The sequence below is a fragment of the Elephas maximus genome, chromosome 25, assembly GCF_024166365.1.
Source record: "Elephas maximus indicus isolate mEleMax1 chromosome 25, mEleMax1 primary haplotype, whole genome shotgun sequence".
Lineage (NCBI taxonomy): Eukaryota > Metazoa > Chordata > Mammalia > Proboscidea > Elephantidae > Elephas > Elephas maximus.
The window spans coordinates 31,244,899-31,310,487 of NC_064843.1; the positions used below are offsets into that span (position 1 = coordinate 31,244,899).

At 49.2% G+C, this 65,589-nt stretch overlaps 1 protein-coding gene across 2 annotated transcripts; it reads left to right on the top strand.

Annotated features, from left to right (window-relative positions):
• Positions 1–3,700: 3,700 nt before the first annotated feature.
• Positions 3,701–45,822, top strand: KIAA1755 (KIAA1755 ortholog). 2 transcript variants are annotated; one of them, XM_049869727.1, is made up of 14 exons: positions 3,701–4,096; positions 13,595–13,792; positions 17,389–18,721; positions 19,219–19,416; positions 22,351–22,474; positions 26,505–26,598; positions 27,483–27,569; positions 28,850–28,966; positions 31,249–31,347; positions 32,251–32,399; positions 35,048–35,186; positions 36,356–36,478; positions 37,406–37,627; positions 42,689–45,822. In XM_049869727.1, exons 1-14 carry the CDS (start codon positions 4,094–4,096, stop codon positions 43,406–43,408), a joined length of 3,606 nt encoding a protein of 1,201 aa, XP_049725684.1. In that variant the 5' UTR covers positions 3,701–4,093; the 3' UTR covers positions 43,409–45,822. The 2 variants fall into 2 exon arrangements, with proteins under 2 accessions (XP_049725684.1, XP_049725685.1); XM_049869728.1 differs by lacking the exons at positions 3,701–4,096; positions 13,595–13,792 and adding an exon at positions 13,820–13,854.
• The last annotated feature ends 19,767 nt before the right edge of the window (positions 45,823–65,589 follow it).

Genomic DNA, 65,589 nt, shown 5'->3' on the forward strand with positions numbered 1-65,589 from the left:
TTCTGGTTTCCTTGGAGAACTTCTCCCCACTACAAGTGGTTGTAGTAGAGTCATCATCCATCGTGGTGCTTCTACCCAAGGCTGGGCATGGAATCTCTTCTGGCCAATCAGAATGTCCTCATTACCCTGGCCACATGATTGGTCCAGGAATGTGACCCAAGCAAGGCCAATAGGGGTTTTGAGGCAGTATTCAAACATATAAGCCTTCTACCTGCAAAGCCTGTGTATTCTCCACAATTCCAGTCTGCCTTATGCCTTGTGGACCACAGATGTCAAACAAGTATTGTCTCCAGTGCCAACTCAGACTGATTCATAAAGGTTGCCTGGGCTCTGTGTTAGGAACATTCTGAGACTGCTTCTAGGCTCAGCAGGAAGTGCCATGATCGATTAGTGATGTCTACCATGGGTATGGAAGGGGTGAGTATACATGCAGGTGTTGAGTTTTGCCATCCTGTGGTAGCAGCAAATCAGTATTTGTTGAATGAATGACTGAGTGAGTGAACGAATGAAAAATTCTGAATTCCATGACATTCTGCTTAAATTAGAACACTCTTTCTACCAACTGAGCCTGTCTCCTAGTGAGGCATTCTGGCACCTGGTTATGGGAATCTTAGAATCATAGAACTAATATTTGCCAGGACCTGCTTTGTGCCAGGCACTGTGTTAAACCCTTTCAATGCATTATTTCATGGAACCCTCAACACAGCCTCATGAGGAGAGGATTAAGACCTCCATTTTATCCTGAAGGAACCAAGGCCCTGAAGAGGGGGTCTACCCAAGGCTACATAGCAAATCTGTAGCTAAGCCCATTTCCCCACTGCTTCTGGGTTTTCTCCACTCCACCATAAGTAAGACCAGAGACAGATTATGTAGTGGTTGAAGCATGGTTCAGTTATTTATTCATTTACCAAAGAAAGAGGAAATGAATGCTTGGAAAGTCCTTGGAAAATCCTCTGGAAAATCCCTAGAAGATGAACCAAGTCTAATCCAACAGTTAAGCCTGTATATTTGGAGGCTGATTTCACAATCATCAGCTCCTAACACAAACACCACCATTTTATGTGTTGTATAATAACTCACTTCGTGCGTTGTAGAGTACCGTAAGGCAAGGCACAAAGCACTTCACATTCATTAATTCATTAAATCCCCACCACAGCCCTACAAGGAAGTAAGTTTTTGGAGGAGGAATTCAAGGCTCAGAAGGGTGAAGCAATCTCCTTGACGTCCCACATAGTATGGATTCAAACCACATCTGTGTGCGTGTGCGTGCGCGTGTGTGTGCACACATGTGTGCGTGTGTGTGTATGCGTGTGTGTTAGACATTTTTGGTTGCACATGGAATTGTTGTACTATGTCAGTAGAAGTTATTTTTGGAAATATGTGCATGAGAATAAGAATATAAAGGATGTCAGGAGGCCCATAGGGTGGACTGTAATGAATATTTGTTGTTTATAAGCCATTTCATGGAAACCCTGGTAGCATAGTGATTAAGAGCTACAGCTGCTAACCAAAAGGTCAGCAGTTCAAATTCACCAGTTGCTCCTTGGAAACCCTTTGGGGCAGTTCTACCTTGTCCTATAGAGTTGCTATGAGCTGGAATCAACTCAACAGCAGCTGGTTTGGTTTTTGTTTGTTTGTCTGTTTTCTCCCCATTCTTTCTCATGCAGCCTACTTCCCCTTTGGGTGACCAACTCTTCCTGACATGTGAAGTCTTAGTGGGACCCTGGGTACAGGGCTCAGGTGAAGCCCATTAGAATTTCTCTTTTAGGGCTTTGACTCTAGTGAGGGGTGATACCCAGCAGGAGGGATGCTTGGGATTAATTTAAGTGGCACAGCAAAGTGGCTAGTAGCATAATCCCTGGAAATGGAGAGCACTGTCCAATCTTGGGCTCCACTGTTTACTAGCTGTCTGACACTGGGCAAGCTACATAACCTGTCTTGCCTCAGTGTTTTCGTCTATAAAATGAGAATAATAATAGAATCTACATCATAACTGTTACACACTTAGGGCAGTGCCTGACATGTAGTAAGTTCTATTTTGGTGTATTTGTTTGTGTTGATGTAACTCCGTCAGTCTTCAAGGGGTTTCCAATTCATTCCGTTTCATTCATTCCTCCGGAAAGGACAGGAACAAGCAGGATGCTCCAGGGGACTCATGCTTGTTCCTGTCCTTTCATGAGGCTGGGCTCTGAGATTTCTTATTGGTTCTGTGAGCACCTGATATCCCACCAATACATTATTCATCTGCATAACTAACTTACCATCAGTCTCTGTTGCCCGCAACCTCGGAGCATTGACTGTCATGACGGTCTGTCTGACTGCAAAGATGAGGCTCTCGAACCTCCAAGCTATGGTCGCCTACTCCCAGCAGAATTCTGCACCCGATATTAAAATTCTGTTTTTTCTGGACACTCAAATTCACAGGTGAAGTAATGATAACAAAATCGTCCAGACTAGCTTCTGCAGGTTGGGGAGGATTTATTTGTTTGCTTAATAAACACCTTTAAGGGGATCCTCTAGGAGCTGTGACATGGTGAAGTCATCGGGGATTATCAGTCCCAAATTAAAGATGAGCAAATGAAGGTCAAGGGAGGTGAAGGACTTGTCCAAAGCCACACAGTAAGACGGGGTGGCTTCTAGTTCAGGTTCTCTCTGATTAACCGACGTGGGGTAGGAAATGGGCTGTGGAGTAGGGGTTGGGCTTTGAACTTAAACCCTCGCCCACTACAGTTGTCTGTTTGCAGTTCCTTGCTTAACCCCAATTTCTTTAAGCTTAATATTACCCCAGGGCCTTAGCACATGCTGTTCTTTCTGGCTAGAGCTCTGTTTCCCTGCCCCCACCCCCTCCATTCTCCCCCTAACTCCTCCCCCTTTTTCAGATCTATGGTCCTCTGCCCCATTCCTAGACCACCAGCAATAAGTTGATGCCCCTACAGTTTCCAATGTCAGCATCTCTTTCCTTCATAACAACTACCACATCCAGTTATTATTTTTTCTGTTCATCTGTTTCTTGCCTGTCTCTCCCACTAGATTGTACATTATTCTAGCTCAGTGCTTGGCATAACCTTTGGTGAATAATTGAGTGAATACCAGAGGCATTCGTCCAGAAATAACTTTAGCTATCCTCTAGTTTGTCACCCAAGAAAAGCTCAGGCCCACTGGGGAACAATGTCATGGTCAAGGTCACGCAGCCAACCACTCTCTGAGAGACAAGACCAGAGCTCCACAAGCAGCAGCCGTCAACTCAAAGCTCTGGAGTGGCTGATCATGACTGAAAGCAGGCAGGATTCACAGGACAGGGTGTTGGGACAGATGCTTACTCCCTGTCACCAAATCTAAGTGTCGGGTCCCATCGCTATCATCATCGTCCCCATTTTACGGACGAGAAAACGGAGGCCTAAGAGAGTTTGTGATTTGCCCAAGTCCCCCCACTGGGCAGTGGACAAGGAGGAGATCTGAACCCAGCTCTGACCCCGAAGTCCGAGCGGACATAACCTGGTGGCCGCGGCGCTGCCTCGATGTGCCAGTCTGTGCAATGGGGGCTGTTGGGGTGTGTGGGGCTGCGACAAGGAGGCAGGGGCGCTGTGGGAAGAGGGAGGAGCGCGTAGAAAAACGCTGCAGGACGTCTCAAGCTCGTCTTGGCAGCCGGCACAGCCCTAGGGGCAGGAGGGGACGCCTGGTTCTCATCACCCTCTGCGGCGGGTGAGAGAGGCCGGGGGCGCGGGCACAAAGAGGCCGCTGTCCCCCCGCGCGGCCCCAGGCCGGCAGCTGCGCTCGGACCCCGGCCCGGCAGAGGGTAGCCCTGGCCCCGCCCCGCCCCGCCCCGCCCCCGGCTGGTGGCCCGGCCGCTCCGTCGTCCGCGTCTCCCGGTCGGTCTCTCCCTGTCTCCAGTCTTGATTTCCGCCCGTCTCTCTGGCACCCTCTCTGTCTCTCTTCCTGTCTCCTGGGCCTCCCTTCGGAGATGAGGCCGGGGTAAGCGCCCCTAGCCAGCTCGCTCTGCTCGCTCCAGCCCTAGGTAGGGACCCAGGGCTGCTCCGACAGACCGACCAGCGGACCGCCCAGGAGAGGAGCAGCCGCCAGCCAGCTCGTCACCATGGTAACGCCTGCTAAGACCTAGACCACCTTGGTCTGCCTTCTTTTGAGAACGCCCTAGAACAGTCCCGGGAGGAGTGGGAGCAGGGGGGTGTCTGGGGCAGACCCTACTTTTTACGCTGAAAGGACTCCCAGGACCTCACCGGGGATCTGAGCCTAACTGCTCCACTCCCCAGCGAGGGGAACGGGGGATGGTGCAGGAACCCATCTCTGGCCTTGTGCTCCCCAAGACATGTCCCTCTTCTCCCTGGGCTCCCGTCTCTCGTCTGTGAAGTGGAGTAAGACTGGAAGACTTCTAAACTTTGATGCTGCCCAACCATAGCAGATCAGAGCTGGAGGCCTAGCTCCTGGACCTGGGGCAGAACTTGGGCAGCTTTGCTGGTTTATAATTTACACTCAGGGCTAGAAGATGAGACATGAGCATTGTCCCTACGTGGGGTGCTCCCCTGGGAAGCGAGTGGGGAGCTAGGTCTAGGGGACAGGAGAAGAGGTCCGTACCCCTGCACCCCAGCCCTCTGGACTGGCACCTGGAGAAGGTGCTCTGGGAGAATCATGTGTGCCTGAGTTTGTCCCAGTATCTGGGAACAGGGAATAAAAGAAAAGTCTGTTTTCAGGCAGACAATCTCAGCCCAGCTCCAGACAGGCCCAGCAGCCCTGGGGCGGGTTCACAGGAGCCGAGGGGATTTGGAAAGGGGCTGAGAAGACAGGCCAGGGCTTTAACCCTTTGACTGTGCTCAACCGTGTTGAGTTTTTGTGGGTTTTTCCTCTTTGGCACGTTCACATACAGAAGAATTCTCTATAGCGGTGTGCTTACACACACACAAAGCACATACATACTCTTGCTGACTCACACAGCTGAGCACATATGCCCTGTCTCACACGCACATGCCTTGTCCACCTGCTTTCCCATGCTGCTACAGTATAGGCATGCACCTGCAAGCACACACCGTAGACATATTGTAAAACCACACACACTGGCAGGGCAGGCATACACCCACATTTCTCTTGGAGCTGTTTGAAAACAGTAAACATAAGCTAATGGTTAACTTCAGCTCTCTGCACAGGCCAGGCCCTGTGCTGGGCGGTTTAAATGCGGGATTTCTTGTAACACACCAGCTCTAATACTAGACCTGCTGGCCTCTCCATCCAACACATGGGGGCCCGAGGCTCTGGGAGTTTAAGCACTGCCCCAGGTCACCCTGCCAGGAAGTGAGAGTGAGGACAGCCTGACTCCTGAGCCTCCATTCAGCTGCCACAACCACCCCAGAGCCACAACTAAACTGAGTGGTGTTTGTCAAACATAGGTCTTAGACCTAACCCAGTTATTAATTTTAGAATTCAGAAACCTCTTGCCAAACCCCAGGCCCACTGGGCAGTCCTCAGATCAAGGGTCAGGCGCTGGGCTGCTTCTCTTAAAGGGTGAGCACCTCTTTTCCAAGTGGCAACAATGAACAGATCTTCCTCCTGTCTCTGTCTTTAAGTATACAGGTCATTACCCACCCACCCCCTCCCTGGCTCACCTCTGTGCTCCAGTCACTTTTAGCCTTGGTCCAGAGCCTCTTATGTTTCTTGTTCCTTTCTGCCACAGGACCTTTGCACATGCTGTTCCTACTAGGCAGAACACTTTCAACTAATGAATTCTTATTCATCCCACAAGTCTTTCCCCAAATGTTACCTCCTCAGGAAAGCCTTCCCTGATTTCCCTGGCTCTTAATCTGCATGTCAGATACCTCTCCTTCATGGCACCCACCATAGTTCTTTTTGGGACAATTTGATTAATGATTATCTACTGTTCTGGGGGAGCCCACTGTCAGAGAATCTTCTGACAAAGAGGCTTAGGGTTCTTTAAATCAACTTACTTTTTAAACTTAATAAATATATTTCAATGGTAAATTTTATATCAAGACTGTGAAAAATCAAATAGAAAGGAATTATAAAATATACTTAAAAAAAAAACAAACCTACTATCATTGAATCGATTCTGACTCACAGCGATCCTGTGGGGCAGAGCAGAACTGCCCCATAAGATTTCCAAAGCTGTAAGTCTTTATGGAAGTAGACTGCCAGATCTTTTTCCCATGGAGTGGCTGGTAGGTTCAAACCGCTGACCTTTCAATTAGCAGCCAAGTGCTTTAACCACTGTGCCACCAGGGCTCCTTGTAGAATATATACAATGAAGACAAAGCCATGTTAGTAAGTCTGGCTGAGGGAGGTTGGCTATACCTGATTCCAGTCCAAGGACTCTTTTCTCTTTGTTAAAAGGAGCAATGGCTAAGGGTCTGAGAGGCATTCAAGATATACCAGCATCCAACTGAGGCTTTCTCCTTGGTCTAATCAGGAGGACTTGGAAGCGAATTTGAGTAATTTCCTTACTGTGATTTCATGTTGAGCCCATGTCCTTCCCAAATCATCTTGTAGGACACGGGTGATTTCATCCCATGCTTTGGAAAAAACTGGTTGAGTCCAATTCAATTCACTCAACATTCCCAAAGCACCTGCTGTGTGCCAGGCCCTGGGTAAGAACCTAGGGGCAGAAAAGGCGTAAGTCCTGGTCTCTCACCTGGGGGCTTGCAGTTCCTGGGGAGGACAGGCCCATTCACAGGAAACTCCACCCTGTGCAAAGGGTGATGGCAGTGGGAGGCCCTCCCTTTGCCTGGTGTCATGAAAACCTCAAGAGACGCAGGCTGAGCAAGGCCCTGAAGCAAAGGCAAGGAGCTGGCCTAGCCCAGGGAGGGGCACGGTGTGAGCAGAGGCCAGAGGTGTATGAGTGGGTAATGCTTCCCAAAGTGGGGCACCCTCTCTGGGTGTTGGGAGGGGAGCCTTTAGATAACTTAGATGTGCATTTTATTTTACAGCTTTTCATCTTACTCAGTAAGGAAGTGATTTAAACAGCACAAATCTATGATAATAAATATAAGTAAATTTATTTAAGTTAAAACGAATTGACAAAAAGACAAACATTAAGTAAATAACAACACACATTAAGTAGATAATTACGATATGCGAATACAGCCTGAGAACATCATGAGTGTGGTCCATGGGTGACTAGGATAATCCTAGGCTAGAATGTTAAATGTCTTAGAAGAAGTCGGAAAGGTAAGCCGGGAGCAGACTGCTGGGCTGTGAATGCCAAGCCAATCAGTTGCTAAGGCAATGGGGAGCCACTGGAGGTTGTTCAGCAGAGGAGGACCACAAGTAGATCTGTGTGGTAGAAGGTCCCTGTGGTAGCCAAAGGGGAGCCTGGCCTTGTGGCCGGGAGCCTGGGGAGGAAGCAGGAGAGCTGGTGGTTATGTGCGCAGGTTCCTACCCAGCTCTACCATTTACTAGTGGTAGAGCCTTGGACTCCTTTTCTTAACCTGTATGCGAATAAAAATATCATAGAATTACTGATGAAATAAAATAACAGGTGGAAAGTGCATAGCATAAAGAGGAGCACTGTAAGAAGTAGCTCTAGTTAGAGATGTTATTATCATTAGTGGTTTGGGTGGGAAATGGTGAGCCCCTGGGCAGAGGCAAAGGGGAGAGGCAGAGATAGGAGCACACGCGAGAGACCTCCAATACCCTCATTTGAACAAATACAAAACTGAGGCTCAGAGAGGTGAAGTGACTTGCTCAAGGTCACACAGTTGATACAGACAGAGCTGGACTTGAACGTGGGTCTTCTGACGCCCACTCTTTTCTCTTTTCGCTGCCTGTCAGCTCTTTTTCCAGTTTTTGAAAGTTTTGTTTAAGGAGCCAATTCTCACATCTCCACCCACACAAAAACAAAAAGGAATTAAAGCAGGAGAAGTTTTAGTTGGACATGAACAAGAACTTCATGGCGGCCAGAACAACAGAATGCTGGTTTTAGAATCTCCAGCCTAGAGATATTCAGGAGATGTTCAAGAGAAGTGTCCTAAGATGTTGAGCCTGGAGGTCACAATCGGACTCCTGCTGGGCTGCATGTGGCTCACAGACATGTTTGGTTTGGCCAAGCTTTAAACAGTGGGAGGCTTTGCTAAAATATCAGTAGGGCCGGCAATGCTGGGCTTAGGCAACACTAGGCTGGGGCCGAAGCTGTGGGGTATATGTCCCAGGCCCCACTACTCTCTCTTGCTTCTCTGGCACTGAGCTGACTGCCAGGAGCCACTTGCCAGGGAGCTGGAGGGATCATTTTCTCACCCTGGGCCCCCTTCTGTCTTCCACGTCACCTGTCAGCCCCCTTAGGCATTTGTATCGTGGCTACCAGTTTAGACTCTCCTGGGCCTGAAGCAGGAAGATAGACAAGACGGAAGACCTTTTTAACCGTTCTCTTCAACTGAGGATTAACCCCCATTTGGAAATTGCATCCCAGCTCCAAACCTTCCTGAACCTGATTATACTTAGAATTCTAGAACGCCCCACCAAAAGGGCCCTTGGAGATAGACAAGCATAACATCCCCATTTTACAGATGGGGAAACTGAGTCAGAGGCAGAATCTCACATTCCCTAAACATTTCTGCCACAGAGAGCAGGGGTTGAAGGCAGCCCGAGGACGCCACCCACCTAGATGGCTGGTGCTGAGTGATACTAGAGTGGTTCCCTATGGGAGTACCCCGGGGGAATCTAGGTCTTTAAGGAAATTCAGCCCACATCTCAGAAGGTCCAACTAACAACATCTGGTGAGACCATTTAAAAGCGTAACCAGCCTTCAAATTACACACAATTGCACTTTTATTTTTCCCCCCAATTGCAAAAGCCACACAAGCTGGTTACGGTACATTTGGAAAATCCAGCAAACTATGAAGCAAATTAAAACGGTGCCTAACAACTCCCATGGCCTTCACAGTCCTAAGGGCTAATTGCAGTTAATACCTTATTTAATGTCCTCTTGGCTTTCGGCTAGGCTTCCACGTGTTTTTACACAGTGGAGATCATACTGTACGGGAATTTTTTCTTTAAAAAATTACAATGTCAGAAAAGTAATTCCCCCCAGGGTAGGAGTTTTGACTAGCAGGCCCAGAGAACTTTCTAGAGTGGTGGAAATCTTTAGTATATTGATCTGAGTGGCGGTTACAGAGGTGCATACATAGGTGTGTATACTTGATGTCTGTTTATTTTACTTTATGTAAATAATACCTAAAAAAAAAAAAAAAACAGTTGCCATTGAGTCATTTCTGACTCATGATGACCCCGTGTGTGTCAGGGTAGAACTTCCATAGGGTTTTCAAATGGCTGTGAGCTTTCAGAAGTAGATCACCAGCTCTTTCTTCCAAGGTGCCTCTGGATGGGTTCAAACCGCCAACCCTTTAATTAGTAGCTGAGTGCTTAACCAACTGCGCCACCCAAGGACTCCAAATAATACCTAAAATTATACTACTAATAGAGGCTCATTGCAAAGACATTCAACTAGAAGTATATAAAGACACGTAGTCTCTCCTCGACTCCCCAACAAAACCACTTTGAACAGATAATGTTCTGTGGCCCTGGACACTATACAAGGTTCCCTGTGTGAGTCCAAAGGGACAATGAGCATCGACTGATCACTGATCGACTGTACAGGAGCCCGGCGATGAGGGCTGGGTTCTGCTCGCTCCCCTTAGTGAGCTCCTTCTCTGGCCCTGGGCTGCATGGGAGGCGGCTGGAGATAGGCTCTTGCTTGTCTCACCTTCTTCACTTTCAACATCTCACGGCTTTGGCTCCCGCTGAGGAACAGTTAAAGGCCCAGCTGGGCTGTGCTCACTGGGAAGGAATGGAAACACATCTATTAAGTTTCACATTTTGAGGGGCCCACGTCTGGCCCAGGGCGCTTGAGCTCCTGTGGTCCCAGACTGGGCTGCCTGATTGATTTGGGGTGGAGAGGGGCTAGCATTCCTTCCTACAGCCGCCTGGGCCCCCTTCACCACGTGCTTTCCCGAATACTTGGACAGCTTAAGAGCCCCTGGGGTTCAGGGCTGTGGCAGGTAATGCTTTGGCCAAGAGCTTGGAGTCCTCTTGAAACAGTCTCCCGTTTTACTGGCTGCCCTTTAAAACGGTTACAGTGTGCAGTGCACTGAGCCAATTTGTGAAAGCCAAAGGCTTCCCAGTCTGTGAGCCTCAATCTGCCAGAGGTAAACAACTTCTTTGGGCCTTACTGGGGACAGTGAAGGACAGCATCTGGGAAGGCAACCTCAAAGGCCGGTGGCTTCTGGTGGCCCCAAAGCAGATGAGGCTGCAGGGACAGGGAAAGAGGGTGGACTTGGCAACCTAGACCTGGGTTGGATCCTGGCTCTTTCTTCTCCTCTCTGTGATCTTGGGCAAGATCAGCCTCAGTTTCTCTGCGTATAAAATGGGGAGTTCCTGCTTAGCCCCTAGGAATGTTGTGTGGGCTAAGCAAGAGAATGTGAGTAGAGGGCCTGGCGCACAGTAGGTGTCTGGAAACTATTATTATTGGGATAAGAGTAGTGGATTCAGGATGAGACTGGGGCTGGATTTGCCCTCCAAATCTTGGTAGGCAAGAGATCAAGATCAGAGAGAACATTAGTGAGGACCAGGGGAGGGAAGATATCTTTACACAGAGGGTGGGACTTCAGCTTTGTTTGACAGTATGAGTAGAAATAAATAACAATTCATAACAATAACAACAGCAGCAACACCTAGTTTTCCCAAGATCCTCCACCTCCATTATCATCTTGTATCTCCACAGCAACTCTTTGAGTGAGTCAGGGTTGCAACTAGAATCCTCATTTGCTGGTGAGAGAAATGAGAGAAAATTTCTATGTCACGAAATAGAGAGTTTAGCTCATTGTTTTGCAGAGGTTGGGCTGTGGACCACAATTAGGACAGAACATATGCCACAGACTGGAATTAAATAACATTGAACCATGTGGTGAGAGAGTCAGTCCCCTTTGAATTCTCTAATCTTCTGATAATTCAAGGAGAAAGACTCCATTTGGTGATAGGCTGTCTTCAATGCCTAATGATTGACAATCTCACTTTGGAAGAAAGAGAGACCGACTGTTCCTAAAATTTAATAACGGTATTTGTTTTCATTTTTCTTTTAAAAGACGGTTTATTTTTATGTAAATGTTGTTGTTATTAGGTACCACCAAGTCGATTCCAACTCATAGCAAGTGTACACAACAGAATGAAATAAGCTGGAATGTCCTAAAGGGTCCAGCTAAAATCTTAGAAAGAAGAGGACTCAAATCCCCTGAAGTCTTCTTTAAACCACTTTTGTTTAATGTTGTTGTTAGGTGCCATCAATTTGGTTTTGACTACTAGCAACCCTATGTGCAACAGAACAAAATGCGGCCCGGTCCTCTGCCTCCTCACAATCATTGATGTATTTGAGCCCACTGTTGCAGCCACTGTGTTAATCCACCTCATCCAGGGTCTTCCTCTTTTTCACTGACCCTCTGCTTCACCAAGCATGATGTCTTTCTCCAGGGACTGGTCCCTCCTAATAACATGTTCAAAGTATGTGAGACGAAGTCTCGCCATTCTTACTTCTAAGGACCATTCTGGCTATACATCTTCCAGGACAGACTTGTTCATTCTTCTGGCAGTTCATGGTATATTCAATATTCTTTGCCAACACCATAATTCAACGGCATCAATTCTTCAGTCTTCCTTGTTCATTGTCCAGCTTTCCCATGCATATGAGGTGATTGAAAATACCATGGCATGAGTCAGGCACACCTTAGTCCTCAAAGTGACTTCTTTGCTTTTTAACACTTTAGAGGGTCTTTTGCAGCAGATTTGCCCAATGCAGTATGTTGTTTGATTTCTTGACTTGCTTCCATGAACGTTGATAGCAAATCCAAGAAAAATGAAATCCTTGATATTTTCAATATTTTCTCCATTTATCCTGATGCTGCTTATTGGTCCAGTTGTGAAGATTTTGTTTTCTTTTGTTGAGGTGTAATCCATACTGAAGACTGTAGTCTTTGATCTTCATGAGCAACTGCTTCAAGTTCTCTTCACTTTCAGCAAGCAAGGTTGTGTCATCTGCATATCACAGGTTGTTTATTAGTCTTCCTCCAATCCTGATGCCTTGTTCTTCTTCATACAGTTCAGCTTCTTGGATTATTTGCATATTTATAGAAACAGAATAGTAAAAACAAATATATTTTATATTATATAATAAATATACATTATTGTATTATATTTTATAATATTATTCACATAAATATATATCTATCATATAATATATAATATGACTATTACAATAATAAATATATATTAAGGAGCTCTGGTAGTGCAATGGTTAAGCACTAGGCTGCTAACCAAAAGGTTGGTGGTTTGAACACACCCAGAGACTTTGTGGGAGAAAGACCCGGACATCAGCTCCCATAAAGATGACAGTCAAGAAAACCCTACTGGGCAGTTCCACTCTGTCACATGGGGTCGCTATGAATCTGAACCGACTTGACCACACCTAAGAACAACAACATAAGTATATTTATATAAATAATATAAACTACCACATTTTTGGAGTTATATCCTATTTATGCCAATTGATACTGATTTTTCAATTTAGAAGGGTGATGTAATATTAACTATAATGTAATCACCGCCACAAAATACCAGTGATGGCTGTTGTAAATGAGCACCTACTAAGTGCTAGTCCTACGTAGGGCACCTTATGTGCATTATCTCATTCAGTATCACTCAACCCTTTAACATAGGCATGATTATAAAGTCCAGCTTTACAGATGGGGAAACTGAGGCACACAGAGTTAAGTAACTTGCCAGGTCCAGCCAAAAAACCAAACCCACTGCTTTCGAGTCAATTGCCAGGTCACACAACCAGTAAGTGGCAGAACCAGAATTTGAATCTGGGCAGCCTGGCTCCATTCTCTTAACTCTACAGGCATATAGAGTCTCCATCACTGATGTAGGGACAAGGAGGGAGGAGCAGGTTTCGGAAGATGCTGAGTTGGATTTGATGTGTCGATGGTCTGTACCTAATCGACATCTAGGGAGAAGCATCCAGGAGGCAGCTGGATAGATGAGTCTAAAGCTCTGATCTTGTATCAGTTAGCTATTGCTGTGTAACAAACCACCCCAAAACTCACTAGTATAAAGCGGCAGTCACTCGTGACCACTCACACATCTGTATGTCAACTGGGGATAGTCTGATCCAGGCTGGGCCTCAATGGTGGCTCAGCTTCAAACTCCAGATCTGCAGGCCAACCAGGTGGTGAGATTTGGGGATGCCAACTTCTGCTTTCCCTCTGACCCTGACCTGAATGGCTCTCCCCATTCCTCCACTCCTTCTGGGACCAGTAGGTGATATTTGAGCAAGACCTGAAGGAAGTGAGGTGTTGAGGATGCCTTGGGAAGAGTATTAGGAAGAGGGAACAGCCAATGCAAAGGCCCTGAGGTGGGATTGTGTGGAACAGTAAAGAAGGCCGATGTGGCTGGAGGGGAATGAGCAAGGGGGAAAGGTTAACAGTGGAGTTCAGAGTCAGCAGGGGCCTTAGCTGTTCATGTTAAGTGGACACTGCCCTTATAATTACTGTTGCTATGACTTTTCCTCTTCTCCTCCTGTCCCTCACAGGACCCCCCATCCCTGGACACAGCCATCCAGCATGCCCTGGCAGGCCTCTATCCCCCGTTTGAGGCCACAGCACCTACCGTCCTGGGTCAAGTGTTCCGTCTCTTGGATTCCAACTTCCAAGGGGACGGGCTGAACTTCCTCCTGGATTTCCTGATCCCTGCCAAGCGCCTGTGTGAGCAAGTACGCGAAGCAGCCTGTGTAAGTTGGAAAGGGATGCAGGGCTGGGGGATAAGCTCTCCCAGAAGGCCATGGGGCTGGAGGTAAGCAGAGTAGGAAGGCTGGTGTGTGTCTTGCTTCAGAGGAAGAATTAAAGTTGTGGGATGGTTTTTTCTAGTATTGTTGTTTGCTCAGAGGGAGACTTCAGCCCTGCAAATGGAACATGAGGGTCTCCTGGGCCTTTATTCTTTGACATCCGAAAGTCACCATGTCTGTACTGTGACTAGCAGGGATAAAGACCTGGATAAAAGGCATGCTAGGGGATCCAGGCTCCCTGGAGCCTATCCTGGGGTTGGCATTGAGGGCATTGCCAGGTTGCCTTGACTGAAGTGGGGCAGCTTTAATGGAAATAGCTGAGAATGTTCCAGAGTTTCCCTGGAGCTCCTAAGGCATCAGGGCTGTCTCTGTCTTCCCCTTTCCAAACCCAGATCTTGGGGAGGCCTCCCCCAAGGCAAAGTGGCAGGAAAAGTATTTTAAGCAGGACTTGTTGACTGCAAATGACAGAATCCTTACTCAGACCAGGCCAGGGTAGATTAGGCCTCAGGTACCAGTTGATCCAGGGACTAAACCCCTTGAGGACTCTTTCTTCTCTTGTCTGCTTCTCCCTGCTTCTAGCATCACTCTTATGGATTAGGTGTTCCTACAAGACTGGAGCCCAGGCCCATTCTGGAATTATCTCTGGATTACCCCTCGAGAGAAAAATGAACTCTTCCTCATAGCTAACGGATAGAAAAATCTCAAGGAAGGCCCCTGATTGGCCAGGCTGGGTCACATGCCCAATTCTGGACCAATCACTATGACTAAAGAAATGGGTACCAGGATTGGCCACACCTATGGTCAGAGGATGGAGGCTACAAAATGGTTCTTAGGCCTATCAGTACTTCCTGAGTTGCTCACTGCCTGCCAGGGGCACGGCATATCAGGAGCAAAAGGTACGGTGGGGATCGTGTGTGTCAGTTCAGAAGTAGAAAGAAAGTGAATGTGGTGGCTGAAAGTTCAGGCTGAGAAGTCACAACTGGAGATGGTTGGAACCAGAAGGAAACCGATTATTCACTTAACGTGCTTAGTACAGTGCCTGGCATATACAAATAGCTCACAACAGAGTAATTGTTAATGTAGGAGAAGAAGCTTCTCATTGAAGCATTTGTAGCCAACTGCCACATTTCCACAAGGATGTGATTTCATGCAGCTCCTTCCCCATCCTTATTTTTTCTCCCTGATTAGTTAACCACCCACTTCCTTTATTTGGCCATTGAAACCACATCCAACGTCCCTTTCCTCATTTCTCCCAGAGACAACATTCGCAACTCTTCCACTTCTTTATTTTTCTTGTTGTAGTTATAGGTGAGTTTGTGTCACCTTCAAGCAGGGAGGAGTGGTGTGGAGATTAACAGTATGGCCCCAGTATGGTCAAATTTGGGCTCCATCACTGTGAACTTGGGGACACCATGTCACCTCCCTAAGCTTCAGTTTCCTTATGTGTAAAATGGAAATTCTAATAACGTAGTATTTGTCTTACCCGTTGCCATTGATTCCAACTCATAGCAACTCTATAGGACAGAGTGGAACTGCCTTATAGGGTTTCCAAGGAGTAACTGGTGGATTCGAACTGCTGACCTTTTGGTTAGAAGCTGTAGCCCTTAACCACTGTGCCACCAGGGCCCCATTTGCCTTACAGCAATGATACATATAACTTAGCACAGAACCTGGCACATAGTAAGTGCTCAGTAGCTGTGGGCTATTATTGCTCCACTTCCTCATGTCTCCCTCTGAAATAAGGACAATGCTAGCCTCAGTCTGCCTTTCTAACCACCAGCACCCAGAGGCAGCCACTCTCAAATGAAATCTAGAGGAACTTGGATCAGCCTTTAGACTCCAAATATGGAGCCTAAGCACAAGTCCTCCTTTTGCCACTTATAAGCACTGTGGCTATGTGCCAATTACTGCACCTCTCTGACCCTCAGTTTCCTCACCTGTGAAGTAAGAATAATAATGCCTGAGCTGCCTGCACCATTGAGTTGCTGTGAGATTCAAACAAGATGATTATAACTGCCATCTCTCTGGTGCTCTGCTGTTTGCAAAATACCACTCGGCTGTTATGTCACATTCAATGAGATGGTGAGGAAAAGCATATTGTGAAGCACAGAGGGCTGAATGAATGGGTGAAATAACTCCACAAACCTATGACGGATTATAGATATGAATGTTCTCTGAAGCAGTCAGGTCTACAGTGTGACTGATGCTACCTAATTTATCAATTTGGGGTACAATATATGGTAAGGTCTCTATTATTTCTCCAATTAATAATTCCAGGAAACGCCTGCTTAATTAGCAGGAAGTTCAGTGTCATTCTCTGAAGTCCTCCCACACACACATCCAAATAGTATAAGATTGTTTGGGACTTCCTCAATGCACAAAAGTCAGATCTTTTTCCAAAAGCCAGGTAGAAAGAGATCTATTGTCTGTCCATTGGAACTGTTGTTTCTGTTGTTTCCACATGGTGTCACTGTTGAACACTGGTCCTGCATAGCCCTGCTGAAAGGCTCAACTAAGAGGGATCATTCCTGTCAAGGTCTGCTCCAAGATGACTTGCTGTGTTTACCTATGCATAGAATTGCTGGCAGCTTCTCCTGCTGTAAAAAAAAAAAAAAATTCTGCCTCACCTGCCATGTTGTTACCCACTAATGGGTGATAGATGCATAGATAGATGGATGGATGGATGGATGGAAGGACAGATAGACAGACAGACAGACAGATAGATAGATATTCAGGCTCAGAATAGCAGAATCTTTTTCAAGAGCATGCAGAAAGTTAGTGGTGGGGTCAGATTTCCTGATTTCTCATTCAGGATTGTTTCTACGTCTTTATTGTAAACCCTCTCCTTAAAAATTAGAGAGTGATATAAAAGCAATAAGTGTCCTTTTTTTAAAAAATTGAAAATCTCCACAATTATTCAAAGGGTAAATATTGTCAAAGAGAGAGGGAATCAATATTTATTGAACACTTATTAAACATCTACTATATGCCAGGCATTCATGGAATATTTTACATGCATATTGTCTCTTCTAATTCTCATACCAACCCCATAATAAAATAGGTATTACTCTTATTTACAGATAGTTCACTATCTGTTCCCTACTGAAGTTCAATGCAGGTAAGTAATTTGCACAAATTAGTGATTCGGGCCTCTGAATCCGTGTCTCTCTGGCTTTAAAGTGGGGAGATACGGCTTGAGCTGGATTGAGAGAAGTTTAAAAGCGGAGGAGAAAGCAGCGTGAGCCAAGAAAGGAGATCATTATGGAAAAGATGCTTGCTAACTAGTCATGGACAGGACTAGGGTGAGGCAAGAGAGGCATCTAGGGTGCAAAATTTAAAGAGTTCCTCACTTGCAGGGTTTTGCAAGTGCAAGATCAGCGCTTAGACAACCCTGAGAATAGGGGTCTCCTTAAATGTGGCTCCCTTGCCTCACCCTAGTTCCTGTTTTATTCTAGATTCCATTTTGGAGATGGGAGGAAGCAGACCCATGGGTGGGGTCTTTCAGGGCCAGATTCTCTGATGCCAGCCCCTTCTCTCTGCAGGCCCCCTACTCACACCGCCTTTTCCTGCATGAGGGCTGGCCACTCTGTCTGCGGAATGAGGTTGTGGTCCACCTGGCACCCCTCAATCCCCTCTTATTGCGCCAGGGTGACTTCTACCTCCAAGCTGAACCCCAGGAGGAGCAGTCCGTCTGCATCGTGATCAAGTGCCTTTCCTTGGACCTCCGCACAGTGGACAAGAAACCTATTCCTGAGTCATCCTACCCTATACTTTTCACCCAAGAATGGCTGGAGGCCATCAATAGCGACTTTGAGGGAAGTCCCCTACACAGCTGCCTGGTAGCTTCAGAAAATGGGATTTCCCTCATGCCTTGGACCAAGATAACCAGGCCAGAGTTTGTGGATGACAAACCCCAAGCAGTGAATGTCCTCTCCCCACTCTGGGGGTCCCTTCAATTAGAGGCACTCAATTTGAGCAGCCCCCAAGAGCTGCACCAGGCCAGGTCCCCAGGCAGCCAGGAGTTTCTTGCCCAGAGTTTGGCCAAGGGTATGGGCAGAACTAATGGGAACAAGTATCCAGGACTCATCAAAGTGGAGCAAGCCAGGTCTGGAGAGGTGGCCTTCAAGATAGATGATGTAGTCCTAGAGGGAGACTATGTAGCTCTTCTGGACTTTTCCCAAGAGAGCAGTGGAGGGTCTCCTAGTAGAGAGGCAGAGACTTCCAGTGAGTGTTCTTATGGGGCACTGGAGGAGCTATCCCAAACCAAGGAAACCCCTCTTTCTCAAAGGAAGCTGCCTCCCTCAGGGGCCAATGGGGGATCTTTCTTGGAAAAATGGACATGTGCGAAGTCAGCAGGCTCAAAGGAGGAACCCTGCATTTTGGGCTTGAGGAGAAAGGTCAACCATGAAGCTCCCATTCCTGACTCAGAACGTCCCCCTCAAGAACCCTACCTCGAAGTCCTGGAGAACCCACTGGACTGTGCCTCTGGCCTCAGGGCAGGTGTCTCAGAAGAGCCAGCTGGCTCCAGAAGCCAGGGATCTCTGGGAAACCCAGAGAATATGTCCCAGCTCAGGCCAGGACCAAGACAAGCTTCCTCTCCCCGCCTGTCCCCTGTTTCTGCTCCAGCCCGTGAAACAAAAATGGAGGATAGGACCACACAGGGACATGGGAGACTGCCCAAGCATATGACCAGCCCTAGCCGAAGCGCCTCCTCTTCGGGGTCCCCCACTCCTGGACCCAAGTTCTCATTCTTGAAAGGGCAGAGGCTATCTCCTACATCTCCTGAGAGAGTCTCGCTCCAGCACGACCGGCCCTGGAAAGTCCTGTGCTCTCTCTACTCTCCCAAATCCAACCGAGCCAAGCCATTGGGGAAAGGTAAGGCACTCACTCCCTTGGCTGAACAAGGAAACTATTCTCCTGGATGTGATCTGGTTACAAGGTGGTTCTGGTTATAAGGGACAGACACCCACCTAGGTCAGCTTTATTTAGGGGTTTAGTGCATGGGGTGGCATGTTAAGGGGATTGAAGTCTCCTGGGTCTGGAATTTAGCAAGTCTCTGTGATTTTGTCAAGACTGCCTTTAGTCACTGCCTTTGGTCACTACCCAGCTTTGTCATGTATGACTGTGTGACCTTGATCAAGTACCTAACCTCTCTTAGTCCAGGTTTCTCTACCTGCGAAATAGGGATCTTATCTACCTCACAAAGTCGTTTTCAAAGAGATACCAGAAGAGCTTAGCACAATGCCTGGCACACAGTAGGAGATCAATAGTTATCAACTATTATTATTATTCAGAGGATGAAAGAGAAAACATTTTCCCATTGAAAACTCAATCTTTTGCTAACAGTTTTCTTTGTTGTTGTTTTCGCTCAGCTGAAACAACCCAGACCAAAACATCTTGCCTGGCCACTGACTCAGACCCACTGACTGGTGCAAAGGGTGGTTTCCCAGAAGCTTCTGTGCGCCTTCCAGAAAGAGGCCCCACCCTGGACGAGGCACCCCTAGGGCCTGAGCCCAGGATTGGGGCTCTGAGTGTCGAGATCTGCCACTCCAGGATAGCATGCCTGCCAGGTCCTGGGGGATTATAGGGGAAGGTGGAGGGAGAGTGGAGGGGTAGGGAGGGGGGTGAATGGGGGTTATCTGAGCATTCTCAGATGCTGGTGGGTGCAGAGGAGGCAGAGAAAGCCCTGGAGGCCTGGGTTCTGGATCAAGAGTCCCTCAGCCTTAGTTCCCTCATCTGTCCAAGGAAGAAGTTGGATTAAATAAAAGCTATATCTAGGTATCCATCCATCCATCCAGAATTTGGTGAGGCAGCCAAGGTGTGTGTCTTAGGTCAGCTTCCCTAGAAGCAGAGCCTACAAAATGGATTCTTGGGAAAATTATTTATTCAGGGAGTGCTCTCAGGAGAAAGGTGTGAGGGCAGCCAGACAGGACAGGGAAGGAGCTGAGCAAGGAGCTGCTCTCAGCTGAAGGCCTTCTTCACCCTGATCCCACAAAGAGCTCTGGAGTATGAATGACACCACAGAGTTGGCTCCACCTTAAGGCACAGACGCCAGCCTTTGTGTCTGTCAGCTGTTACCTGAGGACTGATCCTACAGTTTCCTTGCTTTTTCCAGTTTCTAGTGACCACCTGCATTCCTTGGCTTGTAGTATCTTTCTGCATCTTCAAAGCCAGCAATGTTGCATCTCTCTGACCCTCCTTCCACCTTGACATCTTTGTCCGACTGGCCAAAGCCTGGAAAAGTTCTCCGTTCAGGGGGTCACTGTGAGTCAGAATCTACTCGACTGGATGGCAACTGGGGTTTTTTGGCCTATTAAGGAGTCATGTGATCAGATTGAGCCCACCTGGGTAATCCAAAAGACTCTCCCCATCTGCAGATTCCCTTCTCCCGGGTAAGGTAACATGGTCACAGGTTCTGGGGTCTAGGGTGTGGACATGTGTGGGGCCATTTCTCTGCCTACCTTAGGCACAAAAGCCTTCAGAGAGGGCTTCTGGGACTTTTCACTGAAAACCTCTAAGGCAGGAGACAGTGAACTGGGCCCCAGGGTTGAGACCTCACTGTGAGCTCATGGTTGCTCTATAACATACCTTTGAAATATTTTCTTGTCTTTAAAATGTATTCCATCTAGGAATAGATTCATAATTGTTTCAATATGAAAATGCTTCAATTTGCTTGCCAGCTAAATTACCATTTCCCCCCAAATTGGGAGTGAATATAAAGTCACAGGAAGATGCAAAAAGTTTTTCTGTGGTTTTGGGTGCCCCCCACCCACCACCTTCCAACTTGCTGTCCCCACTTCCATCTGAGACTCCTAACCCAATTTGAACAGCACAGCTTCAAGCCAGGGGTCTGAAGTGCTAATGATGATATTTCTGGCACCCACTGTTGGGTGAGGATGGCATTTGAGGCAGAGGGATCACCCAGCTAATGGCAAATCAGGGGCAGTTGCCAGTCACTCTAGTGGACTCAACCAGCATTTATGTCCTCAGCCAGCACCGCTGACCTTTCAGTTAGCAGCTGAGTGCTTAACCATTGCTCCAGGGCACCTCTCTCTCTCTCTTTCCCTTCTTCCCTCTCTCCCCACCTCTCTCCCTCTCTCTCTTTCTTTCTCTCTGTCTGTATATAAACCCAGTGCCGTTGAGTCGATTCTGACTCTTAGTGACCCTATTAGGACAGAGTAGAACCGCCCCTTAGAGTTTCCAAGGAGCACCTGGCGGATTCAAACTGCCAACCCTTTGGTTAGCAGCCATAGCACTTAACCACTGTGCCACCAGGGTTTCCCTGTCTACATATAGAAATAAGAAATAGACACACATAAATCCCCGAATGGTGCAGTTAACACACTCAATTGTTAATCAAAAGGCTGGAGGCTCAAGTCTACCCAGAGGCATCTCGGAAGAAAGGCCCGGCAACCTACTTCTGAAAAATCAGTCATAGAAAACACTATGACGCATGGTTCTACTCTGATACACATGGGGTTGCCCCCGCATGCGTGTGACACACACAGTTATAAACTAAAGATTTTTAAAAATTATGTCAAATTTTAAAACCTATGTGAAAGGAAGAATCTTCCAGGTAGCTTGACCCCTGTGTAAGGCTGTGCTTATGAAGATGGTCAAGTTTGTCTGAGTGTTCATGGGCTGTGAAGGGCCTTGCACACTGAAGAGGGTTGTGCCCATGTGGGGTGGATGGTGGTTGTTGCAGGGCAGCCCGGGGGGAGGTGGCTCTGGGTGACTCCGAGCCCGGGATGCAGGACAGGCCAGTTCCCGGAGGCCTGGGCTTCTTTCTCCCTGCTGATGCCCCCACCCCCGCCCAGGCAGACAGGCTATGCTGACTCCTTGTGCCTCAGTCTCACGGCCCCTGTGGGGAGTGTGGGGCACCCAGCCCAGATTTCTGGGAACAGGAAACAGCCTGTGGAGAATCCATGGCTGAAAGACTGCAAGAATAAATAGTGAGCTGGCGACCACGGGGCTGTACACTCCCACGGCGTGAGCTGAGGATAGAGGCCATGACTGTAACAACTGCTGTTTGTTGAGTCCTTGCTGTGTGTTAAGTGCTTCTCAGAGCTGTCCCATTTAATCCTCAGAATAACCTAATAAGCTCAGTATTTTTATTCACCTTATTTGACAGATGAGGAAACTGAGGCTCAGAGATGCACTGACTTGCCCAAGGGCACACAGCGAGTCAGTACAGATCCAGGACTTGAACCCCTGTCTATGTGGCCCCGAAAGTCATTCCATGAGCTTTGCCTCTCAGGATGCCTGGTACAAAGGATCCAGAGGAAGGAGAGGCGACCTCTGCATGGAGGAAGGGTTCAGGAAAGACTTCTCTGAGGGAGTGGTCTTAAAGGATGAATAAGAGTTCAGAGTTCCCAGGAGGAGAAGGAGAGAAAGGGCATTCCAGGCAAGGGACAGTATGAGCAACGGCCTGGAGACCACAGAGCAGATTCACATAGAGAATTCTGCAAAGTTCTCACGGAGCGTGTGTGTCCTCTCTCCTCCAGGTGGTCGTGACAGGTCAGGGCGCCCCCTGCTTCTGGTGTCAACCTATGAGGGGACCTGGGAGGCGCCGTGGTGCTCAGCCTCAGAGGTCACCAAGTTGCTCTCCTACCTGTGCACTGTCCCCAGGTAAGGGGCTGGGCCACCCTGGCAACTCCACCCCTACCTCAACCCTATCAGCCCAGAGTCCTGGACCAGGCACCGAGTGGAATGACACCATGTCCTTCCATCCAGTCGTCTGCTCACAGAGCCACCCCGAGGCCAGGTGCTGGGAACACAGTGGGGAAAGGGACATTTGTCGGGGATTCCCAGGCAGGTGAGGGCAAGGAGGACGAACAGTTGGCAAGAAGCAAACCAAGGACCAGCAGTTTTCAGGAGTGTTCTTGTGGTACAGAAAACAGAGGAACGTTGTAGATCAGTGGTTCTCAAACTCAAGTATTAGAATCACCAGGAAGGTGTGTTAAAACAGGGCTGGACCACACCCCCAGGCTTTCTGATTCAGTAGGTCTGGGGTGGGGGCCTGAGGGCCTGAGAATTTGCATTGGTAACAAGTCTCCAAAGGAGCTGTGGTAGCGCAGAGGCTAAGCACTAGGCTGCTAACCAAACAGTGGGCAGTTGGAACCCACTAACCGCTCCAAGGGAGGAAGATGTGGCAATCTGCTTCTGTAAAGATTACAAAAAAAAAAAAAAATTGCCTTGGAGTCAATTCTGACTCTTAGCAACCCCACAAGACAGAGTAGAACTCCCCTATAAGGTTTCAGAGGCTGTAATCTTTATGGGAGCAGAGTTTTTCCCAGAGTGGCTGGTGGGTCCAAACTGCCGACCCTTTGGTTAGCAGCCAAACGCATAACCACCACACCACCGGGGCTTTCCATAAAGATTACAGCCTTGGGAACCCCATGGGGCAGCTGTAGTCTATTCTATAGGGTCACTATGAGTGGGAATCAACTCGACAGCAACAGGTAACGAGTAACAAGTTTCCAGGTGATGCTGTTGCCTCTGGTCTGGGATGGACACTTTGAGAACCACTGTTTTAGAGTAAGAAGGATAGGATGGCTAATCTCAGTTGGGAAATCAGGGAAGTCTTCCCTGAGGAGGTGAAAATTGAGCTGGTATCTGAATTAAAAATGTTTGTTGAATAAATGAAGGAAAGAATGAATGAGTGAATGAATAAGTGAGTGGAGAAGTGAGTGATGAGTGACCTATACTGATTTCTAACACCCTCTGCCTCCACCATCACCAGCACCCCTACCCCGACCACCCACACTTAATGTTGGACTGGCTGAGGGAGAGGCACCATCCTTGTGTCTGAGTCCCAGCCCCAGCAAGGGCAGTCTCAGAGGAGGCATTTGCTCGGGGTGGTGGCTATAGTCTCCAACCCAACCTAGAGGCTGTGCTGCTAGGGGTAGGGGTGAAGGGTCCGACGAAACCCTTTGGAAGCTTCCACATGTACCCCACCTTCCACCAGCCCCACGGGAGCCATCACTGCCACCTGCTGGCCACTGAGATTTCTCTCCCTCCTATGCAAGGTATCTTAGCCATCTAGTGCTGCTATAACAGAAATATCACGAGTGGATGGCTTTAACAAAAAAGTTTATTCTCTCTCACAGTCCAGTAGGCTAGAAGTCTGAATTCAGGCTCCAAGGGAAGGCTTTCTCTCTGTGTCCGCTCTGCAGGAAGGTCAGTCTTCCCTTGGTCTGGGAGCATCTCAGCGCAGGAACCTCAGGTCCAAAGGAAGTGCTCTGCTCCTGACGCTGCTTTCTTGGTGGTATGAGGTCCCCTGTCTCTCTGCTCACTTCTCTCTTTCATATATCAAAAGAGATTGGCTTAAAACACTATCTACTCTTGCAGACCTCAACTGCCACTAATCCATTCCATCACATCATAGTGATAGGATTTACAACACATAGGGAAATCACATCAGATCACAAATTGGTAGACAATCATACAATCATATGAGGGAATCATGACCTAGCCAAGCTGACAGCTATTTTGGGGGGAAACAATTCAATCCATGACACAAGGTGAGTGGCTTTTCTGGGCTGATGGGGGCATGGGGCCCTCTTTTCTGAACTGAGAAGTGGTCAGAGTGGTAGACAGAGCCCTGGAATTCCACCAACTTGCTATGAGACCTTGGGGGCAGTCACTTTCCTTCTCTGAGGCACACCTGAAAAAAGGGATGGCTTCATAGGAGGGCTCTGCGGACTCAGTGGGGTCACAAGTGTGTGTGTGGTGGGGGGTGATGCGAGGAGTGTGCAATGCCTTGTAAACCATGGAGTGCAATGTACATGAGGCTCTTGTGTGCTGGGCTTGTTTTTCCAGTCATGCTTTGAACAAACATTGCTTGGCACCTGCTCTGGGCCCAGCTTCATGCTGGTTGATGCCCGGGATCCAGAGAGACATGTGGGACCCTGCCTTCCAGGCTGGTGATGGAGATGGATCCAGAAACAAATCAGTATTCCAGCAGAGGCAGCCAGGAGTGGAACATCAAGTCAAAGACCTCCTCCCACTGTCTGCCACTTCACCTCTCTGTGCCTCAGTTTCCCCTTCTAGGACAATAATAACAATAGGCACTTAGATCCCTCTTACATAAATGAGGAATCCCTGGGTGACACCGATGGCTAAGCGCCCAGCTACTAACTGAAAGGTTGGCGGTTCAAATCTACCCAGAGTCACCTCGGAAGAAAGGCTGGTAGTCTAATTCCAAAAGATCACAGGCATTGAAAATCCTATGGCGCACAGTTCTACTCTGAAAGACACGGGGTACTTTTGAGTCAGAATCGACTCAACAACAACTGGTTTGGTTTTGGGTTTTATACAAATGAATTCAGTCTGTCCTCACCACAGCCCTTGGGTGAGGTGGGACCAGCAAGGCGGGTACCTTGATTGTCCTCATTTTACAAATGGGGAAGTTGACTCTCAGAGAGATGAAATAATTTGCTCAGATCACCAGATACTAATGGCAATGCCACAGCTTCACCATCACCACCCCTCCCCGCCCTCTCTGGGCCGCTTCTGGTTTTGTCTATGACATGGTGATTAGAAGGCTTGAAGGCAGTTGGGGGTTATTTTCCAAACCTACCTGATCATCAGAATGGCCAAAGGCACTTGTGACCACACAGACTTCCCCGGCCCCACCCCAGACCTGCTGGCCAGATATCCAGGGGAAGGGGTGGGGGTCAGGGAGATGGCATTTAAGTAGTTCTAAAAAAAAAAAAATAATAACTGGGCCAATTTGAGACTTCTTAACGTAATCACGGAAAACGGCCCAAGTGAGCTCAGTGCGCTGTGGCTGAGGTGTTTTGGCTGCAGGAAGGGTGTTCTGGCCGCAAGTAGCAGAAATTCCAATTCAAAATGTTTTAGCTGGTAAGGAAATTTATATCCTGTATCTCTGCCTCAAGGAGCCCTGGTGGCACAGAGGCTAAGCACTCGGCCGCTAACCAAAAGGTCTGCAGTTCGAATCCACCAGCAGCTCTGTGAGAGAAAAGACCTGAAAATCTGCTCCCGTAAAGATCATAGCATAGGAAACCCTATGGGGCAGCTCCGCTCTGTTCTGTAAGGGTCGCTATCAGTCGCAATCGACTCTACCACACACAGCAACATCTCTGCCCTACATCTTTATAAGAACTTTTTAAAGGAGACAATACGTTTCCCATAAGTCTCCCAGCAAACTTCCCTTCACATCTTATTGGCCAGAACCATGTCACATGACCACATCTAACCCAATCGTTGACCAGCGGATTTAGGCCACCACTGTTAGCCTCAACCAATTAGAAACCAGCTCCCAGGGGACGTGGCTATATTGAAGGGGTTAAGTTCTTAGACAAAATAAATGCTCTGCCCACTTTGTGTGAATGAATGCCAGGTGACCCACCCACCGCAACAGGGACAGGTGGCTATAGTTTATGCTTACTACGGCTGTAAGTTGCTGTGCAAGGTACTATGGAAACCAAGGATAGAGCTGTGGACTCTGCCTGGAGAAGAATCATGGAGGGCTTCCTGAAAGGGGCGGGCACTGGAACTTGGTCTTGCAAGATGAAGAGTTCACCAATAAATCAAGGTTCTCTGGCAGCCAGTCTCCTTCACTTTCTCCTAAGCCCTTGCCCTGGAGAGCCCCAGTCCACCCAACAAGACTGCCAATTCTGTTTGCCACCCACAGGTCTGAAGCTAAAACCAAGGGGCTGACGGTTGTGATTGATGCCAGGAAACAGCCCCCACACCCAAGTCTGGTCAGTGCTCTGCAGGCCACCCAGGTGAGTAGGGCAGGGTAGGGGGAAGCTTCAACCTAACAAATCTTAAGGGCCACAGGGGTCTCCTGACATTCATGAGACCAGGGGCTCAGAGCTGGAACCAGGATCCCCAGAAACCTGGTCAATACCTAGCTGGAACTCTTAGCTGCAGCTAACAGAAAACTGAGTCCAAACAGACTTAAAGACAAAGGGGGTTCATTGGTTCAGGTAACTGGACAGCCCAAGATTAAACTAGATTCAGGTATGGCTTGATCCAGAGGCTCAAATATTGTCACCAGACCCTGGTTCCTCTCTCTCCATTTCTGGCCCTGTTCCCGTAGGAGGTTGCTATTCTCAGCTAGACCCCTACTTGGTGCCAGTGTGGCCAGCAGAAGTTCCAGGTTTAAGTCTAGCAGGAAAGAGTGTGAGATTCTTTTCCCAGAGGAACCAGCAAAAGTTTCTTGTGTCTCATTCACTGTGATTTCTATCCTTCAATCGATCCCTGTGGCCCAGGGAATGCAACATACTCATTGGCTTGACTTAGGTCACATGAACCTCAGGAACTGAGAATGGGGGAGGCCAGAGATTCCTACAAAGCTATTATGGGCAGCAGAGTCAATGGAGGGTTGGCATATGCTTGCCTGGTGGCCTGACCTCCTCACTTTATGGATGGAGGAACTGAGGTGCAGGGGGAGGAAGCTTGCAACATAGCTTGGACCCACTGCTCTCTTGCCTTCAATGATTCACCCTCCAAACATGTCACTCAAAGGGCCCAGCCATGGAGAACCCCACTCTGCCCCTTTGGCCCATTTGCCTGTTTCTTAGAAGGAAAGGAGGAGGAAATCAAGGGGTTGGGAGGCTCAGTGAAGGCTTGGTCAGAGCAACTCAGAAATGGTTCTCCCTGGCAGGTGTTGGTCCCAGCCTCCATCCAGGCTCTGCTCTTCCTGGGGGAGAAGGAGGCTGCTGTCCAGCTGGAGACATTACCTGGCGTCCAGGTGAGGTGTGGGATGAAGGGCAACATCCACAGCTGAGGAGAGGGGTTATTGGGCTTGAGCTGAGGGGGATGGAGAATTTCAGAATTCATGAGCTAAAAGAGGCCTTCAAATAATCAAGTAGGAGTCAATAAATGCAAGGCCTGGGTCAACCACAGAATGATTTCTCCCTGACAGTCCTCATCAACTCCTTCCTGGTGGGCATTCCCATGAAACTGAGAGTTACACATGGCATGAAGCCTATTTCGCAAGATTCATCTGGTCAAGTGCCCCCACTCCCTTTCTTTTCAGTTGGGGAAACTGAAGCCCAAGGCCACACAGCAAGCTAGAGGCCTTTTCCACACTGCGCGCCCTGCTTTTCCTGTATTTCTCTCCCTAATTAATACAGATGCTGAGTAGATTCCGAACTTTGCAGGCAAGAGCCCTGCAGCTGCCATTAATTGGTGCCATACACCACAGTAATGGCATGGGCACCCGGCCCTCTGCCCTGCATCGGGAGCTGATTTAAAAGGTCTCCTTCCTTTGGTTAGTAAAGAGGCACATGGTGAGCTAGAGATGTGCTTCTCAAACTTTAATGTGCCTACCAGTCACGTTGGGGAGCTCATTACAGTGCAAGTTCTGAATAGGGCCTGGGATTCTGCATTTCTAACAGGCTCTAGGCTCTCGGTGATGCTGACGCTGCAGGTCCATGGATCACATTTGGAGTAGCAGGGATTGAAAAACCCACAGATTCCACTCAATCTCAAGCTTGGGTACTGGAGCTGTTCTCAGCATGAATCTCAAACTTCACTGCCTTCAAGAGGCAGTCACTCAGTCTGTGTCTCAGGGGATGCTGTTAGGATTTAGTGACCTCTCCTATCAGCCCCAAGAGACAGCACTTTGGTGGGTCACCAGAGGACAGCACAAGAATTGCAAAGAGGTTTCATCACAAGGGCCAGCTTCAATCAACTTGGATTACCTGGAGAGCTGTTCTGAGTAAGAGCCCAGCTCAGAGGGAACAAGTGCTGTAATTGATTAATGATGTCTGCCTTGGGTACAGGCCAGGAGAGCAGCAGTATGAGTGCTGTTTATTTGACATTCCTTAACCAGGGTCTGGCTCTGAATTTTTATTTGTCAGGGCTTCCAGAAAAGCTAGGTTGCCCAGAAACCAACTCTTAAAGCTAAGGGCTGGCCTCAGCTGTGGGGTGAAACGGTGCTAGGGCAGGGATCTAGGCAGGACCTTCTAAATGTCTGTCCTCACACTGAGTCTCCAAGCTCTCCTGACTCACCTCTTCTGTCTGCAGGTGGAGGTGTTTACCTCACTGAAGGCCCTCAGCCACCATGTGGACCCCAGCCAGCTGCCCACAGCCCTTGGAGGCCCCTTCCCCTACTGCCACAGCGAGTGGGTGCAGTTTTTCCAGGTGTCTATCATTGTTTTCTGGGTATCATCACAGCCTTTAACCCCTGACGCTTACCCCTTCTCTTTCTCCCTTCACTATCCTGCCCTGTGGACCCACTGACTCTGTTGAGTTCAAAACCAAACAGTCATTCAACAAACATTTATAATGAGGATTCAGAGTAGAGTGACTAAGAGCTCAGGTTCTGAGGCCAGACTGCCCAGGTTCCAATCTCAGGTCTGCTGTGTGACCATGGGCAAGTTACTTTCTCTGAGCCCTGGTTTCCTCATCTGCACAATGAGGTAATACTAGTACCTCCTTATGGGGTTGCTGTGAGGATTAATTGAGTTAATGCGGGTAAAGAGTTTAGCAGTGTCTGGCACATGCATGCTAAGAGCTGTGTTGATGTTAATGGAAAATAAATTTCCAGGCATCTGCTCTGTGGACTCACACAACTCAGGGAGCTCAGGGTCTGGTGGGAGGTATGTTCCCTCCTGGATGAGGGAGGAAATAAGGAAACTGCCAGCTCAGAGCTCCTTCCCTGCGTGATCTCCATCCCTCCTCCCTGCAGCCCTGCGAGGGGGCATTTCATGCTCAGTTTAATACCCAAGGACAGACAGGATGGGGGTGACTTGCACAATAGCTCGCGGAGGATTACAGGCTTAAACCAGGCTGAGCCCAGTGTCCATCTGCCCCCCCAGGACTGTTTCTACACCAGGGGTGCCCAACCTCAGCACTATGCACATTCTGGGCCAGATGAGTCTTTTGTGTGGGAGGCTGTCTTGTGATTGTGGCATGTTTAACAGCATCCTTGGTCTCTACCCACTCTATGTCAGCAGCGCCCCCAAGCTGTGACAACCAGAAATGACATTTGACACGGCCAAATGCCCCCTGACCCCGTAGAGAACCACTGTCCTGAAACTTGGTGGTTTGTCAATTGGCTTTTTGCCTAGATGTTCTTCTTTTTTAAATTGTGCCAGTTTTGAATAGGCAGTATTTCCCAAAGTCAAATGGTACAAAAATGTTATAGTGAAAAATCTCCTTTCCTTCTTGTCCCCCAACCCTCCATGTCCCCTCTCTGGAGGCATCCAGTTAATCTAGTGGCTTTTGAATGATATTTTAGCTTCACAGCCCTTCCTTCAAATGAGATCTTGCCTATAGACCTAGAACATAAAGCTGATAGTGATGGTGACCAACACTATGTGCTGGGCACTTGTCTTAGTTATCTAGTGCTGCTGTAACAGAAATTCCACAAGGGATGGCTTTAACAAAGAGAAGGTCATTATCTCACAGCCTAGTAGGCTAAAAGTCCAAATTCAGGGCGTCAGCTCCAGCGGCAGGCTTTTTCTCTCTGTTGGCTCTGAAGGAAAGTCCTTCTCATCAATCTTCCCCTGGACTAGGAGCTTCTTTGCACAGGAACTGTGGGTCCAAAGGACACGCTCTGCTCCCAGCACTGCTTTCTTGGCGGTATGAGGTCCCCCACTCTCTGCTTGCTTCCCTTTCCTTTTATCTCTTATAAGATCAAAGATGGTACAGGCCACACCCCAGGGAAGCCCCCTTTACATTGGATCAGGAATGTGACTTGAGCAAGGGTGTTACGTCCCACCCCAATCCTCTTTAACCACAGGCAGAGATTATGATTTATAGCATATAGGAAAATCTCAAAATGGGGGACAACCACACAGTACTGAAAATCATGGCCTAACCAAGTTGACACATATTTTGGAGGGATACAATTCAATCCATGACAGCACTGTTCTAAGTGCTTTATACAAATTAACCCATCTAATCCTCACATGACCCTATAAGACAGGAACTACTATGGTTCCTATTTTACAGAGGAGGAAGAGGAGGCGCAGAGAGGTTAAGTTACTTTCCTGAGGTCTCACAGCTAGGAAGTAGTGGAGCTAGGCCGAAGTGGGACCCAGCCAAGGATGTCCCCTAACTCTGCTCTATCACCCCCTTCTTTCCCCTCTCCCAAGGTGTCCTTGGTGACCTGGGAGCAGCTCCGGCCTGTCTTCTTCCTCCCTCTCCCATTCCCAACACCAGTGGTTCTATGGCAGCAACAGTATTACCTGGGAATTTGCTAGAAACACAGGTTCTCAGTTCCTACCCCAGAAGTACTAAATCAGACACTCGGTGGTGGGACCCAGCAAGCTGTGTGTTAACCAGCTCGCCAGGTGATTCTGATGCAGCGGAAGTTTGAGAACCCCTGCTTAACACCTCCCTTGTGTCCTCCTGGGGTAGGGGGGGGATCCTCCCACTAGTCCAGGCTGACACCCCCTCTCTGGCCCTCTGTCCTATAGAAGCTGGACACTTTCCTTGCTGACCTCCGCCAGGCTTCCTCCCTGCTACAGGCTTCCATAGAGGAGTTCGAGAAGTGTGATGCCCCTGGGGGTGTGCAGGTGAGTCTGGAGCATAGGGCGCGGACATCACACCACACCCTAGACTCCATGGACCAAGGGCTCATGAAGGGGACATCCAGAGTGGCCATCGTCTTCCCTGTTTTCCATTCATTCATTCAATTAATATTTATTGGGTCCCACATTGGAAATCCAGCCTCAGGCAATTAGACTTGTTTCTGTCCTCATGGGGCTCACAGTGCAGTGGCAGAGGCAGTCATTTAAAAATTAAACAAGGAAATGAATATATAATTGCAAATTGTGCCATGAAAGTAAGATTGAGAATAACGGGGGAGGGAATTCAGTTCAGGTGGCCAAGGAGGGCTGTACCATGTAAGTTGGGGCTGAAGGACAAGAAGGAGGCTGCCACAGCAATAAGCAGAGGGCAAACATGTGCAAACTTGTACAAAGGCCCTGAGGCAGGTTTATGCTTGGTGTGTTCAGGAATAGCAAGGAGACAAGTGTGGAGCAGACCAAAGGGGGCGGGAGAGAAGGAGAGAACAGAAAAGTTGTCAGGGGCGGTAGTAAGTAGTGGGTTGGATTTGATTCTAAACCAGCAGGGAAGCCACTGGAGGGAGGGCTTCAAGCAGGGGAATAACAAGACCAGATTTGCCCTTTGAGATCCTGCCACCTGTTGTGTGGTGAGTAGACTGTAGGGGGAGCCAGAGAGCAGCAGGGAGGTCAGTGAAGAGGTCAGTGAGCAAGAAATGATGAAGCTTGGACCACAGAAGTTGCCATGGTGATGCGAGGGCGGTGTGGCTTGAGGAGATGTTTTAGAGATAGCAAGAACAGAGTTTCTGGAGGCTTTGAATGCCAAACTGGGGGTTTGAACTGGGTGTGGGGAGCCCTGGAAGGTGTTGAAGGAGAGTGGGGAATGGGCCTCAGGCTACCTCCTCACCCTGGCAGGAGGCTGCCAGGTGCCTGAGCAAGTCCAAGGAGCTGATGGAGGCTGTGCTGAGGGACCGGGGCCTGCTGGGCCTCCAGCAAAAGGGCGGAGCCACCCTGGCCAGGCTGCGGCAACAGGCCAGCAGGCTGGACTTCAACCCTGACGTCAGGTATGGACACCTGGGCATCTCCTCCCCCACCCCACCCTCACCCTGTTCTTCAGGGTGCTCAGGGCTGGGGCCACCCTGCCAAAGGGACACACAGGGTGGTCCCTGGGGATGCCCAGGATTGGGGCGTTTGCAGGGCATGTCTCCCTGACAGAGGCCTGGTCACAGGCCCTGCTGGGGCCTGGTCAAGTTCTTTGTCCCTTCTCTGCTGCCCCCGCTTCAGTTCGGCCATCTTCAGCCAGGAGCAGGCCTCGAGGACAGCTCCTGCCCACTTCTGGTCACCCCTATGTACCAAGCACTTTCTCTGACTCATATAGGGGGCCAGGCCCTTCCAAGCCCCAGCTCATTTATTCCTCACAAGAGCCCTGTGAGGCCAACTGGCATTGTCATGGCTTGGCTGAGGGGTAACTGAGGTGCAGTGAAGTGGAATAACAGCTAGGCAATGGCTGAGCGGGGATTTGAAGCCAGCCCATCTGAGCACTTAACCCTCAGGCTGTCTTGCTTCCTCAGTGCTTCTCAGCCAGGCTGGGGGAAGTTCATGGTGTGTGGGGGGGGGGGTGGGGGTGGGGGGGTGGCCTCGGAGCCACAGAATAAATAATTTACATTCCTAGAAAATACCTGCTTTTTTAAATTTAGGGGATGGGAGAAAAACAGTAATTAAACCGGTGAGTAATTGGAACTATTTTAACTTCTATTAAAACAAATCCTGTTATTCATATTCAGGAATCAAGGGGAAGTTTGCTGAAGCTTTTAAGAACAATTCGTTCATTTAATCAACACCTAAATAGCACTTAGGATGGGTAATGCTAATGTCCCTGGCTGACAAAAGCAGTTCAGTGCTCTACTACTAACGTAGATGCTGGAGGCTCCAGTCTATCCAGAGGCACCTTGGAAGAAAGACCTGATAACCTGCTTCCAAAAGGTCACAGGCTTGAAAACCCTACAGAGCACAGTTCTACTTTGCAACACATGGTGTTGCCATGAGTCAGAAACAACTTGATGGCAACAGTTTTTTTTTTTTTTTAGTGTGGAACGCATTGTTCTCAGGGCTTTACAGATATTAACTTATTTAATTCCCACCCTTAAGGTAGATCCTAGCTTTATTTTCATTTTACAGGGGGGGAATCCTGAGGCTCAGTGAGAGGTTAAATTACTTGCCCAAAGTCAAACAGCTGGGATGGGCCAGAGCCATGACTTAAACCCAGGCAGCCTGATTCCAGAATCTTGAACACTCTGCCCTGAATTGTGTCCCCAGATTCAAGGGCAGGTTCACTCCGATGGGAGTTGGAGAGCAGTGGGTCCAGGTGCTGGGTGTGAGGTCGTCTCCCTTTAGCCTGGTGGGGTTAGTGCTGTCTTTCCCAGCATGCTCTGGCTTCACAGGCTTGGCTCAGGCCCCACCAGTCCACCTTAGGCCTCTTCAGACTCTTGGCCGCTGGCAGTTCCACCAGGGGGCGCTGTGTTCCCACGTGAGCCATAACATCTGTATTCTGCAGAAGGTTCCCTGGAGCTCCTGCCCTCTTGTCCTCTTCTTCCCTTCTTCTGCCAGGCGGGCTGGCATTTTCCATCCTGTTCACACACCCCAGGCCTTTACCCCTTTCCTGGAAGAGTGGTGACCCTGATCAGATGGGGAGCTCCGACCAAATGGCAAGGCTCCCTTTAGGAAAGCAGACTTTCCAACTCCTCTTTTTCCTGAAGACAGTGGTGTGTGATCTGAGCAGCCTTGGGGAAGTCCCTAAATTCCTCCCTTCACCCAGTGTCATTACGCCGGAAATCCCCTTTCGACACTCCTTCCCTTATGTTTTGTTGGCTTTGGCCATTTCAAAAACCCACTTGGAGAAGAAGCCCTGGACTGGGTTCTAATTTAGACTCTGCCATGTGTGAGAGTCACTTCCCCTCTCTAGACCTCAGTTTTCTCATCTGTAAAATGGAGGCCGAGATGGGGGGGCGTGTTACACCTACTCCACATCATTACAATAGAGACGACAAGCGCTAACAAACATCGTGCGCTTCTTGCATGCCAGGCACTATGTTAAGGGTTTTGTATGCAGGAGGGCTGGTTCTCAACCCTGGCTGCACCCTGGAACCCTGCAAGGAGCTTTAGAAAGCCCTGATATCCAGGTTGCACTCCCAGACAGTCTGACTTTGTTGGTCTGGGTGGGGGGTGGGCATCAAGATTTTGAAAACTCCCCGGAGTTTCTAATGTGCAGCCAGGGTTGGGAGCCAAGGCATGAGACCACTTAATCTGCACAACCACCCTATGAGATGGGCTCTGCTATTATCCCATTTTACAGATGAAAAAAACACAGAAAGGTTGAGAAATTTGTACAAGGTTACGTTCCTAGAAGGTAGCAGGGCTGGGATTTAAACCCAGATTTGACTCTATACCAAGGGGTTTGGTTGTTTGACAGGCAGGGAAGGGAGAGGGTCATTTCATTTCCTGCTGTGTCCTCTGGTCCTCCCAGTCCCATGGGAGGCCGAGGCGCAGAGAAGGATAGGGACCTCCCTGAGGTCACGCAGCAAGTCGGCAGCTGAAATACCCAGGCTGGAGCCCCAGAGGTGGGGCTAGTTGGGGTGGGGGGTGGTCTGTGCTTAACAGGAATACTGTAGGTGGTGGGGTCCTGTGTCTTCTCTCACCCTCCTCTGCCTCCCAGGAGCCACCTGGCTGAAGCTGCAGCCCTGTATGGCCTCGTGGATGAGCAGCTGCATGTCCTGGTCACTGTGTCCAATCACCTCCTGGGGAAGCTGGAGCTCCGAGTCCGCCTGGGCCGCCTGGAGGCCTCCATCCATCAGGTGAGTGGAAAGGCTGGTGGGCTGGGAGGAGCTATGGGGGGATCTGCCTGGCTGCCCTCCACAGGGACGGCACCCTCCAGCCAGGGGCTTTGCTCTGGTGCAAGGACACAGGGCTGTGATTCTACAAGGACCAGGCAGGCATCCTTGGGGTGTGGCACATGATGTGGCACTCAAAAGTACTTATTGGGTAAAGACATAGCCCCAAGAGCTGCACTTATTGAGTACTAACTGAGTACCAGGCTCTGGGTAGGAACCTTTGGATATATCAATGCTTTCTGACCTCGTCCCCTATCAGCGATGTGGGGACAGTGTTAAGATTTCACCCACCACATAGATGAGGAAACTGAGGCTGGGAGACATTACACCACCTGCCTAGTTGTACACCTGGGGGTCTGACCCTGCAGCCCACACTTGGCACCACTTGGTCCATCTGCTGGTGCTTAGAGACAGCACTTCCCTTCGTGCCTGGGGCAGTGGAGCACAATGGTCACATGCGCATGGGCTCCAGAGCCCAACAGCCCAGGCTCCAACCCTGGCTCTACCACTTACTAGTGGTGTCACTCTAGAGAATTTATTTAACTATTCAGTGCCTCAGTTTCCTCATCTGTAAAATGGGAATGATACTAGTACCTGCCACATTGAGTTTTGTGAGGAAAAGTGATTTGATAGTGCTCTTTAAGACACCCCAGAAAAAGAAGGGGACATCTGGTCATGGAGTCAAGCACCATTTTATGCCCTTTGCTCCTCATTGAATCCTCATGTCTGCCCTCATTTTACCACTGAAGAAATTAAGCCCCAGGAAGGGAAATGACTTGCCCAGTTCACACAGCAAGTTTTTGGCAGGCTCATGCACGTTCCACTATAGCAGGAAGCTTTCCCTCCAGTGTCCTTTGCACACCCTCAGGGTTGGGCAGCTCATCACCCCTGAGCCAGTTCCTTTTATGATTGAGCAGCACTGAATGATTAGAGTAAGCTGAAATTTGCCACCCTGTGACTGCCTTCAGGCAAGTGTGCGCTGAGTGCCTGCTGTGTGCAGGAACCGGGCCAGCCCCTGAATGACCAAGGACAAGAAGACCTCAGCCTCCACGCCTCCAAGGAAGTCAGGGAGCTGGGCGAGGGGACACCTCCCCAGCAGCCCCTCATGTCCAAGCCTCCCTCCCCTGCCCCAGGTCAGCGACTGGATGGAGCAGGAAGGAAGCCGGTACCTGCAAGCACTGACCCCCAAGGATGGAAGCTTGGAGACAGTGGAGAAAACCCACGCAGAATTCGAGGAATTCTTCCTTCAGGCGGCAGTACGTTTCAAAAAATTGTGCAGCAGGACTGGAGCGGATGGAGGGGGCATGGAGGCGGGTGGTGAGGGCGCGGCTGAGGGAAAGTCGTGGAAGTAAAAAAGGGCATGAAAACTTCCAGACGGGGAGGAAACCACCTTCCACCACAGAGGGTTCAGCTTAGATGTTCTCTCCTCCAGGAGGCCTTCCTGGACTGCCAAGTCCAAAGACTGTCTCTCTCAGAATACCCTAGAGAGTTTCTTAAAATACAGATTCCACTGCTCCACCCTGGACCTGGAGTCCCCGGTGGCACAAATGGTTAAGCACTCGACTAGTCAAAAGGTTGGCTTTTTGAATCCATCCAGCGGTGCCTCAGAAGAGAGGCCTGGTGATCTGTTTCTAAAAGGTCACAGCCTGGAAAGCCCTATGGAGCCCAGTTCTACTGTGCACACCTGGGGTTGCCGTTAGTCAAATTAGCTCAACGGCGACCAATAGCCCCCTAGACCTACTAAGCCTCAGAGAGCGAGGGCAGGAACCTGTACCTTCGATGTGTTGGGCCCTGGGGCACGGGCTGATCAGCCTCTGTCTCAGCCCTCAGGGAACTCCCAGGCCAGTAGGGGAGACCGACCAACTAACCAGTTGCCATCAAGTCCGTTCCAACTCACGGCGACCCCACGTGTGTCACAGTAGAACCATGCTCCATAGAATTTTCAGTGGTTGATTTTCAGAAGTAGGCCTTTCTCTGAGCCACCCCTTGGTGGGCTCAAACCACCCAGGCGAGCGTGTGCTAAGCCCTGTGAGGTGGATACTCTTAGGGTCCCCATCTTACAGATGAGGACACTGAGGCTCAGCAACTCTCACCACTTAGAGCAGGGCGGTGGGAGGTTACTGACCTCGGGGGGAGGCCCAGCCTAGGCAGGAGTTCAGTGGACAACCTTCTCTACCATGCAGGCGCAGTACTGCCGTGGCCTCGAGCTGTCCAAACAGGCGGCCCAGCTGGGAGCTGTGGCTGGAGGGGCCGGCAAGGCGGGCGAAGCAGGGTTCCCAGAGATGGCGGCCTTCGCCACCACCCAGCGGGCCTTCCAGGCTAAGCTGACCCACTTCTACATGGCGGCCGAGCGGCAACGCACAGACCTGGAGACACTGCTCCACCTACACCGCTTCTGCAAGAAGGTGAGCCCTGCACCCTTCCCCCACAGACGCCTGGTTGGGTGGGCTAAGAGTAGAGAAGGGCCTAGACTCAGCGCTAAGCTCTGTGCGTGATTCGTTCCTTTAACCCACAGCCCGGTGAGGGGGAAAGAACATTATCCACTCTTACCAGAAGGGAAAACAAGGCTTGAGAGATTATCACCCTTTTAAACCAGGTCCAGCTGACCCCTGACCCCAGCTTGTCCCACTACACCAGGCAGCCTCTCAGTGACCAAATGGTAGCTCTTGAAGGACCCTCACATATCACCTGCTTCTTATACTTGAGACTTAGAGTCAGGGCTGCGGGTGCCAGCATGGCTGTGTGACCTCAGCCACAGTCTGCACCGCTCTGGGCCTCAGCGGCTCATCAGCAATAACAATATTGGCGATTCTTATTATGTGCCAAGCCCTGTTCTAGTCATTCTTCATATTGTTTCATTGTCATATTAACCCTATGAGGCAGGTACTGTTATTACCCCCATTTTACACACAAGGGAACACAGAGAGGTCAAGTAACTCATTCAAGGTCACACAGCCAGGAAGTGGCAGGGCTGAGACTCAAACTGAGACCATATGGCTCTGGTGCCAGCCTAATTGGGTAGGGAGAGAATTAAATTAAATTTAAATAACCCCCTGCCTTGGGGCTTTGCTCAAATTTGGAATCATTATTATTAACATCAATATTAGTAGTAGTGGTAATAGTAGTAGTAATGCCTGAAGGGTTAAGGGCATCTGGAAACGTCTTTCCCTTGCTTGCTAATTTCAGCCCATAACACCCTCTGTCCTAGCTTGGCTCAAACTTGGAATTATTATCATTAACACTGACTTTTTTTTTTAATAATATTTTATTGAATTTTGGTGAAAGTGTACACAGCAAAGCAAGTTCCCATTTGACAATTTCTACACGTATCGTTCAGTGATATTGATTATTCTTTTTTTGTATTATTGCACAAGGTTTATTTGTTTTTACAAAAGGAGAACAACTATAACAACAACACTAATCTACCGCGGTGGACATGGTCAGTGCCCCATCCGTGCTTCCTGAGATCTCAGTACCATTTTTGTTGTTGTTGTTGTTGAGAATAGATTCAGCAAAACATACATCAAACCAACCCCTTCTACATGGACAAGTCAGTGGCAGCTACAATTCGAGTCATGCAGCCATTCTCGCCCACCTTCTCTGAGTTGTTTCTCCCCTGTTAACATAGTAAACTCACAGCCCCCTAAGGTTGCTATCTAACCTTCGAGCTGCTCTTGTCCATTTGATCCCATATAGATAGTACTTAAAACAGCATAATGCTCAAGGCAGACATTTTTTACTAGTTAAACTAAACTCTTGCTTGGCTTTAAGGAGACATCAGAGGAGATTTTTGGTTTCAGGTTTCAAGATTATCTCAGGGCAATCATTTCAGGGCTTAATCCGGCCCCCGTTGGCTCTAGAAAGTCTGGAATCTGTGAGAATTTGAAATTCTGTTATGTATTTTCTCCCTTTTGATCAGGATTCTTCTATAGACTCTTTGATCAGAAATTTCAGTAATGGTAGCTGGGCACCATCCAGTTCTGATCTCATGGCAAAGGAGGCAGTCATTCATGGAGGCAATTAGCTGAACATTCCATTTCCTCCTACTCCTGACTCTCCTTCTTCCTCTGTTGCTCCAGGTGAATAGAATCCAATTGTTGTGCCTTGGGTGGCCGCTTCCAAGCTTTTAAGACCCCAGGCACTACACAACAAACTAGGAGGTAGAACAGAAGCACTAAACACGGATTTAGGCCAATTAACTGGGATGTCCCATGAAACTATGACCCTAAGCCTCCAAAACAAGGAACCAAATCCCATGAGTTTTTGATTGTACATAAGAAGGCTTAGCAGCTACTTTTGTTGTTGTTGTAAATATATCTGTCACACACCTTTTGCCAGTCTTACAGGTTTACAACTGCAATTAAATAATCGGCTGTGCAACCCTACCCTTAATCAATGCAGTTGTTTCCAGCCTCCTGCCCTCCCACCTCTGGTAACCATCAGTAAACTTTGGTCTCTGTACATTTGCCTTTTCTTGTCTTTTCATACCAGTAAGGTCATACAGTATCTTTCCTTTTATGATTGACTTATTTCACTCAGCATACTGTCTTCAGGCGGCATCCGTATTGTAACATGCATCAGGATTTCATTTTTTCTATCGCATGTATGTACCACATTTTGTTTATCCATTCATCTTTTGATGGGCATTTAGGTCATTTCCACCTTTTGGCTATTGTGAGTAGTGCTGCAATGAACATTGGTGTACAAGTCTCTGGTTAAGTCTCTGCTTTCAAGTCTTTTGGGTGTATACTTAGGAGTGGAATTGCTGGGTCATATGGTAGTTCTTGGAAACCCTGGCAGTGTAGTAGTTAAGTGCTACAGCTGCTAACCGAAAGGTCAGCAGTTTGAATCCACCAGGTGCTCCTTGGAAACTCTATGGGGCAGTTCTACTCTGTCCTGTAGGAATGCTATGAGTCAGAATCAACTTGACAACAATGGGTTTGGTTTGATTTTTTGGTATGGTAGTTCTAGGAGGGACCAGTCCTTGGAGAAGAACATCATGCTTGGTAAAGTAGAGGGTCATCGAAAAAGAGGAAGACCATCAATGAGATGGATTGACAAAGTAGTTGCAACAATGGGCTTAAGCATAACAACGATCAAGAGGATGGTGCAGGCATTTGCCATCTTTTTTTTTTTTTTTTTAATCTTAGCCATCCTAGTGGGAGTGAAATGATATCTCATTGTGTTTTTTATTTGCATCTCTCTGATAGCTACTGATGCTGAGCATCTTTTCATGTGTTTAAGTGACCATTTGAATGTCCTCTTTGTCTAAGTCCTTTGTCCATTTTATGATTGGGTTATTTCTGTTTTTGTTGTTAAGTTGTTGAAGTTTTATCTATATTTTGGTTATTAGATTCTTATCGGATATATGATTTCTGAAGATATTCTCCTAGTCAATAGCTTGTCTTTTCACTTTGTTGGTAAAGTCTTTTGATGAACAAAGGTTTTTAATTTTTATGAGGTCCCGTTTATTTATTTTGTCTTTCGCTGTTTTTACTTTTGTTATTATATTAGATAATCCACTGTTAAAAGCTAGGCCTGACAGCTTTGCCCCTGTTTATTCTTCTAAGAATTTTGTGGTTTTAGTTTGCTTACTTAGGTCCTTAATCCATTTTTAATTTGTTTTTACATATGGCGTGAGGCCTGGATCCTGTTTCGTTTTTCTGCGTGTGGAAATCCGGTTTTCCCAGCACCATTTATTAATAGTAGTAGTTGTAATAAAGCCTCAGGGTTAAGAGCGCCTGGAAGCTTCTCCCTTGCTCCCAGTTTCAGCCACTTTCCTCTCCGTTGATCTCACTTGGATGAACCAAGTTTGTCCCAGCCCTGAGGCCTTTGTATTTGCCGTTCCTTCAGCCTGGACTGCATTCCCTCCACTGGCTGGTTTCTTGTCTTTCTTCAACTCTCAGCTCACATGTCCCCTCCTCAGACTGGTCCTTCCAACCCCTCCCCGCCAGAGAACCCACCCACTCCCCATTCTCTCCTGTCACCCTCTTTTTATCACTTTACAGTGCTCCTTGTGATTGGAAATTATCCTGTTGCTTCATCCCCTGCTTGTTTCTTGTCCGTCTCCCCTGTGAGGTGAGCTCCCTGAGGCAGGGGAGGCACAGCTGGTTCCCGGCTCTGTCTCTGTGTCCAGCGCAGAGTTGGCACATAGACCGTGCTCCGTACAGGCTGTGGGTGACTGAGGAGGGGGTGCAGGGGGAGCGAGGAGTAGGCAGAGGAGGGGGACTGGGATGGCATGTGGGAAGGCTTAGAAAGCGAACAGTGGAAGGTGGCATCCCTCAGTGGAAGTCCCCTCTGCCAACCAGCCAGGCCAGGGCCTTTCTCCCCTCTGGCTCCAAATTTAATCCGTACAAGGGGTTCGGCAAAATTGTTTCTGAGGAGCCACCCATCTCTGGCCAGCTTGGCCTGGAAGGTCGAGTCACAGACAGACAGGACAGCCCAGCCCAGTGCTGGCCCAGCCCGGGTGGGGAGAGTGGGTGCCGTAGCTTTGACGCTGAATAACCATAACACGACTGTGCCGCTAACGGAGATTTATGGAGCCCTTTCCCAGCCATGAGCTCTGTGTGCTTCTGTGAATATGAAGCCATTTATCTAAAGACAAGTTTCCTTAATCCACGGAAAGATGGTCTCCTCAGAGAAAATGGTTCTTCCAATCCCCACAGCCTAACAGTTCGCTGTCGGGTTCTAAATTAATGGAGAGAAAGATTATGTTTTTCACCAGTGGCTGAGATGAAGCTGGCTCCTTTGCAGTCTGCAGACATTTTGTGGGTGAATCAGGGACAGATGGAATCACAAAATGGGGGCAGAGGAGTGTGGGGGCTGACTTCCTCCCTGTGTGACTGGAGGGTACGCCTCCTGACTTCACCAGGTTCTCCTGCCAAAGGAGGTTCTTGGAAGATAGCATCTTGAAGGCCCAACAGATCTGAGTTCGAGTACTTGCTGTGTGACCTGGGGCAAGTGGCTTCACCTCTCTGAGCCTCAGTTTCTTCCTCTGTAAGATGGGCTACTGGGACATAACATGTGCATGTCCTGGCACAGTTGGTGCTCAATAAACATTAGCCAGGCTCCCCGCTCAGCCTCACTCATAAAGGTAATACAGTTCCAGATTTCAAATTCTCAGCTCTCAAAAGGCTTTTCATGATCACCTAGTTCTACTTCCCATTTTACAGAGGGAAAAACTGAGTTCCAGAGAAGGGTAAGTCCTTGCTGGTGCTCATATCTATTAGAAGGTGCTGGAACATCCTGAGGGTACTGGGAAGAGAGGGGAACCATTGTTATCCTCGCCATCAGAGCCATCAGAGCAAATCATGGCCAAGCTGAAGGAGATCCTAACATTAATTGGTCACTTATTATTAAGTCAGTCAGGCAATAATTGTCAAATTCCCTCTCTGCTCAGAGAGGCACATCATTGCCCTCACGGATCCCCAGCCTCAGCACCACTTCTCTCTCTCTCTTGTTCCCAGATGACATGGTTCCACATGGACTGTCAGGACCTGATGACCCAGCTCAGGCTGGGCAAGGCCCAAGGGGCCAGCCCTGGGGACCAGCGCCGCCTCCACCGCTACCTGCAGCGGCTGGCCTCTGAGTTCCCTGCTGAGAAGCTCACAGCCATGGAGCTGCAGGTGGCCTCCCTGAGCTGGGCAGACCTGGGCCAAGACCTGTGGGAGGAGGCCCGGGGCCGACATGAGGAGATCCGGACCCTCCTGAAGAAGGCGTTGGCTCACTGCCCCCGCCCAGCAACTCCCACTGTCCACTCGACACACCCAGAACTGGGAGGGGTAGCCGCCAAGGTCCAGGATCTGAGTGGAGACGTCTCTTTCAGGCAATGGCAGGACCCACCCCTGCGGGACTCACTGGGTATGGAGCGTCTGCCAAAATCCTGTTGGCCTCTTTGGGCCACCAGAGGCAGGCAGTACAGAAATTTCCAGCCAGGCCTTCTGCCCCAGGAAGCCGGCCAGGCTGTAGACGCTAATGAATGCAAAGGCCCCCGTGAGCCCCTGGATCCTGCCTCTGAGCATTCGCCTGCTACCCCCTTCTCACGACAGTGGCTCCCCAGGCAGCTGTGCCTGGGCCCTCTCAGCCAGGTCTCCCACCCAGCTGGGGGTAGCTTCTCCTCAGACGGAACAGACTCACAGACGTCTCTGGAGGACTCCCCTCAGACAAGTCCCCCTGCGTCCCTCTAGGTGGGAGTCCCCATGAATTGTGGCAGGCTCTGGGGGTAGGTGGGGTGGTACTCAGCTGCAGAGGAAGCTGGGGAGCCCTGGCCAATGCCATCAAGATGTGGCTGTTGAGTGCTGACTGTATGTTTGGCCTGTGTTGGGATGGTGAGAACTGTGGCCCTGCTCCCAGCCCTAGGAAACCCAGGAAGGTCTGATTCTCACACATTCACAAGCGTGAGGGTATGGGTCAGGACCGGGGTGCAATAAAGCACGAGGTTGGCTGCACAACTCCCGTCTCACTGTGGAACGAGGAGGCGATACAGACCCTTCCACAGGTCTCATTTTATCAGGACAGATACCCACCTGGAGTTCAGGAAAGTACCCAAGCTTTCCCTTTGACAAGTGGGGCATGGTCGCCCTCCTACCGAATCTACCGGGTGGGGAGGTTTAGGGGTGGCTTTCTTTTTTCTTGTGTTACGGTTCCCATGGAAGAAGACTTTGGGACAAAGACTCAGGTGTAATTTATCTGGCAGGGTGCTCATTTCCCAGGGGCTACTGTAACAAAGTACCACCAATGGGTGCTTTATAAGAAGAAAAATTTGTTGTCTCACAGTCTCACAAATGTAGTGTGTTGGCAGGGACATGCTCCCTCTGAAGGTTCTAGGGGAAGACCGTTTCTTGTCTCTCTCCCGGCTTCTAGTAGCCCCAGGCATTCCTTGGCTTATAGCTGCAGCATAACCCCATTGTCACATGGTCCTATGATACCACTGTATTATATCAACACTGCTCAGATTGAACTAGGACCCACTACTCCAGTATGACCTCATGTTAACTGATGACATCTTCAAAAACCCTATTTCCAAACAAGGTCACTTCACAGGCACCAGGACTTCAACATAAATTTTGGGAGGACATAGTTCAACCCATAACACAATTCAACCCAGGGTCCTCTGGTCAGGGAGTGGGGGAGTGAATTTGGTCAGGGAAGGCAGCCTGTAAAGGGTGTGTTATCCAGCAAGTTACTACTGTGGGCGACTGGAGCTCAATCCCACTGGGAACTTCTGGGAGAGAGAGTAGAACGTGCCCCCGTTATCCCATCCAAGGGGCAAGGGAGCTGGGGTATTCATCCATCAACTCCCTTGAGTTATTTGGTTGAGGGTGATTCCCAGGTAGAATTAATTCCCCAGCACTTCTGGACTCCAGACAAAGTAGGCTCCACTGGCCACAGAAAGGCCTCAACAGAGATGTACCTGCTGGAGCTGGCAGCCAGTTAGTGTGAGCCAAAGGGGTAAGGGTGGGCACTGACAGGACCTGCCGCTCTTCTCTGTTCTATCTTGCTTGGCCTCTCCAGTGGGTGTTGAGTCGTCATTTCCAGGTTCAAGGAACTTCACAAAATCTTATCCTTGCATTCAGGAGAGAGACATCTCCCCCTCCAATATCCTCTGTCTTGTTTCTCTCCCCACCATATCCTCAGACTCTGCTTCCCCACCCAGGCCCCCAACTCTCTTTAGGCACAGCCTTGGGCCACATGTCAGCAGGGTTCTGCTGATAGTTGGGCTGGGGGAGGGTGGGGAGCTCCATCCTCAGGCAGCAGGGGGTGGGGGACAGTGGGAAGAGGTCTTTACACTCTCTGATCTCAGGATGGAGTATCTAGAAGACAGCCACGCCTTTCACACTGCCCAGATTGACCCCTGAGAGCGCATCCCCTGGACATCATTATGGTAAAAGAGCGTGTGCCTCCTTCTCTGCCTGAGCACGCATTACCCAGCCCTCTGCTGGTGTCCGGGCCCTGGAAATTTCCTGGCTCTGGGAAGACCATGGGGGCTCATGTTCTGCCACAAATGAGGTGTGGAAGGGCAGAGGCAGGGCTAGCAGGACCAACAGGGCTTCTAAGGAGTTACCTCAGCAAAGAGAGTGTCATGCAAACCTCAACACCCAAAAGGCCTTTAGGAATTTTCTAAGACTCAAAATTTCTCCAGATGTGTCTGGGGCCTGCCTGTCTCAAAACCATGAGCAGAGCTGGTCAAAAGGCAGCTTCCTGGGGAGCCCCACCCCAGACAATTAGAATCTTGGAGCGGCAGAGAAGGGGGGCCTGGAAGCTGCATTTGTAACAAACTGTGCAGGTGTTTCCTCATGCAACTCAGCAAGTGGGGGTGCTGTTGAGAAACACTTGGGGGTTTGGAGTTGGGGGCTGGGGGCTAGGGGCTGAAACTGCCCCCCCCAAGACAATTCTGCTTCCTGTGTCCCGCTCCCAGACCTTTGGTCCAGACCAGCCTGACAGTGAAGGAGGTATTTGATCAGCCCCTTTCCATCCATGCCTGTCGCCTCAGAGGGGGGCCAAAGGCTTTTAAAATGCTGTTGCCATGGCAACAGCACCCAGCCAGTGGGGGTCAGAGGCAGGGAGCCAGGGAATCTGGGGTACAAGGATGGAAACTGACTTTTGAGAGACCGCAGCTACTGCTGGGGAGGAGGGAGACTGAGGAGGGGATGAGGTGGGGCAAGAATCCTTGGATGGGAGGGGTCCCCAAGGTCACCTTGTGCATTCCTCTCTCTCCAAAAAGAACCTTACCCCCAACAATGCATCTACTTACAGCAATCCCTGGGGGAGACAGGGATGCAGAAATGAAATACAATAAAAATAATATAATGTGTAGTAATAGTATTAATTAAAAAAAATAATATTAATAGCTAGCGTTTATTTTGCCTTTTCTTTGTGCCTTGCTCTGTGCTAAGCCCTTTACGGGGATTTACAGGGCTCACTGGATTTTTCACAATAGCCACACGAAGACAGTGCTAATTTCATCCCATTTTACTGAGGAGGAAACTGAGACAGAGGTTCGGTGGCTTGCCTGGTGTCACACAGTGGGTGGCAGGGTGGGGACAGCTGCTCACCCTCAGGCAAACCTCGGCTGGTTGCTGGGTCCGCTGTGGCAACTGGCTTTGTCCCCTTAGTAGTACTGCTATGTCTGGCCATTGCCATGTGCTCAGGGTCCTGGTCTGGGCTTGGCTTGACCCTCAAGTCCTTACTAAAGAATCCATGCAGAACTCAAACCCTGGACAGCCACGCTGTCTGGATGAAATGAGAGCCTAAAGCCAGCACTTGGCAAATCTCAAAGGAATCCTCAAACAGGAGACTCTGGGCCGGCTAGGCTGTGAATGTGCTGTACTCGCTCAGGCTGTTTCCTAGGCTGAGCCTGTGGGCCCTCAGGGGCTGCTGGGCAGCACTTGCATCTGGGTATCTCGTAATGTAAGGGACAGTGTGGCAGTAGAGTGGTTATTCACACAGGAGCTGCGGTTCAACTGACTGGGTTCCCGCTTGCTCCACTACTTACAAGCTGTGAGACCCTGGCCAAGTTATATTACCTCACTATGCCTCAGTTTCCTCACCTGTAAAGTGAGGCTAATAAGACCTTAGAAGCTTGTTGTATTAAATGAATCAGTATGTGACAAGGTCTTAGGCAGGTGCCTGGCACATAGTAAGTACTCGATAAAGGGTACCTGCTTTGGCACCAGTCCCGCCAGCCTCTGCTTCATCACCTGACAAATCAAGGAAGAAGTTTCTCCGGAGGCCACAATAAACTCCCTTATTGATTCCCAAAGAGTTTTTCCCACTTTTAAGGCTCTTGTGGATTTTCTGGAGCCCCAGTTGCCTCTCAAAGGCCAAAGCGGCCTAACTTATTGGCTTTTTCCAAAACCCTGCCCAGGCGATGACATCTCTTTGAACCAGCAAAGCCTCAGCCCCCAGGAGGCTGCTCTGGGGAGATGGAGGCTGCAGTGTCCCCCCATGAGATTTTTCAGTTTGCAGTTCATTCGGATGGAAAGAAGATGAGGCTTGCACGGAACCCCAAGTCTGCCAGTGACATCACTTTGAATCTCCCACTGTGATAGGAACCCTGTTTTCAAGCCCAAGGGGTCAGTGGGCAAGGGGTGGTAGAAGGAGCATGCCCTGGGACTCAGGGATTTCATATGCCGCTCCTGCTCTTTGCTGACTCCCTGGGTGACCCTAGGCAGGTTGCTTCCCCTCTTTGGCCCTCAGTTTACCCCATCTGTTCAATGGGAACAACGTATGGATAAGGATCTTTTTCAGCTTTGGAATCAGAGAGCACTGCCTTTGAACCCAGGTTTAAACTGAACACTCCAAACAGAGGGCTGGCCCTCCATCTCTCCATCTGTCCAATGGGTTTGTTTCTAAGCCTGCTGGGCCAGAATAGTAAGATCTCTGGATCCCCCAGCTCTACATCAGACTTTTTCCTCTCCAGAGGAGAGGTCGTCTTGTGAAGAAGCAAAGTCTTTAAAGTCAACTAGGCAGTGATGTGGGGCAGAGCTAGGACTGAGCCCAAATAGACTTCTAGACATTTTACAGTTTGCAAAGTACTTTCTTGTCCATCCATTTCCTCGTCTGATACTCACTACAACCCTGAGGGATGCAGAAGTCATGCACTAGAATGCCCCCATTTTACAGATGAGGAGACTGAGGCCTGGAGAGGAGAAATGACATGTCCAAGGTCACACAGCCAAGAAGGGGATTGAGAAGCAGAAACCTCAGATCTGGACCTAGTTCTGATCAATGCCAAACCCAGAAGAGTGATGAACCTCCATCTCATCAGCCACTCTGAGGTGGCCGCCCTATACCTTCTGCCCATTAGTTAACCCAGATCAAGTCCAGGCAGGACAGCTGGCTGGGGTCAGGGCACAGACTGCCCTCATGAAACAGACATGTTCTGTTCTCTGGGGGCTGTGAGCTGGCTTCCCACCCAGGACAAACCGGTCTGGCCTGAAACCCCACCCTCCTGGCTAAAAAATAATGCTCAGAGGCCAAAGCCAGCAGGCCCCCTGGAGAGTCAGCGCTCTGGCTGGACAACAGGACTCCTGGGGCCCTGTCCGCCACTGCGTGGGACATGATAGAGGATCTTGAGTGAACCACTTCCTCTAACTTCACTTTTCTCATCTGTGAAATGGGGGTGATTGAGCCAGACCAGGGATGGCAAATTGATGCTGTCTCACATGTGGAACCCTGGTCTGCACTCCCATTTCTGCCTCCCTTTGTCCATCCAGTCACCCAGCCTGGACACCTGGGTGTTGTCTTTGAACCTCCCCCAGTCCCCAAATCCACCCCAAATCTCTCTCCAATCCTCCACTTCTCTCTCCCTCCACCTTCCCCACCCTCAGCCCAGCCTCCATCCTCTCTACTCTGGACAACACTAACGGTAACCTCAGTGGTCTTCCTGCAGCTGCTCAGACCCCCTCACCTGTCTCCCACACAGAAGCTGGAAGGACCTTAGCAAAGATGTGAAATAACGTCAGTCCCTGCTGACCACTGCCCGTGCCAACCCATGGCTCTTCAATAAAAATGTAGGGCCTTATATGAACCATAAGGCCCTACCTGGCCAGGCATCCGCCCACCACTTTGTTATTGCTGTTAGTTGCCATTGAGTTGGCTCCAGTTCATGGTGACCCCACGTTCAACAGAATAAAACATTGCCCGATCCTGCACCAGCTTCACAATCGTTGGTGTGCTCAGTCCATTGTTGCAGCCATTGTGTATTTTGAGTGCCTTCCAACCAACCTAGGGGCTCATCTTCTAGCACCATATCAGACAATATTCTGTTGTGATCCATAGGGCTTTCATTGGCTAATTTTTGGAAGTAGATCAGCAGACCTTTCTTTCTAGTCTGTCTTAGTCTGGACGCTCCACTGGAACCTGTCCACCATGGCTAACCCTACTGGTATTTGAAATCCCAGTGGCATTTCTTCCAGTACCACAGCAATATGCAAGCTATCACAGTATGACAAACTGTCTTACAGGTGGTGTCTCAGCACTGTAGCCTCACCTGAGTCCTCCATCTCCATGTTCTCTGAGTTACAGCAATACTGACTGCCTTTCAGTTCCTCAGCACGCCAAGCTCTCTCAGAGCTCAGGTTGCCCGGAGGTAGACTTGGTGATGAGGATTCAGGTGCAAGTGACTCATTGAAGAGGCAATCTTGGGAGAAACCAGTAAGGGAAGGGGGAAAGTAGAGCAGGGAAGGAAGGAAGTCCAGCAACAATGCAACTTCAGACCAAGCCCCAGCCTCTGCCTGATTTCTTAGGAAACTCTGCAGTATAAGTTACACCTCCCAGGCACTCCAGGCCCTCTGCAAAAGCACGCTGCACAGAGCAGGGGTCGGTAGCCCGAAGGCAAGCAGAAGAGAGTCACAGGTTAGGATTCCTAGAAGCTTGAGCACACAGAGCCAGAGGCCCTGAATTCAGGCAACGAAGTGATCACAAGGGGTCTGGGTGGAGCACGGACAGTTTGCTGCAAGCTCTTGTCTCAAGGCCTGGAATGTTCTTTCATCACCTTTTCAACTGGGTTCTTCTTGTTTTTGTTAGCTGCCATGGAATTGGTCCCCTCCCTCCCCCAACTCGTGGCAACCCCATGCACGACAAAACAAAACACTGCCCAGTCCTGCACCATCCCCATGATCTGTTGGGGAATGGACCGTTGTGATTCATAGGGTTTTCACTGGCTGATTTTTGGAAGTAGATAGCCAGGCCTTTCTTCCTTGTTCATCTTTAGTCTGGAAGCTCTACCGAAACCCATTCAGTATCACAGCAGCACGCAAGCCTCCACTGATGGACAAGTGATGGCTGCACACGAGCTTCATTGGCTGGGAATTGAACCCTGGTCTCCTGCGTGTAAGGCGAGAATTCTACCACTGAACCATCAATGCCTTTTATTCTGACTCATGGCGGCCCTATAGGACAGAATAGAACTGCCCCATCGGGTTTCCAAGGAGCAGCTGGTAGATTCGAACTGCTGACAGTTTGGTTACTAGTGAGCTGTTAACCACTACGCCACCATGGCTCCTTCAACTAGCTAAGCCCTCCTTATTCTTCAGAAACCAGTAGCAGGGTCCTGGCCACTCTGAAGGAGTTATACCCCGTTTTATGAAAACCATGCACTTCTCCTTCATGGCACTGACCTCAACTGCTATTTTGCAATATTTTGTTAATGCCCAAATCTCTTCCTAAACCACAAGCTTCGTGAGAGTGGGAACCGAGTTTGCCCTGTTCAATGTATCTCTGGCACAGGGAAGAATCTTACCAAAATTTGTTAGATGAATGAATCAACGAATGAATGAATAGAAACTCATGGACTAGTTTGAGTTGCCTAGAGTACCTGGTTGGCTTAGTAAGAAAGAATTCTACGATGGATTAATGATGTCTGCAATGTGTGCTGCCAGGAATAGAGGTAGCAAGTGTATCCCGAACTTGCCGTCGCTGGACTAGATACGGCCATGCCTTGCGGGGAGGTTTCCCCACCAGAGGGCGGTCAGTGCTACCTAGAAATGGAATCTCACCTCTCCCCAGCTCCCTGGAGGGAGTTCAGTTGTCATCCCAGCTGGCCTTGATAATCAATCAGGCAGCCACGCTGTGCCCATTAGGATTTGTCACTGAGTCGCATCCAGGTGTGCCAGGCAGGCTCGTTTGCATCTCATCTGCATTAAATTTGCATATGCCTCCACTGCCCTGTCTCCTTGCAATTTTCAAGTTAAAATGTCATTACCGCTCCTGTGAAGCCTGTTATTTCTTGATTTCATCCTCCCAGCTCCTCTGCTACTACTCCCTCCTACGCCTCCCAGCCTGGGCTGAGAGAGGGAAACAGGGGTTTGAGCTGTGGCTCTGCCGCACATTCAGGTATGATTCCCTGTCTGGGCCATGTCTTTGATGTGGCGAAAAACATGTGAAATTGTTTACTACAGACTAGTAAGCAAGCACAAGTAAGCCTGTGCTTATCTTGCTTACAGGGTCCCTGTAAGGGACTGTAAATTTGAACAGAGGCTTTGATTCTGTAGGAAGGTGTTGTTGGATTGGGAGAGAGATACCAGCCATACCAGACCAAAGAAGCAGGATCTTTGATGTGGTGAAAAACTGTGCAATTGTTCACTACAGATGATCTGGTAAGCAAGGGAACACCGTGCTTACCTTGCCTGTTGGATAATCCACCCCTGGCTGATACGAACAAATGGCCCTAGTCCCTACCTCAAAGCCTTTGCCCATGCTGTGCCCTCCTCCTGGGCTAGCCTTCTCCCTGTTCTACACTTCAAAGTATTACCCAGCTGTAGGGGACAAATACCCGCTCCCTTCCGCCCAGCCATTAAAACCAAAAAATCCAAACCAGTTGCAGTCAAGCCTACTCCAACTCGCCGTGACCCACGTGTGTCAGAGTAGAACTATGTTCCAGAGGGTTGTCAGTGTCTGATTTTTTTGGAAGTAGATCACCAGGCCTTTCTTCTGAGGTGCCCCTGGGTGGACTGAACCTCCAACCTTTCTGTTATGCAGCTAAGTGTGTTGTTTGTACCACCCAGGGACTCCCCCCCCCCATTAGTTCTCTGTTTATACTGTGTGATCTTGCCCCTTGGTCATAGGTTGATTCCATAAAGGATAAACACATTGCCCAAGAGAGTCAATAAGATTTTTTCCCAGGATTTGGACTTGGGAATCAGAGATGCAAAGCGGTTTCTGAACTGGGGATGCATAGATTCAAGAGCTGGGAGGAGCTCATGCAGCTACAGCCACAGAAAACAAAAAAACTGTCCTTGATGAGGAAGGACTAAAGCTGATAAGCCCAGACGACTCAAGTCAATAGGCCCAGAGCTCAGAGCCAGACTCCAGAGGCCCCGAGGCAGCAACCTCCCTCCCTCCGGCCCCACCCCTCGCCAGGCCAGGCTGCCCTGCTCGCCACTGGTCCCACCATTCACCACCCCATCTGCCCTCAGTCTCCTCATCCATCCTCCTTTCCTGCTTGAGCAAGCTCTAGGGACTTCTGTTTCTTGCAACCTGGATGAAACAATAGGAAGACGAAACACGAATGCAGAGACCTCAAAAAGAACTTTCTGAAGAAAATAATTTTGTATTTGACATTTCAAAGCGAGCATCAAAGTTGTCATGAAGATAAAAATTAGAACTTCACTAGATTTTTTTTTTTTTTTTTAAAGAAATGGAAGCTTCCTAGAGTCTTCATCCTCCAAAGAGCCTTGACTAAGACCCTGCCCAGAGGCCACCTCTTCCAGGAAACCCACCCTGACACCACCACCCAAGTCAGAAAGACCCTCTTCCATTTCTGAACCCTACAGCACCCCATCTGTCCTTCATGCCCAGCACTCTCTCCCTTAGCCTGGCCTTCGTTTGCACAGGACTGTGCATAACCTGAGGGCAGGGTCATATCTGAGGCCTCAAGGTGGGCCCCGCTCAGTACGTGGCATAGTTAATTAACATCAATACAATTTAAAATAATCTGTGCCAGCACTGATGTCGGCAATTTGCTTACATTATCTCACTTCATCCTCATATCAGTCCTGGCTTTATGGATGAGGGAACTGAGGATCAGAGATGTTAGGCAACATGCCTGAGCTGACACAGCTGATGAATGGTGGAAGCAAGATGCAAACTCAGGCAGCCTGCACCTCTATACATAGATGTGAATCCCCTTCTGGGTCTCCATGACTCGAGCTCTCAAAACTATACCCTCCCCAGAACTCTTCTGCCCTGACCTGTGGCTGGTACCTGAGTGTCTAATATTAGTGCTTCCGAGACTTTGAGTTAAGCTCTGTCCCATCAGTAGGGTGACCAGATGTCCCTGTTGGCCTTGGACAGTCCCAGCTAATGCCTACTGTCTCTGTATAATAGTTAATAGCTCCCCTTTCACTTCCCAAAGTGTTCTGTTTTGGACAATAAATGATATGGTCACCCTACCCATCTGGAGCATTTTATGAAAGGAACAAAGCCCCGGGTGCTGGATGGGGGAGAATGGGTAAGGCTGGTGTCCTCTCACTGCTGAGGAGCAGGGCTGTGGTGAGGGAGGCTGAAGGCTGTGGGGACGAGTCATGGGGACCATCTGCTCAGCAGGAGTCCGCAGAGAGGCAGCTGCTGGCCTGTCCCTGCTTCTCCATCATTCCCACGTGTCCTGCTCATTCTGGAGAAGGAGCAGTGGGCAGATATCAGCAGGGCCCAACTGCACCTTGTGCTCCCCGCCCTCAACTCCTCCAAACGGGGGTGGACTGGCTTCCTCTCTGGCCTCAGTTTGCCCACCTGTTAAACTGGAGACAATGATCCTGGCTCTAACTGCTGGGATTCTGGAATGAGATGGTGCTGGGGGTGGGATGCATATGGAGGAACCCCCAAGAACACACCCAGGAACCCCCATTGACATAGCCACAGCCAACTGGGGCTCCTGGGGATTCTAGTTTCCAATGGCCTAGGATAGAAAACTGAGCAAGGGCTACGAATATCCTCGAACCCCCAGAGTTGCCAGGGTGGACCACTTCCCTGTCTGCAAACATGAACATGAGTGCCAAGCTTAGAGTCAGCTGCCCATCCCAGGTCACCCACTATTCTCTGTGTAAGTCCTATTGCCTCCACTGTGAAATAGGGGTGACAGAAAAAGTCCCCACCCCTCAGGGCTGCTGCAGGATTGGGTAAGGTGATTACATGGAGCATCATGACAGGAGGTGGTATTATTATTAATAATTACGCCATGTACAAGGGGTGATGAGCCCCCAGAGGCTTCCATTGGACCCCTCAGTGTAAGGAGGCAGTGGCTCAGGTTCCAGCCCCAGTTTAGCTCCTGGCTCACTGGGAGACCCTGGGCAAGCTTCTTCCCTTTCAGAGCCCCAGGTTCCTCCTTCTGCCACCTCCCATTGCTGGGGAGACAGACAGTGGAGGAGGTGAAAAGGAACCGGAGCCTGGAGTCATTGTTAATCTAACCCGGGGGTCTGGTCTGGCTCTCACATCTCCCCCAAAGTCTCGGCAACTTGATCCTGATGACTCCTTCCACCCTGAAATCTGCTTGTAGCCACATGACCATGGGACATCCCGCCTTTTCGGGGGGCGGTTAGTTCAACCAGCTGCTCTCTGAGGGTCTCTGTTCTGGGTCATGACCCTCGCTCCATCCTCCAGCCATATACTTACATCCTCTGGCCTGAGGAGACATTTTCCAGATGGTTGTTTTCTCAACATTTCTCCATCTGCTTGGCCAGCCCTCCTGTGCACAATGCAGGGGTCACCAGGGCTGACATGTGGGTTGGGGTGTTTGCTTTTGTTTCCTTCACTGTTTGTAAGAAAAAGGCTTAACAACCCTGATTGTGAATATATTCCCACTGGAGGGACAGCCCCAGGATCAGCTCTGGAAGGAGAGCTAGGGTAAAGCATAGCCTGACTTTGGCTAGAAAAGGCTGGACTGGGCCCACAGTGAAGAGGGGGGATCTGAGCAGTTTGGGCCTCCAGTGGCCAGGCTGGAGCTGCCTAGAGCCAGTGAAGCAAGGTTGTGGGCCCAGACCCTGCTTAGGAGCCCTTGCACTGTGTGTGTGTCAGATCATATTTTCCGGTGATGGCCACAACACCACCCATTCCGTATGATCTTCTTATGACCTTGGTGGCCTTGACACTTCTTCCATTGAGAGATGGGGTCTCTGTTCCCTCCCTCTGAACCTGGGTGGACCTTGGTGACTGCTTTGACCAATAGAGTATGGCAAAAGTGACCCTCTGTGGCTTCCAAAGCTAGGTTTTAAAAATGCACTTCCACTTTGCTCTCTTGGAGGCCAGCTACAACATTGTTAGGAAGCCCAAGCTAGTCCACAGAGAGGCCACATGGAGGTGTTCTAGCTGACGGCTCAGCTGAAAAGAGTGGACCATTAATTACCAGACCTGCGTATGACAATGCTTCCAGGTAATTCCAGTCCCCGACCACTGGGTCAACCTTCAGGTCTTCCCAGCTGACATCATGATGCAGTACAAAATGTCTCTAATTGTGTCATGTCCAAATTCCTGGCCCACAAAAGCCATGAGCATCATATGATTTTTTTTTTATATTCCAGAAAATTTTGGGGTGGTTTGTTCTTGTCACCAAACCTTACCTAGAAGATCTCCCTCATCGTCCAGGTGAAAAAACAGGTTCAGAGGAACGAGGAACTTGCCGGAGGTCCCACAGCCTTCAATAGCTAACCGTCCTGGTGCAGAAGCAGCTCTGATTAAATCAGGTCTCTCTAAACAATCAGCAAATAGGGCCCGAGGACTGGCCCATTGTTTTTGTAAATAAAGTTTTATTGTAACACAGTCGTGCCCATTCATTTAAGTATTGACTGTGGTGCTTTCACACTGCAAGGGAGAATTGAGTATGGCCAATAAAGCCTAAAATATTTACTACCTGAACCTTTACAGAGAAAATTTACTGACTCCTGCCTTAAAGGCGTAAGGAAGACCTCCTAGAAGCTCAAACCTACCCAAGGGACAAGTTGGAAAAGTTTCAGCAGAAAGCTCCAGATTTGGCCCCAGAAGATCTGGGTTCTAATCTCCGTCCCGTCTCCTCACCTCGCCCCACCCCCCGCCCTTTTTCTCTTCTGCAAAATAGAGCAAAACCACTCCTGCTTCTGACAAGTATGGAGGGCGGGGTGGCGGGGATCGAGGAGGCAATAAGTCTAAAGCCCCTCTCCGTATCAGCCCTGGCACACAGTGGAACCTCACTCCCGTGAGCTCCTTCCCCCCTCCTTCCCTTCCGCTCTAAAGAAGACTGGCATTCAGAGGAAGACAGGCAAGGAGCCGGAGCCCCTAGAGAAATTAGCCCTTGGGCCCTGGTGGCTTCACCTCATTTGTCATGTTAACTGCATAAATCTGCATAAGGTGCTCATCGAGGTGTTGTTTTACTTGCACATTTAAATCATTTAATCATCTGTGTTCTTTCCCTTCTTAATCCTGGTGATGCCAACATGAAGATGTTTGTGTGTCTGTGTGTAAGAAAGGAGACTGAGCCTCCAGGTGTGTCTAACACACACACACATCCAAACGCATTGACAAATGTGCACCCCCAAATGCAACCCTGATGTCCAACCCACTCTTCCTCTCCATCACTGGACTCCAGCCACATTCCTTACACGTTAAGCACATTCCTGCCTCAGGACCTTTGTATTTGCTGTTTCCACTGCTTGGGTACATTCTTTCCCCAGATGTCCACGTGGTTTCCTTTCTCACTTCCTTCATGTCTTTATTCAAATATCACCTCTTTAGAGATTACTTCCTTAACTTCCCTGTCTTATTTAGCAGCTTATAAGTGTTTGGCGGCTAGCCAAAATGTCGGCAGTATAAATCCACCAGGCACTTCTTGGAAACTCTAACGGGCCAGTTCTACTCTGTCCTATAGGATTGCTATGAGTCAGAATCAACTGGACGGCAACAGGTTTGGTTTTTGGCCTATTCCTCTGCAAAAGGTCCCTGGCTGGCACAAATGGTTTGCACACGGCACCTCAGAAGAAAACCCTGGTGATCTGCTTCCATAAAGATTATAGCCAAGAAAATCCTATGGAGCAGCCCTACTCTGAAACACACGGGGTCACCCTGAGTCGGAATTGACTCAACAGCAACAGGTTTTTATTTTATTTTAATTCTCTGCATTTTTCCACAAAGTCATTGACACCACCTGTCACTGTAGTGTATGTTTTTCTGTTGTCTGACTCCCTTAGCAGAATGTAAGGACAGGGTTTTGTTTTTTTGCCTGTTTTCTGTTTACCCCTATTTCTCCTAGAGCCTAGAACTGTGCCTGGCACATAGTTGGTGCTCCATAAATATTTGTCGAATTAATGATCATGCATTGAAAACTTGAAGACCCCAAAAGGTAAGATATGGCAACTCGGAAGTCCCGGATTACCCAAAGACATACAATGAGGCGTGTTAGCTCTGAGTCCACGACCCAAGTTTGCTGTTAACGAGACCCGGTTTTCTCCAGAAATGGAGCTGTTTCTGGAAGGGCCCTGGAAGCACTGACCCTGGGTCAGCTTCCCCTGAGGGCTGACATTTCCCGAGTAGACATCAGCAGTCTGGGCCGAGGGTGCCTGAGCTGGCAGCCTTCTGAGGAACTGAGCAGCCGTTTTGCAATTCAGATATCATACGTAGGGGTGCTAGGGAGCCAGGCTGATAAGCCTGAGTGGGTACAGTCTGACCACAGGAGCCACAGGGAGGAAGTCTCTGGGGTCACGGGGGTAGAGGTCACTGGAGTTCATAAGGTGGCTACTATTCTTACTTCTCCATGGATATTTTGAGCCAAGGGTCACAGCTGGAAGCCCAAGCTCCCTTTGCGCCATTGTACAGGTGAGGAAACTGAGGCTCAGAGAAGGGAATCAACCCACCCAAGTCTCCTGAATAAGAAGTACCTTCTCATGCCTTCCTCCTGCCATCCAGAGCTCCAATCCAAGGTGGCCCTGGTCAGGATGCTCTGGGCAGCTGTTTCCGCTGCCTGTGTTGTGCCTCTCCCTCCTCCAGATCTCAGCTCAAGCGTCAGTTCCTCTGGTAACCCGTCCCTAACGCCCTCCATTTAGGTCACGTTACCCTGTTCTCGAAAAACCTCACTCTTTCCCTTCAGAGCCCACATCACTCCTTGGTGATGATCTGAAGTCTGTCTCCCCCACCAGGCTCGAAGCTCCAGGAGGGCAAGGACCACACCAGGCTGTTCATTCACCTCCTCACTCCGGAGCCTAGGAGCCAGTGGGCGCATTGTAGGGTCTTCATAGCTATGTGTCCAATAAGCATGCACAGAAGGTACAAAAGTGTGGAGGTGGGAAGTGCAAGAAGCATTGTGCAGACGATGAGGAGACCACAGGGACTGGCTGGGAGATGCTCTCTGAGGGCTGTGCTCTGCCTGTTGTCTGCCCACACCCTCAAGCCCTCCACCGTGGCTTGCACACATCTCCCTACGTGCACTCATTTCCGACAGCCCCTCTGCCTGTGCTTGGGGAGAACTGGAAGTAACTGGAAATTTATATCCCTTCTGCCCTCTTGGAGCCCTGGCGGCACAGTGGTTAAGAGCTCGGCTACTAACCAAAAGGTCGGGAGTTCGAATCCACCAGCCACTCCTTAGAAACTCTGTGGGGCAGTTCTACTCTGTCCTATAGGGTTGATATGAGTTGGAATTGACTCCAAGGCAATGGAACCAGGTATGGTACCACCCCCCTTCATCTAGCCCCTAGTCAAGAACTGTGGGTGCAGGGGGTGTGAACACTCCAGCTATCTGTACCATCTCCCCTGTTGGAGGATGTATCTTGCTGACACACCCCAGATGGCCTCCCTCCTTTCCCGTCCTACCTCTCCACACGGCTTCTAGTGTTTCCACCATCAGGAAACACTCCTGAAGAAGCCGCTTTCGCACAATCCTGCTCAGGGTCTGCTTCCGGGAGCCTCGCCTAAGACAGTCACCTCCCACTCAGGACTCCCGTCATACCTTGGTCTAATCCCAAGTCCACTTCTGACCAACTGAGGCACCCTGGGCGTTGCCCTCACCTCCCTGGCCTCCTCTGCAAAATGATGTGGCCGGAATTGGGAGGTGACTGACCCAGACCTGGCCCACGGTGGGTGCTCGGTGAGGGATAATTATCACTTTCATATTCTAACTCTTAACTTCCTGGATTCCACCACTCAAAGCTTCAAATGGGGAATGTGTGTTAGGAGAAGCAGCCGCAAACACGCCAGGAGCAAACATGCCAGGAGGTCTGTTCCAGGAATTTCCAAAAAAGCTGCCTGGCTGTCAGCCTCTCTGTCTCTGTTGAGTCCTTGGCCCTGTCCCCAGCACCCCTGAGACCTCCTCCTGACCTGTGCCTCGGTCAGAACAGTTACAATGGGGTACTCAGTAACCTGGGCATCAAGACATGGAAGGGGCATCAGGAAACCCAGGTGAGTGGCCCATACTTCATCCTTCCCCAGGCCTCAATTCAGAACACCTGGCCTCCTTGCGGTTCTTAAAGAAGCTGCACTCTCTTGCTTCTTCAGGCTTTGCAGTGGCTGTTCCCACAGCCTAGAGTGTTGTAGCCTGCCTGGCTAACTCCTACACAACCTTCAAAGCACAGCTCTGATATCACCTCCTCCTGGAAGCCTTCCCTGATCATGCCCTTCCCTAGGCTGGGTTCAGTACTTGCTATGGGCACCCACATCTTCTGTTCCTGCCCCACCACACAACTGGCCACCCTTGTGTATCTAGTAATTTTGCCTCTTGACATATGTGTCTCCAGGAGAATTGCAACTGGTTCACTCATAGCTAATCTCCAACACTCAGCACAGGACCTGAACACAGTAAGTGGTCAAATAAATGTTTGGTGAATGAATGAATGAATGAAGACATCAACCCACCTCCAGATTGCCCACAAAGTTTGTAGCTCCATTGTCGAGGGTGGGGTGGGATGAGTACTACTGCTTTTTATGGGTTTGCCTGGCTTTTGGTTTTGGTTTTTCCTTTTCTAAGGAAATGGTTTCAGCTTAGAGAGGCTTATAGTAACCCTCTAGTTTCCAGGAAAGTGTGGGCTCAGGCATCATGGTAGGATCTGACATCCTATCCTGTGGGAGGCATCAGGGAAGGCTGCCAACACCTTCCCCTTTGGGTGGTCCCCAGCACACACTCATACCCTCCCAGCCTCTTCCCAGCTTCTCTGTGAGGCGACGCAGTGTGTGGAGAGCTGGACAGAGAATCCAGATTGGAGTTCAAGTGTCACTTGACTAGCTAACTGGCCTTGGGCAGTGGTGTCACTAGGAGGGTATGGGGGGTACGGACCACACCGGGTGACACTGTCAGAGGGGATGATACCAAAGTGACTCTACAAAATTTTTGTGTAGTGTTTCACCAGAAATTTATTATTTTTTATAAAAATTGTCCTGCAGAACACAACAGAGAGTCCCTGACCGAGCTGGAGAAAAGGGGAGTACAGAACTCAAATTTAGTAAAAAGACCAGACTTAATGATCTGAGACTGGAGGAACCCCAGAAGCCATGGCCCCCGGACTCTCTGTTAATCCAGAACTAAAACCATTCCCGAAGCCAACTCTTCAAACAAAGATTAGACTGGACTGTAAGACAAAATGATACTGGGAGGAGTGTGCCTCTTAGTTCAAGTAGATGATACACGAGACTAAATGGGCAGCTCTTGTCCAGAGGTGAAATGAGAAGGCAGAAAGGGACAGGAGCCGGTTGATAGACACAGGAAATCCAGGGTGGAAAGGAGGAGTGTGCTGTCACATTACAGGGATAGTAACTACGGTCACATAACAATGCATATAAATTTTTTTACATGAAACTAATTTGAGCTATAAACTTTCACCTAAAACACAATTTAAAAAATATATGTGTATATACATATATATCTCCCTGTAGTTATAACAACAAAAACATTTTTCTTAAGCCCAGCTTACATGTATCAATATACCCACAAGGCTAAAACTCTATGCTAATTTACTTTTTGAACCTTCTAATGTGCTCTGATCAGAGCTGTCATTATTACCCAATTATGCAGATGCTTCAAATCATGTGGTTTCATCTGTAAGAGCTACCAGCACGCATGCACTGCTGTTTTCTTTGCTACTGGTATTTTTATAATCTCTGATTTTGTCAAAATTTCTGCTGTTTTGGGTGCAATATTGTGGTAATTAGCATGAGTAGTGACACCAAGAGTTACTGCACTAGGTGATACCAACCCTAGTGATGCCACTGGCCTTGGGTAAGTCTCTTCTTGGCTTGGTGCCTCAATCTCCCCCATTGTTAAATGGACAGCTGAGAAGTCTTTGCAGGCATCCTGGGGCTCCTCTCCCTGTCCCTTGCCCTGGGGGGAAGAAAGGGCCAGAACATGTGTGCTGGAAGAGAACAGGGGCCTCAGCGAGGGGTCCGTCCTGTCCAGGAGAGGAGACTGGAGCTCAGGTAGAGCTGGGGCCTCACATTCTGGGGCTGAGTGTCCTGACAAGCCCAGGCTTTGGGCCTCAGGAAGGTGGTGTTGCCAGCAAGGCCCCCAGCAGGGCTGGGCAGGCTGCGCTGGCAGAGGGAAGAAACTTGTTTTTCACGGCCTGGCCTCCCCTGGGGGCGATCCCTCCTTGGCCCAGAGGGTTTGGCCCAGCCCCTGGCACAACCAGGCCTCATCTAGGGCTGGAGGTACTGGGGGGCAACTCTGGCCTGGCTCCAGTCTCCCACCTTGATACCGGCCTAGCCCCACTCTCTCCTTCCCTTCTTCTTAGCTCAGACATACCTTCCCCTGGCTCACCTGGGCTAGAGAAAAGCAGTTGTTACAGCCGAGGACACTGTCCACAGCAGTGACCAGGAGTTGACCAGAGCAAACTTTCTGGACAACATAGCGTGATGGTTAAGAGCTTGATGGTTGCATATTTGAATCTCACCTCTGCCTTTGAACCACGGTAAGCCTCAGTTTCCACCAGCCGCTCCTTTGAAACCCTGTAGTGCAGTTCTACTCTGTCTTATAGGATCACTGTGAGTTGGAATCGACGCGACAGCAAAGAGGTTTTGACTTTGGTAGTCCTCAGTTTACTCATCTGTAAAATGGAACTAATAATAGCTTTTACTTCTTGGCATTTCTAAAAGGATTAGATAAGTGATTATTGGCTTGACACACAGTAAACACTCTATAAAATTTGTACTTAGGTCCATGGGCCTGTTGGAGGCCAGAAGTCCAGATCCTTCTCTGAAGGTCTAGTTGGTGAAGCTCTGAGTAAAGCCTAATGGACCGATAGATGGATGGGCTGCAGTACAGATAGGGAGAGGGTTCAGAGAGGAAAAAGGGGAGGCTCCTGGGCAAGATGGAATGGGGAAGGGTGAAGGGGATCCCTGTTTGACTGGGAGGCTGGACTGCTTTAGGTCAAGAGATCCTGAGAGTGTCTGTTTGTGGTAGGGGTGGGCCAGGGGATGCAGGTGATGCCCTGGACTAGGGGTCCCAATCTCCAACTCAATCCTGCATTTATGTGTGACATAGGAAAGCCACCATCCCTTTCTGGGCCTTGATCTCCCTCTTCTCAGAGGCCAGGAGCCAGACCATCTGGTCTTGAGGGGTTGCTTCTAGCGCAATGGATGGTTGGGGCTGGGCCCCCAAAAGACCAGCTTAGGGGCCCATCAGGCCCTGAATCAATGGCAGGGAAGCCACAGATCTGAACCTCACTCTGATGACCTCTTTACCTGGGGCCCAGGTGAGGACCTTACGCCCATTCCACAGGTGAGAGAACAGGCTCCGAGACTGAGTGAGTCATTCACAGTTCCTCACCTTTCAGCAGTAGGAGTGGGCTCCAGAGCCCTTCCACATACATAATAGTCCACTTGAATAAAATAAACTCTCTGTCTGCTACCACAGCACACAAAAGCGACTGGGTGGATTTTTACCTAAGGGGAGCGGGGGGAGTATGTTTGAGCAGCTCTGATTTTAAACGTTTTAAACATAGGTCACCCTGAATACTCTGAACTTACTTTGGGGGTTCCAGATGCACCCAGAGCATCTCAGGGAGAAAGTGACAATCATCTAGTGAGGCTGCAACCGAGGCACAAGGAGAGGAAAATGGAAGGTGAGGCAAGTGTTAAGAAGCCAAGCAGAGGCAGAAAACAGGGGTCAAAGGCATACATTCATTTCTGACCAAGTCGCTGTTAGAAAGTCAAGTTCATGTTGTCAGAGCCATGTGCTCCTCAGCGGCGAGAGGCAGCAGAGCTTATCTATTTAATGACGATTTAGTTGACGTTCCCACTTGGATGTTTGGGGAGCTCAAACTTAACATGTCCTGAACTCAGCTTATGCTCTCCCTCCACCAAACCAGCTCCTCCCACAGCTCACCCCAACTCAGCCCAGGACAGCTCCCTCTTTGCACAGGTCAAAACCCATCTTTGGCATCTCTCTTTCATACCCACACTCATTCGTTTAGCAAATGCTGTTGACTCTTCACGATTTATCCAGGTTCTGACCCTTTCTCACCACCTCTGCCACTACTGCCATCGTCTCTCACCTGGGTTATTGCAGTACCTCCCCATTGGTCCACCAGCTTTCAACCCCTCCCCAGTGTGGTCTGCTTCTCACACAGCAACCAGGACATCCAGCTAAAACCTAAATCAGATCACTTTTCTCCTCTGCTGAAACCCTTCAATGGTTCTATCTCAGCGTAAAGGATGTCTCCGGAATGTTCTAGAAGCTATACACAATTTGGTCCTCCTTATTGGCTCCTTATAATACCTCTGAGAAGTAAGCAAGGAGGAAGTATTGCTCCTACTTTACAGATAGGGAACCTGAGCCCCAGATGACAGAGATTATGTTTCTGGGTCTGGAGAACAGGTTGCCCATCCAGGACTCTGTCCACCATTCAGCCCCAGATGCCTGAGCGGGCAGCTGGTGGTGTCTCTAATTAGATAGGGCCAGCTCACCCCACCCTCTCCCCAGAGTGCTGGCTCCCAGCCCAAGCTCTGGAGCCAGACATCAAAACAGGCTCATGGACGCTGTGTACTTGGCTGGGGCCATCCCCTGGATTCCACCCCTTTTTAGGCCAGATTGGAGCAGTGCACGTCCACCCTAGGCTGTGTAGACAGCAAAGGAATTTAAACCCCCCAGGGCCTGGAATGGGTTTTCCTTAGGGCAGCCTGCTGTGCCCTGGATCTGACTCTGATTCATTGAGTGACCTTGGGCAAGTCACTTCTCTTATCTGAGTTACAGTTTCCCGGTCTTAGGGCCTCTGGAGTTATGATGTGTAAGCATTCTAAGAACAAGTTGACGAAACAGGGCCTGCACCCACTGAGGCAGATAAGTAACCAGAAACCAGAAGCTGCCAGATATCAGCGCACCATTGGTCTGAAGCAAGGTATAGGGTGGAGTGCCGCAGGGCTCTGCCCCCAGTGCTATTCTGTTCAACATGTCTATTGATTGCTTTAAGGAGGAAAGGTTGGCCATTGGAGTGTGGCTGGGAGGGGCAATAAGACATCAGATAACAGAACCAGGATGCTCGAGGACCTTGACTAGCGGGACCAATGAGCTGAATATAAGAAGATAAAATGTAATAAGAGTGAATGTCGACCCCTGTATTTGGGCTAAAAGCCAACAGCTGAGTTTGCAATGAGGAGGGCAGTGTTGGGATAAAGTGGGTTTAAGTCAGTAGTTCTCAAGGGACAGGAACTAGGGGACTTTTACAAATTTATGTGACCATTTTTGGCTGTCACAATAATTGGGGGGCTCTATTGACATCTGGAGTCCCTGAGTGGTGCAAACAGTTAAGCAAAAGGTCGGAGGTTCGAGTTCACCCAGAGGTGCGTTGGAAGAAAGGCCTGGTGATCTACTTCCAAAAAACCAGCCATTGAAAACCCTATAGAGCGCAGTTCTGCTCTAAAACCCTATAGAGCGCAGTTCTGCTCTGACACACAGGGGGTCACCGTGAGTCAGAATTGACTCTACAGCGCTGGTTTATTGACATTCAGAAAGGCACAGTGCACAGAAGAGTCCCACACAACTGAAAATTACCCCACACCCTTCACGGCTGTCAAATGTCCACCAGATGAAAAGCCACGACAATTATAGATAGGTCCTACTTTGTTTTTTTTTCATACTTTAGTACATGGCAATACTAAAAGGTTTTACAAGAGGTTACGTGACTAACTCAGTAACTTAGGAAAAGGTTGTTACTGACAGGGAAGCATGCATGGAATAAGGACAGTGGCTGAATTGTTGAATAATTTTCTTATCCCACACTATCTAGCCAGTGTATTAGACCATCTCCAACTACATATTTAGAGGAAAACAGTTTCAGGACACAAATGCAGCTACTGCAAAGACAGTGAACCCAACTGCAAATGTTTAACAGAGCAGACGTAGGGCTCCTTTTTACAGGGTTAGTAAATGAGCAGAAAAAAAACTATACTTGTTACCATCAAGTCGAGTCCTACTCACGGCAACCCCACGTGTTACAGAGTAGAATTGCTCCACAGGGTTTTCTTGGCCGTAATCTTTATGGAAGCAGATTGCCAGGCCTTGCTTCCATGGCACTGCTGGGGGGGTTCAAACTGCCAACCTAAAGGCTAGTACTCGAGTGCAAGCTGTAACTAGGAACTAAATTAGCAAAGATACGAGAAACCTCACTGAATCTCTTTCAGGATGGTTTTCAACCTACGTTGTGAAAATTATACTTTAAAGTTATGTATTTTGGAGTTATCTGTTATCTTTCAATCCTACTGACAAATTGTCCCCATAGATTTACTGGACAATTTCTCCATAACATTGGATGTAAAACTTCCCTTTTCAGTCCATAAAACTTCCCTTTTCAGTTCATCCTCTTGCCCTCACAAAGAGCCCTTTAAGTTTTGAAAGCTAAATGCATGCCTCTGTCAGGGAGTGGAATTTCAAGGAAGATGCATTTTCTGCGTGACTTTGTCACTACCCTGTCCTGTGCCATAAGAAGGGAAT

What these genes read in the sequence shown, in the direction of transcription:
- KIAA1755 (XM_049869727.1), top strand. An exon ending in ATGCCCCTGGGGGTGTGCAG is followed by an intron (nt 31,348 to 32,250) that starts GTGAGTCTGGAG and finishes TCACCCTGGCAG; the next exon opens with GAGGCTGCCAGGTGCCTGAG. An exon ending in AATTCTTCCTTCAGGCGGCA is followed by an intron (nt 36,479 to 37,405) that starts GTACGTTTCAAA and finishes TCTACCATGCAG; the next exon opens with GCGCAGTACTGCCGTGGCCT.